This window comes from Staurois parvus, unplaced genomic scaffold (genome assembly GCF_062004578.1).
Source record: "Staurois parvus isolate SC_StPar_1 unplaced genomic scaffold, SC_StPar_1.0 ptg000224l, whole genome shotgun sequence".
Classification (NCBI taxonomy): Eukaryota; Metazoa; Chordata; class Amphibia; order Anura; family Ranidae; genus Staurois; species Staurois parvus.
The window spans coordinates 1,386,233-1,458,321 of NW_028318020.1; the positions used below are offsets into that span (position 1 = coordinate 1,386,233).

General features: G+C 44.6%; 1 protein-coding gene across 1 annotated transcript; it reads right to left on the reverse strand.

Moving 5' to 3' along the window:
- Nucleotides 1-273: 273 nt before the first annotated feature.
- LOC149460622 (uncharacterized) lies at nucleotides 274-29,335 on the reverse strand. The gene is made up of 6 exons (XM_089679448.1): nucleotides 29,249-29,335; nucleotides 17,354-17,557; nucleotides 16,670-16,861; nucleotides 13,881-14,022; nucleotides 1,960-2,177; nucleotides 274-403 (listed from the first exon to the last, which is right to left on the reverse strand). The coding sequence occupies exons 1-6, from the start codon at nucleotides 29,333-29,335 to the stop codon at nucleotides 389-391; spliced, it is 858 nt and encodes a 285-aa protein (XP_089535574.1). The 3' UTR covers nucleotides 274-388.
- Between the last annotated feature and the right edge of the window lie 42,754 nt (nucleotides 29,336-72,089).

Here is a 72,089-nt window from a genome sequence, read left to right on the forward strand (position 1 = left end):
AGTGTTGTACATTTATATTAGATCATGAGGATCTCAGAAGGGGATATCTACACAAGGTAAAGGAGTTCCAACAGGAACCTGGGTGGGAGGAGGTGGGATCCAATGTTTTGGGTGGGTTTAGTTGGAACCTGGTTGAGTAATATGGTGGGTTTGCTTCTTAAGCCATTTGTTGCTACCATAGTTTTAATTTTGAAATGTTATATATTGCTGTATTTTCTTTCACTGCCAGAGTTTATTTTGCTTTTGTTTTTAGTTAAATTCACATTTCAGGCCATATGATTAGTTAAACCCCAAACATTTCTTTTATTTTCTGAAAGCAGAGACTCTGGAGAATATAATGGTGGTAGTTGCCATTTTTCATGTCACAGAATATTAGTACAGCTGTTTATTAAATGCATATTTCCTGTAAAAAAAACAACAAAGATAATGTTAGTGCACAAAGAACACAATATATGACCCAATTTGTTTGGTGAAATATAAAATATGGGTTTGGCATCAAGTATATAGATACCAAACATGTCAAACTTTATAAACTGTGCGTACTTGTGAAATGGTGACAAACTTCAGTACCAAAAATTATTCAAAGGTGACGCTTTAAGAGCCTTTATAGGTTATCAGTTCAGATTGTTACCTGTGAACGATGTCCTCAGAATGATTGTTCTCACTCTCACTTGTGCAATGATATGTAAAATGTGTTGTGTGATTTTTGTGTTTTTTTTTTATTTTTATAGTGTTACTTTAATTTTTTTCAACTCTTTTTTCACTTAACATGGCTTCTATCAGATAGGGGGTTGATAGCCCCCATGATACATATTTCTGGTCACAGGTCCTCTTTAAAGAGACATCAGAACATTATTAGACCCCTAATGTCACCTCTGTACCCCAAGAAAGATGGTCAAACACAGATCATGCCTAATCAGCTCCTTCCCAAACCATAGTGACTGGAGAATGACAGCGCTGAACCCAGAAATGACATAATCTCCCACCTCCCACATCCATTCACTGAAGGGGAGATCAGAGATCAGATGTTTGCTGATCTCCTTCTGCTCTCACCACTGACACCCACCATGCCTGTCTTGGGCTTGCAGGAGGGACAGCTGAGCCCGGTATACCTGGTGGGGGGAGGACCTTCAGTGCGGCTGAATCACTTCCACCAGAAATCCGACAGTTGGCCTAACAAATGTAGACAACCCCCGGGTGCTGTAGCTATAAGGCCGTGCTGCTGCTGATGGAAACCTTACATTGGCCGGAGTGAAAGGGTTCCACTAATGTACATCTGCCAAATCTGTATCTGAGGAGACCATAGAAGCAGCATTAGAAAGAAATGTGAGCATGGCTTCAGTCAGGCGATGGTCCTGGTGGTCCTGGTCTTGTTCTCCTTCAGGTCCTCTCACCTTGTAGATGGTGACATGGACTTGTGTGGGAATGAGTAGGAGGGGCTCGGGGTTCTCTTTTACCCAATCAGCTTGTTGTGGATAAAAGATGAAAGTGTCTTCTGGGATTTTACAGGGATTTAGATGTTTAGAGGGATACATAAGTGGGTGTGGCTTGTGTTAATGAGGGGTGTGTCATATGTTAATCAGTTTCTTAGCATATAATATATAAACTGTATAAATAGATCCTTGAAATGTAAACAATCTATTTCTTTTCTTCTGTTGTTAAAGTGTCACATTTAATAAAGTTGAATTATAATTTCATCACACAATACTGTGGACTGGGTTCTTCTACAACACATCCCCCCAAACATGTCCTCTTCCAGTTATAGGGGTCTGGTGGAATGGGACACCAGCTGATGGTATCTCTTAGGCCCCTTGTACATGGGGGGTCCAGCCCCTGTGGGTGCAATGCTGGCATTATAATACACCTGGTAGGCACAGGTACAGTGTCCAGCCCCGCTGCCTGCAGCCTGTCAAAGTCTACACTACAGCTGGACGGGGCTCAATGCTGCACCACGTTTACCTTGTGTTTAGGGGGCTCCGTGTTCAGGGAGAAATGACCGCCATCCTGATCAGACAAAGCATAAAGAAGATGTAGGCAGGTGCAGTCTGCTTCTTCTACTGTAGGGGGCACCCAACCAGGGGGACATCCCAGCCTGGAGAGGAAGTCGGGGGACACTTGGTTTCTCTGAGGTTTCCCGATTCCTGGAGACTGTGTGGAATGAAGGGGTCCATGGAGACCTGGAGACATTTTTAAATATTTTGTTTACATGTATTAAAGACCATTTTATACCTTAAAATTACTTAAAACCCCCAAATATTATATATATTTCTTCACAACAGCAGACACACTAGAGGATGAATTGTTAGTAGTTCTGATGTTTTATGATTTATTATTTTACACAATATTAGTGCAATGATTTATGAAAGGTACAATTTCAGTTACAAATACAGTAAAGTTAATTTCTGGGACATAAATGTCATTTATTATCTAAGGTTTCAGTAAAATATAAAAGATACATTTCCCCGCACTGAATATAATGGGATCCCACATAACAGTCGCTGTTCATATTCAGAATTCCTTTCTTACAATGGGATCTTGTGTCCGGATAAAATCTTTTATAGATCCCTTGTGACATTGTGTTCTCATTGTAAAATCCTAGATTTGTAAATCTGTCGCTGATATTTATAATGGTTTTGTCCAGAAAAAGAATGGAGTGATGTGGATAGATGGAAACAGATGTATAGATGAAAGATTGGTCTGTTGACTCCCCAGAGCTCCTTTCCATGAGAGATGTTTGTTTCCCCCCCCCCAGAGCTGAACAATGGTACGTTCCTGAATGGCCAGGCTGCTGGTTTGCTGAATCCAGAGTCTACATACAAGATGCCTCCACAGTGTACATTGATGGTGCTGGGAAGGCTGGTACATGTTGTTCATTTGCTCCGGGTGCAGGAGATAGGACAGAATCCCATTGTTGCCGGGTGTCCTCGCTTTCCTCAATTCTGTACTCACTTCATTTACAAAAGCAAACTATGTGAGTGGAGAAGGTGATTGTATCCGGCTGGAGCTCAGACCTGACAGGGACTCGGGATTTTGGGCCTCTTACGTCTAAGACAAATATAGTCTGAGTTGGAGAGAAGATAAAATATCATTTCTTCTCAGAGACATTCTGAGGGGTTTTCCACAATTTGTAATTGCTGACAATTCTTTTGTGGACATTCAGCTGTCAGTGGGGAAACCTGCCGACAGCTGAGGAGTCATCGGTTAGGGGTGTGACCACCTGATTTCCGGCCAATCATTAACAACCAGATATATTTCACACAGAATTCAGATCAGTCCATCAATTGTCAACAGATGAGAATTCAGAGAAAGCTCCACCCTCATTCCTTCTCCACCAATCAAGGATCTCACTCCAGTTAGCCAGTCACCGTGGGCATGATTTCCTTGACATCCATCATTGGTATCAGTGAGATAAAATAAGCCCCATTGTTGGTGTCAGTGAGATACAATAAGCCCCATTGTTGGTGTCAGTGAGATACAATAAGCCCCATTGTTGGTGTCAGTGAGATAAAATAAGCCCCATTGTTGGTGTCAGTGAGATAAAATAAGCCTTATTGTTGGTGTCAGTGAGATAAAATAAGCCTTATTGTTGGTGTCAGTGAGATAAAATAAGCCCCATTGTTGGTGTCAGTGAGATAAAATAAGCCCCATTGTTGGTGTCAGTGAGATAAAATAAGCCCCATTGTTGGTGTCAGTGAGATAAAATAAGCCCCATTGTTGGTGTCAGTGAGATAAAATAAGCCCCATCCCTGGTGTCAGTGAGATAAAATAAGCCCCATTGTTGGTGTCAGTGAGATAAAATAAGCCTTATTGTTGGTGTCAGTGAGATAAAATAAGCTTTATTGTTGGTGTCAGTGAGATAAAAAAAACATTGTTGGTGTCAGAGAGATAAAATAAGCCCCATCCCTGGTGTCAGTGAGATAAAATAAGCCCCATCCCTGGTGTCAGAGAGATAAAATAAGCCCCATTCCTGGTGTCAGTGAGATAAAATAAGCCCCATCCCTGGTGTCAGTGAGATAAAAACATTGTTGGTGTCAGTGAGATAAAATAAGCCCCATTGTTGGTGTCAGTGAGATAAATAAGCCCCATTGTTGGTGTCAGTGAGATAAATAAGCCCCATTGTTGGTGTCAGTGAGAATAAAGTGTACCCCCAGCCCAGCATTGGTGGTCAGTGGTGGTACTTACCTGATCCCACCCTCCCGCTGCCTCTCTGCTGATGTCACAATTATACTTTCACTGTAGGAAAGGAGATGGTGGCTCCCAGCAGTCGGGTATAATTGCAGTGCCTGGTGATGGAACCCAGAGAGTGTTCCGGAGTCATCACCTCACTGCCACTCTGAAGAGTCCTGGAACCTGCCAGACATGGACATGATCATTCAAGAACATTTGGAAACAACAAGGTTCAAACTATGAGACATTTCTTGGAGCTGCAGTTCCTCTGAGCTCCACCAGGTGGTGAGTGCCCTTCTACCGAGACAGGAAGCGATGTCAGGTACAGATGGGAAGTGATGTCAGGTTCAGACAGGAAGTGATGTCAGATACAGACAGGAAGTGATGTCAGGCACAAACAGGAAGTGATGTCAGTTACAGACAGGAAGTGATGTCAGGTACAGACAGGATGCTCTGGGTGAGAGGTTAGTTGGAAGTAAGTGGAGAGGAGACATTGCTGTGTCTCCCAGCAGACAGAAGGTGTCAGTAATGAGGCTCCACCTGATGCTGGCTGCTGGGAAGGTATATAATCCCCCCGTAGTTTTCATCAGTGCCTCAGTGTTCTGCCTGTGAGCCGCTTCCCTGCTGGATCCTGCGTCCTGTATCTTGTATACTTTCCCCTGATTCTGGTTTCCTGCATCCTGTTCCCCATCTCTGCTCCCCTGATTCCCAGTCCCAGTTCTGCCCGGTGTATGTCAGCTTCCCTCCATTGTACACAGTGTATTATAGTCAGGTTGTTGGGTTGGTTATTTGCTGTCACATTTATTAGTCACTTTTGCTTTGTTTATGATCTGTGGGTGTCGGAGGGTGTCGTGTCCATTAGTAAACTCCACTTAAAGTGATTGTAAAGGCAACATTTTTTTTCTTTTAAAACAAACATGTCATACTTACTGCTGTGTGTGATGTTTGCACAGAGCAGCTTGGATCCTCCTCTTCTCGAGTCCCCCACATGCGCTCCTGGCCCCTTCTCCTGTTGAGTGCCCCCACAACAAGCAGCTTGTTATGGGGGCATCCAAGCAGGCTCGGGAGCGAGTCGCTGCTCTGTGTCTCCACAGAGTCCCTTCTCCCTCCTCATTGGCTGTGATTGATAGCAGCAGGAGCCAATGGCCCCTGCTCTTGTCTCAGCCAAAGAGGAGGGAGAGTCCCCAGACTGCCAAGGATCTTGTGCACATTGCTGGATCAGGATGGGGCTCAGGTGAGTATTGGGGGGGCTGCTGCATAGAGAAGGGTATTTACCTTCATATATAGAATGCATGGAGGTAACAAACCTCCTGACTTTACACCCCCTGTAATCACACTCCTCCTACTCCGTCTTATTCCACATTTCTTAGGCATAGCCCACCGATCTGGTCCTCCCCGCTGTCACTGGATACCTGCATTCCTTACAAGGGTTTATATTCCTCACCAGTGTACTCTGTATACCGGGCTGTACACCACAACATCCTGACCATTGTACTATGCATGCTGGGCTGTATATGACATACTCCTGACCACTGCGCTCTGTACACAGGTCTAAGATATAATCCTGACCACTGCACTCTGTACTCAGGGCGGTATATGATATACTCCTGACCACTGCACTCTATACACAGGGCAGTATATGACATACTCCTGACCATTGCACTCAACACAGAGGCCTAAGATATACTCCTGACCACTGCACTCTGTATATGGACCTAAGATATAAGTATATGACATGTTCCTGACCACTGCACTCTGAACACAGGGCGGTATATGATATACTCCTGACCATTGCACTCGACACAGAGGCCTAAGATATAATCCTGACCACTGCACTCTGTACACAGAGCTGCTTATGATATACTTCTGAACACTGCACTCTATACACAGGGCATGTATAGGACATGTTCCTGACCACTGCACTCTGTAATCAGGCCTAAGATATAACCCTGACCACTGCAATCTGTACACAGAGCTGTATATGATATACTCCTGATCACTGCACACTCTAGACAGGGCTGTATATGACATGTTCTTGACCACTGCACTCTATACTCAGAGCTGTATGACATATTCCTGACCACTGCACTCTGTACACAAATCTGTATATGATATACTCCTGACCACTGCACTCTATACACAGGGCTGTATATGACATACTCCTGACCACTGCACTCTATACACAGGGCTGTATATGACATGTTCCTGACCACTGCACTCTATACACAGGGCTGTATATGACATACTCCTGACCACTGCACTCTATACACAGGGCTGTATATGACATACTCCTGACCACTGCACTTTATACACAGGGCTGTATAGGACATACTCCTGACCACTGCACTCTGTGCACAGGGCTGTATATGACATGTTCCTGACCACTGCACTCTATACACAGGCCTGTATAGGACATACTCCTGACCACTGCACTCTATAAACAGGGCTGTATATGACATGCTCCTGACCACTGCACTCTGTACACAGGGCTGTATAGGACAAATTCCTGACCACTGCACTCTATACACAGGGCTGTATAGGAAATACTCCTGACCACTGCACTCTATACACAGGGCTGTATAGGACATATTCCTGACCACTGCACTCTATACACAGGGCTGTATATGACATACTCCTGACCACTGCACTCTATACACAGGGCTGTATATGATATACTCCTGACCACTGCACTCTATACACAGGGCTGTATATGATATACTCCTGACCACTGCACTCTATACACAGGGCTGTATATGACATGTTCCTGACCACTGCACTCTATAAACAGGGCTGTATATGACATGTTCCTGACCACTGCACTCTATACACAGGGCTGTATATGACATATTCCTGACACACTGCACTCTATACACAGGGCTGTATATGACATACTCCTGACCACTGCACTCTATACACAGGGCTCTATAGGATATACTCCTGACCACTGCACTCTATACACAGGGCTGTATATGACATACTCCTGACCACTGCACTCTATACACAGGGCTGTATCTGACATACTCCTGACCACTGCACTCTATACACAGGGCTGTATATGACATACTCCTGACCACTGCACTCTATACACAGGGCTGTATATGACATACTCCTGACCACTGCACTCTATACACAGGGCTGTATATGACATACTCCTGACCACTGCACTCTATACACAGGGCTGTATATGACATACTCCTGACCACTGCACTCTATACACAGGGCTGTATAGGACACACTCCTGACCACTGCACTCTATACACAGGGCTGTATATGACATACTCCTGACCACTGCACTCTATGCTGATGACCTGGGAAGGCTCTCAATGTGTCATCTATGAACAATTTATGATGAAGACGTTTGTCACTCACAACACAATTTTGTTTTTTCATTCAATAAACTTTTTATTGTAATTATATTTTTAACAAGATTGTAATCATAGAATCAGGAAATAGTAAAGGAAGGAATCTGATTGGTCAAGAAGATCCCTTGTCTGGAATGTGGGGGCGGAGTCATTATTATTGGTGTACAATACAATACACAACGTGTTCCATTATTATAACAAAGTATTGTAGAAAAGATCCCAACATAGAAAATGGGGGAAAGGAGGAAATAAAGGCGGATATGAAGGGGAATCTGTGTACGGGGAACACCTTAACAATCACCACCATTTTATTCTCCAGGGCCTCTGATGTCACAGAATAGATGTTTGGGGGTTTATCTCATCTTCAGGACCAAAATCTGCATTTTCCCATGTGTGCAAAATCATGCAGAAACAGCTCTGGCAGTGAGAGGGTTAATGTGGGCTAGATGGGATCCCTCTGCTGGGGTGACATTAGAGCTCCCCCTAGCTGCAGCCTGGTAATAACATTGCTGGGAGGTCTATTCATTTCTCTGCTCCATACTTCCCGTCTTTATAGAAACGTCTCCTGACATTTGGGGGTCTATTCATAGAATGTGTAGAACCATTCACCTGGTGAAAGTGCATGTCCATTCCTCCTGTGTGAATGGGGAATGGTGAATGTTAGGAGTCTATTTGCTGAGCGGGATGAATATTTCCAATTGATTTCAAATGATAAATGTTGCATTCTGTCACAAGATGGCGCTAATTGCTATGATACTTAGCGCCATCTAAAGGCCAAACGAGGAATTTGGGGTTTTAAATCAATGATTGGATTATTGATATGGTTTTATTTAATTTATGTTCATCAACCCATAAATGTATGAGAGTGATCTCCGGTATTTGTATGACACCCCCCCTCACATAGTACACTAATAATATGTTGGGGGGTGTGATCTCCGGTATTTGTATGACACCCCCCTCACATAGCACACTAATAATATGTTGGGGGGGTGTGATCTCCGGTATTTGTATGACACCCCCCTCACATAGTACACTAATAATATGTTGGGGGGGTGTGATCTCCTGTATTTGTATGACACCGCCCCTCACATAGTACACTAATAATATGTTGGGGGGTGTGATCTCCGGTATTTGTATGACCCCCCCCTCACATAGCACACTAATAATATGTTGGGGGGTGTGATCTCCGGTATTTGTATGACACCGCCCCTCACATAGCACACTAATAATATGTTGGGGGGTGTGATCTCCGGTATTTGTATGACACCGCCCCACACATAGTACACTAATAATATGTTGGGGGGGGTGTGATCTCCGGTATTTGTATGACACCGCCCCTCACATAGCACACTAATAATATGTTGGGGGGGGGTGTGATCTCCAGTATTTGTATGACACCGCCCCTCACATAGCACACTAATAATATGTTGGGGGTGTGATCTCCAGTATTTGTATGACACCGCCCCTCACATAGCACACTAATAATATGTTGGGGGGTGTGATCTCCGGTATTTGTATGACACCGCCCCTCACATAGTACACTAATAATATGTTGGGGGGTGTGATCTCCGGTATTTGTATGACCCCCCCCTCACATAGTACACTAATAATATGTTGGGGGGTGTGATCTCCGGTATTTGTATGACACCGCCCCTCACATAGTACACTAATAATATGTTGGGGGGGTGTGATCTCCGGTATTTGTATGACACCGCCCCTCACATAGCACACTAATAATATGTTGGGGGGTGTGATCTCCAGTATTTGTATGACACCGCCCCTCACATAGTACACTAATAATATGTTGGGGGGTGTGATCTCCGGTATTTGTATGACCCCCCCCTCACATAGCACACTAATAATATGTTGGGGGGTGTGATCTCCGGTATTTGTATGACACTGCCCCTCACATAGCACACTAATAATATGTTGGGGGGTGTGATCTCCGGTATTTGTATGACACCGCCCCTCACATAGCACACTAATAATATGTTGGGGGGTGTGATCTCCGGTATTTGTATGACACCGCCCCACACATAGTACACTAATAATATGTTGGGGGGGTGTGATCTCCAGTATTTGTATGACACCGCCCCTCACATAGTACACTAATAATATGTTGGGGGGTGTGATCTCCGGTATTTGTATGACACCGCCCCTCACATAGCACACTAATAATATGTTGGGGGGGTGTGATCTCCGGTATTTGTATGACACCGCCCCTCACATAGGACACTAATAATATGTTGGGGGGTGTGATCTCCGGTATTTGTATGACACCGCCCCTCACATAGGACACTAATAATATGTTGGGGGGGTGTGATCTCCGGTATTTGTATGACACCGCCCCTCACATAGCACACTAATAATATGTTGGGGGGTGTGATCTCCAGTATTTGTATGACACCGCCCCTAGCATAGTACACTAATAATATGTTGGGGGTGTGATCTCCGGTATTTGTATGACACCACCCCTCACATAGCACACTAATAATATGTTGGGGGGGTGTGATCTCAAGTATTTGTATGACACCGCCCCTCACATAGCACACTAATAATATGTTGGGGGGGTGTGATCTCCAGTATTTGTATGACACCGCCCCTCACATAGTACACTAATAATATGTTGGGGGGTGTGATCTCCGGTATTTGTATGACACCGCCCCTCACATAGTACGCTAATAATATGTTGGGGGGTGTGATCTCCGGTATTTGTATGACACCGCCCCTCACATAGTACACTAATAATATGTTGGGGGTGTGATCTCCGGTATTTGTATGACACCGCCCCTCACATAGTACACTAATAATATGTTGGGGGGTGTGATCTCCGGTATTTGTATGACACCGCCCCTCACATAGTACACTAATAATATGTTGGGGGGGGTGATCTCCGGTATTTGTATGACACCGCCCCTCATATTTTCTGGTGGATCCCCTCTACCCAGACCCCATATGTAGACATAGAACAACAAGCTGTGTTCCCTCTCGTGCCGCACTCCTCCAACCACCCAAACCCACACAGAAGCCAAGGGAAATAATGAGAGGAAAGTTCCCCCCTAGTTTGGGGCGGAGTTCTCCTTCCCTCCTGTTGGGGGATGGGAGAAGGATGGACTGAAGACAGAGAGACGCTTCGGGGTCACCACTGTTCTGTAGAGCCTTGAAATGAAGGACATCAACTTCAGAAGTTCTTGTTGTCTGTGTAAAGTTCCCCGATAACGAGATCTGGGCTCTCCCGGCTTCTAGCTCTGTAACCCGCTATATCATTATCAGGAAACGCAACTCCGACACCCAAGAAGGGCTGAAGTTGTGTCCTTCATTTCCAGGATCTACTGACCACTCTGCACCCCGACATTTACTGCACTTCATCCATGTCTTTGGGGGCCTCTCATCTCCTTATCAACTGTTTCTTCCATGATGAAGATCAGCCATGGAGTATATCTGAGGTGTATATCAGGGTGTGCTTCTTCCCCACATGAGAGCTGGGATGTCCAGCAACATTCATCTAGAAGACATTTCCCGCACTCAAGGCATTAATACACCTCCACGGTTGTGTGGTACCCCTGATGTGCAGGAAGACAGGACTTCAGTGAGGAACATTTCCCTCACTCAGGACAGGAAGGTGGATTCTTCCCCATGTGAGATCTCTGATGTGTGGAAAGATGGGACTTCTGTGAAAAACATTTCCCGCACACAGGACAGGAATACGGCTTCTCCCCCGTGTGAGATCTCTGATGTCTGTAAAGATGGGACTTCTGCGAAAAACATTTCCCGCACTCAGGACAGGAATATGCCTTCTCCCCCGTGTGAGATCTCTGATGTTTGGAAAGATCGGACTTCCTTGTAAAACATTTCCTGCACTCAGGACAGGAATATGGCTTCTCCCCCGTGTGAGATCTCTGATGTTGATGAAGACTGAACTTCTGTGAAAAACATTTTCCGCAATCTGGACAAGAATACGGCTTCTCCCCAGTGTGAGATCTCTGATGTTTATGAAGACGGTACAGCTCTGAAAAACATTTTCCACACTCAGAACAGGACACTGGCTTCTCCCCCGTGTGAGATCTCTGATGTGTGTAAAGATGCGACTTCTGTGAAAAACACTTCCCGCACTCAGAACAGGAATATGCCTTCTCCCCTGTGTGAGATCTCTGATGTGTGTAAAGATGGGACTTCTGTGAAAAACATTTCCTGCACTCAGGACAGAAATATGGCTTCTCCCCCGTGTGAGATATCTGGTGTTTGTAAAGATTGGACTTCTGTGAAAAACATTTCCCGCACTCGGGACAGGAATATGCCTTCTCCCCCGTGTGAGATCTCTGATGTCTGTAAAGTTCGGACTTCATTAAAAAAACATTTCCCACACTCAGAACAGGAATATGGCTTCTCCCCCATGTGAGATCTCTGATGTCTGTAAAGTTGGGACTTCAGTGAAAAACATTTCCCACACTCAGGACAGGAATACGGCTTCTCCCCTGTGTGAGATATCTGATGTTTGTAAAGATCGGATTTTCTTGTAAAACATTTCCCACATTCAGGACAGGAATACGGCTTCTCCCCTGTGTGAGTTCTCTGATGTCTGGAAAGATCGGACTTCCTTGTAAAACATTTCCAGCACTCAGGACAAGAATATGGCTTCTCCCACCTGTGAGATCTTTTATGCACATTAAGATGGGATTTATAACTGAAACATTTCCCACACTCAGTACAGGAGAAGCTCTTCCCTGTTGGAAGGCCGGCCCGGTCCCTCACAGTCTGAGGTTCCTCAGGATACAAGGAATCCGATGGTCCATCTACACTGGGTGGTGCCGGATGGACATTGGAGGGAGCCGGGTTTTCTCCTGGACTATACTGTGTGATGTCCTCATCTTCTACTTTCCAGTCTGGAGACAAAGTGAGACAATCCTCATTGTTTTTCCTCATCTCCCGGCCATGGACTAAAATACAAAGACAAAGAGGATTACTAGACAGGAGCGGATTGGTTCCCCCAAACCAGGACTCCGCCCACACCAGGCAGCTTGGTCTCTGAGGAGCTTACAATTCCACCCTCAAGGGAACTAGGAAATGGCTCCTCTGATCTCCTACCAGGTCATTTCTTTATTCATGGACCTTAGTCAGAGAGTGAGGAAACAACCAGAACTGTCTTTTATAGGAGGGACAGTGATGAGGGGATTATAGGACGAGGGTCCCCACCCCCTCTATCACTCATCGCCATCTTCCCAACACAAGAAGTACAGCACTTCCTTATTTAGTCCATGATTTAGTCATGAAGAACAGCGGGGCTGAGCCCCACCAGAGGTCAGAGAGTGAGGATGGGGGGAGAACAACCAAGATGAAGACTGGACTGATCCTGAAGACCACCATCATTGGGGTATTGACTCCTCCCTCATTATCACTTTCTGTTTAAGGGGCCAAAGTTGGAGGATGTTATCACATTATTATCACCATGTAAAAGTCTGTGCTCCAATCACATCATCCGATATAAAATGTCCAGCTGGTAGGAAATGGGTGTAACAAAAGAGAATCCATATTATGTGTATATATAGAAGTGGGGGGAGGGGGGAGAGCAGAAGTCAGGAGTATGTAATGTACAACACAGAGTATGTAGTGCAGGGGTCAGGAGTATGTAATGTATAACATAGAGTATATAGTGCAGGGGTCAGGAGTATGTAATGTACAACATAGAGTATATAGTGCAGGGGTCAGGAGTATGTAATGTACAACATAGAGTATATAGTGCAGGGGTCAGGAGTATGTAATGTACAACATAGAGTATATAGTGCAGGGGTCAGGAGGATGTAATGTACAACATAGAGTATATAGTGCAGGGGTCAGGAGTATGGAATGTAAAATATAAATTATACAGCGTAAGGGTCAGGACTCATAATATTGGTATTCAGTAATCAGTGGAAGATTAAATGTTTACTGAGACTGCACTCAGTGACTTGGGTCTGAGACACTACAGACATATCCCTCCACCCGGCACAGCCAGCAGACCACAGACCAAGGAACCCTGGGAGAATTGTTCTGTCAGAGATCTTAATAGATCTGGACATGAGGAAGGACACCCAAGACACACACCCCAGGTGTCTAGGTCTAGTAACACTTATGGTGAAATTTTGCTGCCAGCTGAACCCCAGAACCTCCATAAATCCAGTCTAGATACATAAATTGTGTCTGCAGCACAGAGAAGGAAGATTATCCGAGAGAAATCCAGGAATACAGGACGGGGAACACAGCTCAGGAAAGTGACCAGGGGATTACAGGCTGATATCACCCAGTCCCCGCCCTACTCTGGACCAATCAGTGAGCAGTATGGGTGGAGGAATGGATTTAGTGTTCATGACCCACCTGTACTGATCTCTGTAGGAGTGTCCTCCTCTATAAATGTCCCCGTTATTCCATCCTCCTCCATAGACTGCTGATCATCCCTCACATACGCCTCTTCTTCTTCTGCTTTCACCTCAAATTCTATATCGATTGGATCTCCACTCTAAATCAAGGAAATGAGAGAAAATATCACCTGTAAAATGTAAGATTTATGATTGTGACATCACACAAAATCCACACATTGTCTCCCTTCACAGAAGCAGATCACATGTGATATGTCGGTACATTTCCCCTAAATACCGCATGCCATCCTGAAACTGTCCATTTCCTATCCCGTGTTGCGGTATTGACCACAAACACTGAACACGCTCAGTAAATACCGCATGAACAGGCGTTACATTCACAGAAGGAAATAAAGAATGAAATGCATGCGGTCATTAATTAGTGGTGGAGACATGCGGCATTCAGGAAATGTGTACTGCTTGGTAAAGAGTGGGCGGCCGCTGGCATCCTTAACAACCAGTAAACAACATGGTTGTTAGGGAGCGAGCGGCCGCCGTGTCCTAACCAACCGATAAATAAAAAAATAAAAAAAATTCCTGGCAACAAAATATTAAGAAAATGTTGTAGGGTCCCCCCCTGGGGTCTGGTATGGATTGTGAGGTGGACCCCTTGCCAAAATGAAAGAAACACATACCAGACCCCGATCTGAGCATGCAGTCCAGCAGGTCAGGAAAGGGGGGGATGAGCAAGTGACCCACCATCCTGAAACATACCAGGCCACGTGCCCTTAACATGGAGTGGATGCTCTGGGGCAGGGGGGCTTTGCTCCCTCAGAGCACCTTGTCCATGTTGATGGAGATCAGGGACTCTTCCCCACAACCCAGGCTAGTGGCTGTGGGGGTTTGCAGGCAGAGAACTTACAAAATTTAGCAAGGGAGCCCTCAGATCCCTCACCCCATGTAAATGAGTATGGGGTACATGGTACCCCTAGTTATTCACCCCCAAAAAGTATTCTGTTAAAAAGACAGCAGGCAGTTTATGACAAGTCCTTTATTAAAAAAGCAAAACTAAAGCAAAATGTCCCCCCCGGTGTAGATCCATCATCAATCACGATGCTCGCTGTCACCGCTGACTCAGAAAGAAAAGCTCTGCTCCCAGTGAAGACTCCCCTCTGTCTGACAGCTCTGCTGCCTCCTGCCACTAAATATACTAAGGGGCGGTGCCACTCTGTGATGTCACTGACCAGGGCATGTTGTATTGGTGACATCACTGACCGGGGCATGTTGTATTGGTGACGTCACTGACCGGGGCATGTTGTATTGGTGACATCACTGACCAGGGCATGTTGTATTGATGACATCACAAGAAGGCAATGACAGCGAGTATCGTGATTGGATTATCGATGGATCTACATCAGGGGATATTGTTCTTTATTTTTGTTTTTTCAAAAATTACTTCCAGTGTTTTCTTAAACTACTTTTTTTTGGTGAATGAAAAGGGGTACTATGTACTCTATACTCATTCACATTGTGGGGGGCGGGGATCTGGGGGCCTCCTTGTTAAAGGTGACTTCTAGATTCCAATAAGGCCCCCACAACCACTGCCCAGGGTTGTGGGGAAGGACCCTTGTCCTCATCGCCATGGGGACAAGGTGCTTTTGGGAGGATAGAGCGTCCCTGCCCTGAAGCACCCATCTCATGTTGAGGGTATGTGGCCTGGTATGGTTCAGGAGGAAGGTGGGCACTCACTAAGGGTCTGGTATTGATTTTGGAGGGGAAACCACGCCTTTACTTTTATTATTTTGGCATCGGGGTTCCCCTCAAAATCCATACCAGACCTGTCACAGCTGTCAGCGGGGAACTTGGCGGCCGTCCGCTTGTTTACTGGTTGCTGAGGACACTGGCGGCTGCTCTCTCCTTAACAACAAGTTATTTACAAATGTTGCTATGGACACCAGTGGTAAATTACCCGCAGGCTTCACTACTAAAAAACAGCATGCAGCATCTTACTACATACTGGGATACGGGAAGATACCGCTTTGTGATTGGAGCCCATAGTCTCTACAAGTCCATGTTCTAGATTCTCCATCCCACCAACCTTGTAATAGTGAGGGATGGTGTGACCTTCCTGTGTGGAATCCCGGGAATACAGAGGACGGGGACATCTCTCTGGTGGGTTCCTGGTATTAGGTGGCTCCATCATATCCTTGTGTCCTTCTGAAAACTCCTCCATCACTCCATACTCCTCATCCTCCTCTTTATACTCTTCTTTAACATCAATATTATCATCCCCGAGGATTCCACTCTGAAAGATATAATAAAACATTCATTGTAACAAACATGCTGTGTATAAATCACAACTACCAATAATTGTCATCATCTACCTGATGATGGTGAGGGATGGTGTGACCTTCCTGTGTGGAATCCCGGGAATACAGAGGACGGGGACATCTCTCTGGTGGGTTCCCATGACTGGATCCATCTGTAGGAAACACACACACTGACTGAATCCATTGTTTCTATGTGTTTATCAGATGATGGGGGATCTAGGTGGATCCTCCGTACTGCTCTCTCCTTTACAATAAAGTCTCCTCTTACCCGGTGATGTGAGGGGCGGCTGATTGTCCATCATGACGTCCTTGTAGAGGTCCTTGTGTCCTTCTAAATACTCCCACTCCTCCATGGAGAAATAGACAGTGACACCCTGACACCTTATAGGAACCTGACACACACAATGATACAGTCACCATCCAGACACATCCCTTGTCTGTTACTGGAGAATGTCCCAGATTTCCCGGCACCGCTCACCTCTCCTATCAGCAGCTCCATCATCTTCTTGGTGACTTCTAGAATCTTCTGTGTCTTCTGTCTTGTAGGGATCAGGGGTGGAGGTGGGGGGATGGTGATTAGATTCTGGATTCTCGAGGATCTTGTGGTCATACGATGAGATCTCCTTCTGGTGTCATTGTCGGTAGATTTCTTCATGACTCCTGTACAGTTCTGTGTGATACAAAGATAAATCTCACTCTCCCATAATCCCTCACTTCTATGGTCAGCTCTAGATTTATTCTCCAGGGATTGGTCACAATGTGCCGACTCAGCAAAGGACAGACATCTCCATCCAATGATATGATGACAATGGGGTCAGATTTATAGCTCCTTCTAGAAGTCATATAATAGAGTCACTAATGGTTTACTAGTAAGGCTCACTGACCCACCAGGAAATGTCACCCATGGATTTAGTGGTCAGTGGGCGTGGCATGCTGGTAATCATGGGTCTCCCTGATTGGACTAAAGCTGAGATTGTTCTCTTCTAGAACCAATGCCGCCATCTTGTGCTATAACCAAATCTCATAGAGTCCGGACACTTTATGTATTCATAGTACTTGTGTGGATGTCGTTATTGATTACAGAACATCAGAAGACTTCAAGTGACTCTGAATCCCTCCCAGTGTACAGCCGAGTCAGATTTAACCCCTTCATTACACTCACCTCTCCAGTCAGCAGGCTGAGGATCTCCAGGGTGAGCTTCAAAATCGTCTCATTCCGGGGAAATTCCTTCCTTACAATCTTCACAAAACCCAAAGTCTGCTGATTGTCCATCATGACGTCCTTGTAGAGATCCTTGTGTCCTTCTAAATACTCCCACTCCTCCATGGAGAAATAGACAGTGACACCCTGACACCTTATAGGAACCTGACACACACAATGATACAGTCACCATCCAGACACATCCCTTGTCTGTTACTGGAGAATGTCCCAGAATTCCCGGCACCGCTCACCTCTCCTGTCAGCAGATGGACCATCATGGTGGTCAGTTCCAGAATCTTCTGCTCTTTCTCCCTCTCAGGTATCAGAGAACTAGATGGAGGCACCATGGTGAGGCTCTGGGTTCTGCTCCATCCTCCTGAGATTGGCTCCCCACTAGACTTCTTCTTTACAACATAATCCTACAGATCAGGAGACAAATAAAACAATATCAACCACCTGACATCATCTAAATGTGTGCAAAAATAAAATGGTCTATTGACCAGAATAGACAAGAGTGATGTCATGTGACCTCCCAGAATCCTCCTCACCTCTCCGGTCAGGTCTGTGTTTTATTAATAGAGATAAGAGTGATGTCATGTGACCTCCCAGAATCCTCCTCACCTCTCCGGTCAGGTCTGTGTGTTATTAATAGAGATGAGAGTGACATCATGTGACCTCCCAGAATCCTCCTCACCTCTCCGGTCAGGTCTGTGTGTTATTAATAGAGATCAGAGTGATGTCATGTGACCTCCCAGAATCCTCCTCACCTCTCCGGTCAGCAGGTAGATGATCTCCAGGGTGAGGTTTAGCATCTTCTCAGTCATGTGACTCCGGTCCTCCTCCATCCTCATTGGTGCCATCATGTGATCTATACAGGTCTCCTTGTAGACGGATAACTTTGGGAAATGAAAGTAAGAATGATTTGGATGGTATTGGTCACACAATAATAGGATGTGGATGTGAGGGGGGAATAGGAGGGTTGATGGACATTGAAGAACTACTCCCCCCATGGGAAGACATTTTGTTTGGACTGTTTAGTGTTTACTACAATTTTGAGGTCCGGGGCCCCTTTTCTCTGTTGGGTTTGTTTGGTCTCTGAACTGGTTTTGATGAGTATTAGATCTGCAGACAAGGAATGATAAATCTGATCCTTCCTATGACTAGTCTGCTCTGAGGCAGTGCTGTGAGGTCAATGTCGGCTCATCATGCAGGGATGGTCACTTTACATCACCCGACGCCCGGGATATGTAGTTCTGGGGGCCGGGCAAGTATTGTGTTTAATCTTTATCCCTGCTGAGGGCAAGCCACAGGGCTCTCCTTTCAGGTGCCAGCCTCTGCCACCCCGTGTGTGTGAACCTCTCCTGTACCTACTTTGCTTCCCCGGCTCTGCTTGCCCATCTGTGGGCCCGGGTCAGCAGGTGTTGGAGGGTAGAGGGGACGGAGGAGAGCGGACACATTCACTCCCTTCTTGTCCTGACCCAGAAGTGACATTATGACAGATTTCCCGACCATCGAGGCTGGCAAAGAATGTAATGCGGTGCGATGTGCGCTACATTACATCCAATGGAGTACAGGGGAGACATTGGGGGTCTTTTAGACCCTGGATGTCTCAATAAAGAGAACCTGTCATCAAACGTCATCTCATAGAGGACTTTGTCCCCTTAAGTAAAAATGTTTTTTTTAAATGCAAAGAATTAAAGTTATAACCAAGTACATAACTCCTCCCTTTAAAAAATTTTAAGGCCCCCCCCTCCCCCACATATATGCACACCCAAACCTAAGAGCACACGCTGGAGCGCCTACACGTGATAACATTGATTGTGATACACGTTACATATCGCCGGTCACACCAGAATGAGAGGATAATTCTAGGAGCAGACCTCCTCCGTACTCTATACTGATGACCTAGAAGGGGCTATAAATGTGTCACCTATAGATAATACCGGGGACTAAAGGTTGTCACCATTTCAGCACACACAACTTAAGGTTTGACATGTTGGATATCTATTTACTCGCTGCAACCTCGGCTTTTATATTTTTACACATAAATGGGTCATTTATTGCTTTTTATGCCCTGAAATCAGCTTAAGAGTATTTTTTACTGACATTTGGCATTTCATAGACTTTGTGATAATATTTTGTGACATAAAAAATTAGAACTGACGCTATTTTATTCTCTAAAGTCTCTACTTTCAGAAAATCGATATTTTGGGGGTTTTGTGTCAACTTCAGGATAAAATGATTTTTTAAACGTGCAAAAATGCAAAAATGGCTCTGGGAGTGAAAGGGAGAAAAGATAAGCCGGACACTCCCCTTTCCTGAGGAGCAGCCAATCGGTTCTCATTACACTGCAAGGAATCTCCCCTCCCTGCTAGTCCTTGGGTGCGGTGCTGGAGACAGGCGGGGGAGGGGAGGAGGAGATAAACAGCGCAATGTTACACATATTAAATGTTTTAGTCGCTATAAAGCTCCTTTCATTTTTGAAACCCCACATAATCCTAAAAGCGCCTCAGATTTATATACATTTTTTGTTGAAAAGGAATATTTTCTTCCTCCTGAGCAGCAATGTAAGGGGCTCTATGCTCCATACTCCTGACCCCGGCACTCCATCATTGTGTTGGCTGCATAGTGTAATGATTGCCCATTGGCTGCCTGTGTAGTGTCATCATTGCCCTTTGTAGGCCATGTATGGTCAGGATGGTCCTTGTCTTGTCTATTTATTGTCAGTGCTGTTTGTTTAGAGGACCATATTACTAGAATTTATCTCCACAATGAGGAGAATGTTCCGGCCCCGGAAGTGGGGGAATGTTCTGCCCCTGAAGGGGTTAATCTGGGTTCCCACACTATATATGTGTGTATCATCATCTGCTGGAGATAAAAGACATCACAGTGACTGTCAGGAATGGACTTGCCAGTAATGGTGGGACTCACCTGCCTTGTGGGCTGCAGTACCAGGGCTGGCCAGCGGGTGCTCCCGGCAATCAGAGACTCAACCTTGCATCCAGCCAAACACCTGAAGCTGATTACGGAGGTGTATTTAAGGGATGGCCAGACCTGCAGTCTCTGCCTTGGTGTGTGGTTTTCCTGGGCCCTGTATCTTGTTACCTGCATCCCTGTTCCTGTCTGACTAATTCGTTGCTGACCCTGCCTGATTCCGGACCTCTGCTGACTTCTCCTGTTTTATCCCTGGCTTGTGACCCCGACCATTCTCTGCCTGACCCCCTATTCCTACCTGCCCGATTGTTATTGACCCGGGCTGCCTGACGACACTTGCATTGTAAGTACTGTTATCTGTGGGTGGTTTGGTTTGGTTCGTTTGCACTGTGTTATGTTTTAGTATTGCACTGCGTTTATGTTTGTATTGTTAGTCTTTAATAAATTATATTGTTTATAACTTATCTGAAGCCTGCGTTTCCCTGCGTCAGTCACATACCTCTGGTCACACCCCGGAGCCCTGACAGTGACTATGGAGGAAGAGGACGGACGTGACTATGGAGGAAGAGGACGGACGTGACTATGGGGGAAGAGGACGGACGTGACTATGGAGGAAGAGGACGGACGTGACTATGGAGGAAGAGGACGGACGTGACTATGGAGGAAGAGGACGGACGTGACTATGGAGGAAGAGGACGGACGTGACTATGGAGGAAGAGGACGGACGTGACTATGGAGGAAGAGGACGGACGTGACTATGGAGGAAGAGGACGGACGTGACGGTGAGGTTACTGGGTGTAAATAGGAAATAACATCTTATTACCTCCTCTGCTGCCACGTCCACCAATGTCTCTGATCTGCTTCCTCCCCACTCACCTCTCGGAATGGCCTGTCTACCTGACATCACTTCCTGTCTGTACCTGACATCACTTCCTATCTGTATCCCATAGAGAAGTCCTGTCTGGGGAGAAATGAGATCACCATCTTGTGGAGTTCAGAGGAACTGCAGCCCCGAGAAACATCCCCTAATAACCATTCCAGCATTGTATCTACCTTACAGAGATACCAGGGAAGATCAAAAAGAACTAAAAAAAGTAAGAAACAATAAACCTAACTCTTATGCAACCAACTGTTTAAATAATATATTTTACTACAGATAGAAAAGTCTTAAAGACACAGAACACAAGATAAAAACAAAATACATAATAAAACAGAGATCTCCAAAACAGATCTTTTTGGGTAAAAAAAATGCAAAAATACATCGTAAAGTATAAAAATATCTATCAATCCACTGATAATGAAGATGTTAGACATAAATGACAAGGATGTAATGGTCACAGAGGAATGGTGGTGGAGATCTCTCAAAGTAAGAACACTTCCTTGAATGGTTCTATAAATAAAGAATGAATCCTGGAGGGAATAAAGCTGTAAAGCAATAAATAATATATAAACTGGGCCATCCACTTCATCCATAAAGACATTGTGATTGAAGATCTTCTAGATCACATAGAAGGAGGACTCATCCATGATTTCATACATTTGTTTGGAAGGATAGAACAATCCTCAGAAGGGAACATGTAGGATGACAGGAAAGGCTCCTGACTGGTGAGATCCTCCAAACATAATGATGACATCCATGAACTGGAGCGAGCTCGTTGGGGTGATAAAGCCAATCTGGAAACACTGTGTAGACATTCTCCAAGAACTCAGCACACTCCAGGTGTGGAGAAAGTCTCCAGGTGGGTTTAGCCTGTCATTTATCATAGGTAGAAATGTCCACACATGGACTTCCACAGGGACCCCGAGACTACATATATAACCTGTACAGTGTCCCCTGTAATGAACTGCTTCCCACCAGGCCTATAGCAGAATGACAGCTGAGCGGGATCTTTCCCATCCTGGGAGGACATCATATGAAGTCCTCCAAGTCTAGTGGCTCTGCTATATCTTGATATGTCACCTGCTGTGTCCACCAAATGACAGATCATTTTATCTGGCCAGCCCAGTACCATGTGATTGCTATGACCAATCACAGTGATCATATGACAGTTGTACACAATGAATGGCTTTCATTCATAGCCATTCATTGTGTACTATTGTGATGATCTCTGTGATTTGTCTCTGGCTCACTACCTCTACTGGAAATGTATTCCAAGCATCAACTACTCTTTCAGTAAAATAATACTTTCTGAGATTAGTTGTGAACTTTCCTCCAGTTAGTTGGAGGTCATGTCCCGTGTTCTTCATTTTGGTTTTATATTGAAAATCCTGTCCTCCTGAACCCTATTCACTCCCTTGTTGTATGTAAAGGTTTCAGTCATGTCTCCCCTTTCCCTTCTCTCCTCCAGACTGGACATGTTACGTTCCTGAAGTCTCTCCTGATATCACTATTTGTATTCCCCGTCTCTGGACTCGTTCTATCTTATCAATACCTTTATGTAAGTGAGGTCTCCAGAACTGGACACAGTATTCTAAATGAGGTTGCTGGTGACCCCTCTAGTGATAGATCTATATAGAGGAATCAGGACCTCCTTCCTCCTGCTGGTGACCCCTCTAGTGATATAAAGATCTATATAGAGGAATCGGGACCTCCTTCCTCCTGCCGGTGACCCCTCTAGTGATAGAAAGATCTATATAGAGGAATCGGGACCTCCTTCCTCCTGCCGGTGACCCCTCTAGTGATATAAAGATCTATATAGAGGAATCGGGACCTCCTTCCTCTCGCCGGTGACCCCTCTAGTGATATAAAGATCTATATAGAGGAATCAGGACCTCCTTCCTCCTGCCGGTGACCCCTCTAGTGATATAAAGATCTATATAGAGGAATCAGGACCTCCTTCCTCTCGCCGGTGACCCCTCTGTAAGGGAATTCCCGTGAGACGGCTGGTGATTAGACGTGCGCATGTGCACAGAAATGTACGATCATGCACGGTGAAGATTGGCTCCAGGTGGACTATTTAAAAGGTGCCTTTGCCTGTGCTGAGTGCTGACTGGTCTTCAGCTGTTCCCTGTTTCCTGCTCGTTCCTGTGTGTGATTTCCTTGTTGCTGACCCGGCTTGTTCCTGACCTGACTCTGATTACTCCCCTGCTTGATACTGGTTCCTGACTTCGGCTCTGCTCCTGACTTTGGCTTGCTTATGATTTGGTACCTTGCTGTCCGCCCATTAATGACCCCGGCTATTCCTATGACATTGCTCCTGTCTCCCATGCCTGCTTCCTGCCTTGCTCTGGTGCACACCTGGTGATCTACCATACCAGCTCTGCATATCACTACTGTGCCTCAATTGGAGGTTCATCAGTCTTCCAAAGTCTCCAACTGCAAGAGCTGCAAACAACACCTGCTGGCGCTCTTGTCCCCCTGGTCCCTAGACACCCTCTGTTCCTCTTCCAGTGGGGTCAGGGCTAGTGACACAAGTAAGGCCGACCTCGTCATTTCAGTCCCCCATCAGGTACATGACAGTACCAGTCAGCCAATGATGGAGTCTGAAAGGGAGGCCTCTGCAATAGGGGACATCTGTCAATCAATCTCTGCCTTGTCTTACATGGTGCAGAGGTTGCAAAAGAATCCTTGAGCACATGGAAAACCAATTACCAACCAAGTCAGATGTCTCAACAGCCATGGGTCCTTCTGCAGTCTCAGACATAACTACCCAGAGAGGGCTCAGCATGATTCATGACCCCTCTAGTGATATAAAGATCTATATAGAGGAATCAGGACCTTCCACCTCCTGCTGGTGACCCCTCAAGTGATATAAAGATCTATATAGAGTAATCGGGACCTCCTTCCTCCTGCTGGTGACCCCTCAAGTGATATAAAGATCTATATAGAGGAATCGGGACCTCCTTCCTCCTGCCGGTGACCCCTCTAGTGATATAAAGATCTATCTAGAGGAATCATGATCTCCTTTCTCCTGCCGGTGACCCCTCTAGTGATATTAAGATCTATATAGAGGAATCAGGACCTCCTTCCTCCTGCCGGTGACCCCTCTAGTGATATAAAGATCTATATAGAATGAGGACCTCCTTCCTCCTGCCAGTGACCCCTTTAGTGATATAAAGATCTATATAGAGGAATCGGGACCTTCTTCCTCCTGCCGGTGACCCCTCTAGCAATATAAAGATCTATATAGAGGAATCAGGACCTCCTTCTGTGATGATTGTGTGCAATAGAGGCATAGACGTTGTACATGACAGCCATCTTGTTAGGTTTCAGCCATGTTCCCTTCTGTCCTCCCTCATCCCTTTGTCCATGGAATGCATAGCTACAAGTTGACGGATGTCAACAGGATCTATTATCCTAAATAAAACACAGATAGATCAGCTCCAGGGCTGTAAACCTCTAATTAGTCTGGTTCCAGGGGGTTTGCTGGAAAACCACTTCCCTCTGCCTGGTTGTAAAACAATAACTCAGTCAGTCATGACCTGTTAGGCTATTAGAGCAGAGCGTGCCATAAAATGTACATTCCACAAGATTAATTTTTCATACAATTTATAAACTTCAGCAGGAACTGGGCACATTAATATGAAGTATATATACAGATAGATCATTTTAATATGAGTCACACAAGACCTTACATTACTATGTTAGTGCCTACAAGAGAGAAGAAGCAGTCTCTTTCCTCCTGGGTGACAAGGGTATGCTATGCTTGGTATCTTTGTGTTCCGAACAGGGGCGGACTGACAACTCATGGGGCCCCTGGGCAATAGGGGATCATGGGGCCCCTGTGTCCTTGCCCAAACTCAAAAAAGCCTATGAAAAAGGTACCAGGGGCATCTCATGGGGCCCCCTACTCACCCCGAGCCCTCGGGCAGTGCCCGAGTTTCCAAATGGTCAGTCCACCCCTGGTTCGGAATATATTTCTAAATATTAATCTGTCAGTTGCTAGGATGCTGCCTGTACCTATTGAAGGTTATTGACCTTAGTATAAAATTGTAAGGGATTTGGTCATAACCTTGGTTACCGCCTAACACCCATCCCCAAACTGCATGATTGGTCATTTGTTCTCAGGAGACACCCCTTTAATATGGTAGAAAAAGACTGACAGCCTGGAGAAGACAGCTCTCATTTAACATCAATCAGAAAACATCTAACAGACTTGAGAGCCAAGGCAATCTTTTTGTTCGGACAATTGGACTCTGCTCAAACCAAGGATATTGCAAGTATTCTGCCTTCTGAACTCCTTTCTTTTATTTCTCTGTTGTTTTATTGCTCTCTTTATATCTTTGTTACATCTTTGTTTGTAAATATTTTTATTGCACCATTTTGACCTTTTTAGTAATAAATCCTATTTTCTGAAAAGTGTTGAACTGTCTCTAAAGCTTTTAATGCAAACTAAAGAATCTCTGACCCTGTAAGAGTGCTCCTGTATGTGATAATCCTCTGAATATCCCTGTCCCTGGAAGAGTGTTCCTGTATATAATAATCCTCTGAATATCCCTGTCCCTGGAAGAGTGTTCCTGTATGTAATAATCCTCTGATAGTCCTGTCTGAGGTGACAGTGTGTATTACAGACACTTATACTAATATCATAGTGTTACTGCTAAGATTTGTGAGTTTCCTCCTTCTCTGTAAAAAGGTGGTGGTGGCAGTGTGAAGGGTTAATTGCGTAATTAACCAGTAACAATCGCTCTCAGGCTGCTGGCACATAGATTGTAGTGCCACAAGCTGGAAAATCTTTGTTCAGGGCGCAACTGAGAGTGGCATTGTTACACAAGTGGCAGATCGGCTGGTTCAGTTGGTGAGAAGGGCTGAGGTCGGATGCCGCATTCTGTCATACCTTCCTCCCGCTGGTGACCCCTCTAGTGATGCATCCTAGAATTCTATTTGCTTTCCCCACTGCCTGGCCATGCTGTTTGTTCATTTTGCAATCATCTGAAATAAGTACCCAAAATCCTTTTCTTCTGAAGTGCTGGCCAACACTGTACCCCAATGTTGTACTTTCTCAAGGGATTCTTTTTCCCTAGGTGCATTATTTTAGATTTGAAATATTGAACTGCAATTTCCACTTTTTTACCAATCTTCCTGCAATGCTAAATCCTGTTCCATGTTACAGACACCTCCAGGGATATCCTCCCTATTACACACCTTTGTGTCATCAGCAAAGAGACATCCCCTTACCCAACAACCCTTTAGTTCTATCACTTACATATAGATTACATAGAACAGGTCCCAGTACAGAGCCTTGGGGTACACCACTAGTGACTGCTCTCTGTTCTGAGTGATCCCCATTTACAACCACACTCTGGTATCTCTCCTTTAGCCAACTGCACATCCACTGAACCCCCCAAGGGCTAAGTCCTAGCTTGTCCAACTTCTGTATTAGATCGTTATGTGGAACTGTATCACATGCCTTGCTGAAATCAAGATATTCTATGTCCACAGCACCACCCTGGTCCAAAACATTAGTAATATAGTCAAAAAGTCCAATCAGTCGAGTCTGCCATGGTCTGCCCTCAGTAAAGCCATGCTGCTTTGGATCCAGCAAGTTGTGTGTTTTTAGATGATCAATGATCCTTCCTTTCAGGAGTGATTCCATTAACTTGACTACCACCGATGTTAGACTCACTGGCCTGTAATTGCCGGCTTCTACCTTGCTGCCCTTCTTGGATGGAACACACTGTGCACTCCATTACATGAACAACATTGGGAGTGCTGCAATCATCATCTGAACAGGATACACAGGGGTATGAGCCAATCGTAGATCAGCAGGTGCCTACAGGTTACCACCCCACAGGGTTATAAGCCAATCATAGATCACCAGGTGCCTACAGGTTACCACCCCACAGGGTTATAAGCCAATTGTAGATCAGCAGGTGCCTACAGGATACCATCCCACAGGGGTATAAGCCAATTGTAGATCAGCAGGTGCCTACAGGTTACCAGTCCAAAGGGTTATGAGCCAATCGTAGATCAGCAGGTGCCTACAGGTTATCACCCCACAGGGTTATGAGCCAATCGTAGATTACCAGGTTGGCAGAACTGTTCTGGGCTCACAGAATGAAACAGGAAGGCTGAACTTATCATCACTACATGGACATGCTGGAAGCCATTTTGTTCTGTATATTCTATTTCATGGTTTCTGAACACAGATTCTAAGAGCATTCCAAGGTGGTTACAGCTTATGTTCCCAGGTTATAAATCTGGGGGGAGGTATGGTGGTATCAGACGGCTACAAGATGAAGACTAGACATGACACCAAGTGGTAAGATAAATGGATGAGTCCATGTCTAGATTGAACAAAGGACACAAGAACTGGTCACAATGATTATTTCCCATGATCCTCTGGAAAGAGTGCATATTATACCTTACATTGTATATGGTGTTATTATTATGTGACAGGAATATCTGATCCAAAAATGTCAATTGTATTATTATTAGTATTACATGAAGTGAATGCTTGCTTACTTATGTCATCCAGGTTTATATTACTATATTCCATTTCCACATACATATATTTATATGAAATGGTTTAACAATGAATACATATTGATATATTGGGGATATTCTGTTTGTAACATTATAAAGTATCAGTTTGAGTTCATTGTATGACAACGTTGTTATGTTACAGAAGACGTGAGATAAGAAGTCTCAGTATAATGACCTCATCTTTTTGTAGGATATTTAGGTAGATTTTTCTTCTCCAGAATCACTTAATACATTATTTGCAGTGACTTTGGTACAAGTTTGTCTGAAACCAACCCGTCAGAAAAGCCGTTATCTGGTAATATAGTGATGTCCTTACTAGCCAAGGTTAAAGGTCAACCCTTGTCATGTTGCAGAAGACATGTCAGAGGAACCCAAATCCTTCCCAATCCTATACTGCCCCCTATATGCCGATGATGTCAAACAGTAATACTGGAAGTGCATGGGCCGCCATCTTGGTATAGGATCATCACATATCCCAATAGAGATTTCACCCTGCAGTGTCCCAGGTGGACACTTTTAAATGTGAGTTCATTATTATATTATTTTTATAAAGGTATTTTATTGGAAATATTACACTATTTGGAGTGTTCTTTTCTATGATATGGAGCGGAGTTGGAGAGTTTTAAAGAGCTGAGGGTGGTGAGCAGTTTGTACCAGTATACCTGCCCGGGTTACAAGGGGAAAAGCGCAGTATGACCTGGGATGCAGGTCAAACCTGAAGGTGAGGGCAATAGTGTGTCCGGGGTGTATGCACACTGAAGGGTGACACAAGAGCCCTTCATCTGGATGTGAATGAGCAGGAATGTGATCACTGGTTATCACTTGAAGCACCGTGCAGGTAAAGGCACAGATCACTGTAATTTTGGAGGAGTATTGGACGGTGGATTGTGAGCACTGTATATAAAGGACTTCCCACGTTGATGCACATGAAGGACTATATTATGTGGAGGTTATTGGTCACTTGATAAATATGGTTTAGAAGATATATGATTATATACTAGTACGTGGGATATAGGATATAGGTGTCAGGTAACCACGCACATCTATGCACATACGTTTATCACTTCTGATACAAGGTTTTGCACATATTGCATTGATTATACTCATTTGTATGTTCTATCTATTTATTTATATTATGGTATGAATACAGTTTGCTGATCATGCACATGTTTGCACATGCGTTCAACGCCTCACATTAGGTATTATTACCACTGCATCTGATTGCTTCTATTTGTGCGCTGCATTTATATTCACTTACATAGAAGACCCTGTTAACAACCCTATATTGGAGGAAGACTATGCCCAAGAAGAAGACCTCCGATTATTAGTGACATCCAAATCTCAATTCAGTATTAGAGATGGATTACTGATAAGAACATCCAAAAATGGTGTCCAACAATGGGGGGTCCCCACTATATGTAGAGGACTCATGTTACAACATGATCATGAAGCACCTACAGCAGGTCACCGAGGTGAGAAGATTCCCTACGAATTACTCCGGGATCATGCTTACTGGCCTCATATGTTGAAGGATGTTCAAACCTACTGTCAGGGTTGTCTAGTTTGTGCTCAGTTTCAGCCATCATGTCCAACTTCAGAAGAAGGGTTTCTCATTGCCATGGTCCAATTTGCAGATTGATTTTATTGGTCCTGTCACAAAATCATCTACAGGAAACAAATACATGTTGACAGTCACTTGTTTATTTACTAAGTAGGTAGAATGTTTACCGGCTCCCAATAACACCACTGAAACATGTGCCACGTCACTCATTAACCATGTATTTTCCACATTTGGGCTTCCTCAAAGGATTGATTCGGATCATGGCAGCCATTTTACAAGTGAGGTAATGTCTAAGATGTGGAAAATGTCAGGTGTCAAATGTAAGTTACACATTGCCTATCGTCCAGCATCCAGCGGAGAAGTAGAGTGCTATAACCAGTCAATCATCAACATCCTGAAGAAATTCATGAAAGAATCAGGTAAAGACTGGGATATGACGTTACCTTTAGTGCTCATGGCTATTAGAGCAACTCCAAGTACCGCAACCAAGATGTCACCATTTGAGTTGATGATAGGTAGGAAAATGTACTTTCACAACTTCTGTTGTATCACACATCTGACCATATCCTGATCAATGCAGCCACAACACATCAATATGTTGAAAACCTTCGACAGAACCTACAACATGATTTTGCCTTTGCACAGAAGAATCTAGAGAAAGCCGTCGTAAGCAACAAAACGTATTACAATCTCAAAACTACCAAGAAGGAGCATGAAGTAAGTGATAAAATGTATTTATACAACTGTGCTCCAGATAGAGTCAAGGAAAAGAAATGTCTTCCTTCATGGAAAGGTCCGTATACTATTACTGACATTTCACCTGTGATATATAAAATAAGAATTGTCATAAATGGAGATTGTGTGGACAAATGGGTTCATATTAATCGATTCTGTGCTTGTCATCCTAGGTCTCAACTGAGAATGATGCAAGGTAATGTAGAAGATTTTTAATTTGTACCATAAGAGAACGTTACTATAATGATTGAACATTCTGATGTTTTTCTCTCAACATCTAGATATCTTCATCTTCATATCTGAAGTCCTATGGAGTTTTATTGGACATACCAATTATAGCAGAATACCATAATAATGTGGTCAATCAGTTAATATCCAGCATAGCTAGAAAATGTAAAAAATTAATTGATAATAATACATATTAAAACTATCTGTTTTTCTTTAATAAAATTCATATTGAATCCATATTGATCCTTTATTGATCAAGACTGAAGGTCCAAACAGACCAGATCATTATTTGGTAAAGATGTGGATGGCTACCAAAGACACAGCGATCATTTGGATGGTCTTTATCCTTGGTGTACATCTCAAGTCCGAACCTATCATTGGACCGGGTCCCTCATCAGGAAAGATGTTCCGGGATTCTTAGTAACAGAAAGAGAGATATTATCTCAGAAGATCTTTGTGAATGTGGACCCAAAGATATCCATTGAGAGAAACTACAAAATATCCCACCTACAACTTGTGGAAATACAAGAATGGAATACTGCCACATAAACCGAGCTCAAGCAAGAGTACGGGCCATGTTGGAACATGCCAGGAAAACATTCACTACTCAACCAAGGTGTACAAATGAATGACCAAAGTGATTCATCACAGTTGTGATTACAAGCTTTGTATCCACAATGTTGGGTATGATGGTGGAAACAACTACTTTGCAGTTAAATTAAATTTTTATTAAGACACCATCATGCCTTTATCAGTTTGGATGAAAAGAGGAAAACATTCCTCAATCCAGGATGAAGAAAGGCCTCACTCTTTGCAGTAAATGACTTATACTCCGACCTTTGTCCCAGATATGTCTTAGGTTGTTCACCTGAATACCATGGAGAAAAAGGGGGGAAATGACGGAACTGTTCTGGGCTCACAGAATGAACCAGGAAGGCCTGAACTTATCATCTCTACATGGACATGCTGGAAGCCATTTTGTTCTGTATATTCTATTTCATGGTTTCTGAACACAGATTCTAAGAGCGTTCCAAGGTGGTTACAGCTTATGTTCCCAGGTTATAAATCTGGGGGGAGGTATGGTGGTATCAGACGGCTACAAGATGAAGACTAGACATGACACCAAGTGGTAAGATAAATGGATGAGTCCATGTCTAGATTGAACAAAGGACACAAGAACTGGTCACAATGATTATTTCCCATGATCCTCTGGAAAGAGTGCATATTATACCTTACATTGTATATGGTGTTATTATTATGTGACAGGAATATCTGATCCAAAAATGTCAATTGTATTATTATTAGTATTACATGAAGTGAATGCTTGCTTACTTATGTCATCCAGGTTTATATTACTATATTCCATTTCCACATACATATATTTATATGAAATGGTTTAACAATGAATACATATTGATATATTGGGGATATTCTGTTTGTAACATTATAAAGTATCAGTTTGAGTTCATTGTATGACAACGTTGTTATGTTACAGAAGACGTGAGATAAGAAGTCTCAGTATAATGACCTCATCTTTTTGTAGGATATTTAGGTAGATTTGTTTTTTCCAGAATCACTTAAAGTGGTTGTAAACCCAAATATTAAGAAATGTACATTTTGCCATAAATGAATAAATTTTAATGTAAACATCCATACAGCTGTGAGTGTACCTCAGAAAAATGTTCCTTTAGCTTGTATCAGCCCTCCAAAAACTGCTGGTCTGTGGGCGTGGCTTAGGACCAGAGAATAGTAGGCGGAGATGTGATGTCACACAATCCCCCAGTTATACCCCCCTCCAGCCTCGGCTCAAGAACAATCACTGGTGCTGATGAGTGCTGAGTTGTGGATCTTGTGAAGGCAGAGACCAGCATGGAGAGGACACCCCCTCCCCCACCCCTTGCAGTGTATTACATGGAGGCTCATACTGGTCTCCTCCTCAGCACAGCCTGTCACTCACAGGAGAAGGGGAGTGGTGACACCATATTTCTGCTGGTGTCAGATTTATTCTGCTCAGAAGATCAGGTGGGATTTCTGGAGATAGGGATTGCTTCAAGATACCAGACTAAGCTGAATGGCTCAGTAAAGGTAAAATCTACCCAACTGCAGGATTAGACTGATTTGTGTTTTTTAGGTTTACAACCACTTTCAGTAATACATTATTAGCAGTGACATGGGTACCAGTCTGTGTGACACCAAACCTGGCAGAAAAGCAGTTCTCTCTAAATGTAGTCATGTCCTTACCAGCCGAGGTTAAAGGTCAACCCTTGTCATGTTCCAGAAGACATGTCAGAGAATTCCTCATCCTATACTGCCCCCTTCAGGTCCCTGAAATCAATTAGTAGAGAAAATAGCACCTAGTCTGACGTCATTGTGAGGAGAGATGAGCTTTGCCCGCCTAGGTTTTATTTGGAGGGATAAAAGTAAGAGACAGACAGAGAGGAGACCACATCACAAAACAAGACCTCACAAGACAGGAGACAAGGGGCAACAGACGGACACAGACACCCCCTGAAGTGAGCGCACTGAAAGCTGACATCACTGACACCATACAGTCCATATTGGGAACTAGAACTTTCATTTTCCTCAGATAACTTGTACTCCCCTTATATCTCCAGATACATTGTTTAGTCTGATAACGGTTCTGGTGAGCACAGGAGGGGATGTGACGTCATTTTACCTGCAGTATAAATTATTATCATTTCCCTCCTCTGGGGAAGATTGATTTTACATATCCCTGAAGCTGATTCTGGCTTCTAGTCAATGGTTTATCCGGATGTATACAGTATATATATGACAAGGCAGACTACTTCATGTAACATTACATCTTCATCTCAGATTGTAAGCGGATTGGATTGGCCTGTGTATGGGATTCCAGATCAAGTCATGGCAAGGTACACGTTGAGCATTGAATATCTGGTTGTAGAGAGATCACGGGGGGATTTGTATATCTGTTGTCACATGTTGCTGAGTTACTGATTTCTTACACGACATTTCCAGACAGTTGGATGTAATTCATTAATATTTGGCAGTAATTGCTGGCTTGTATTTCTCCCCATTATTGTGGATTAGATCATTGTACTGTTATCTTGTATTGTTTATTATTTATCATCACCTATTAGATTTCATCCCCATTTTGTACTGATTTATATTATTAATAAATATATATTTTTGCACATTATTGCATTTTATTTTGTCTTCCAATTATCACAAATACAGAACTGGGATGTCGGTTACTTTGTGAGAATTAGTAGGGAATCTCCTTCATTCCAGATCCCGCCTGTTTCCATGAATTGTATACGGATTATTTCCTCACAGATAAAGTTCTGACAATTTGTACCGTTCTGGTGTTTTTGGTCCTCAGAAATGAGATCTGCCGTCATCAGACATGATGGATTTTCAGACATCTCTCCCATAGTTTGTAGACTCTATAACTCTCCTACACACTGAATCATAGACACTGATTGGGGTTATTGTACCCAAGAAATGGCGCAGAATACACCTTTGTCTACATTTATAAGGAAAGACGATTTATTTGTAAAAACAAGAAACAAGTAAAAATGGTAAAAAGTGGTGTTTAATACCACCAAAATAAATATCTATTTATTTGAAAAAATTACAAAAATATAATTTAGGTACAATGTTGCATGACTGTGTAATTGTCATTCAAAGTGTGAGAGCGCTGATAGTTACCAGTCGGCCTGGGCAGGAAGGGGGTGGAAGTGTCCGGTATACAGGAGGTAGAAATATTTATTTTTAAACAGACCTCCAAGTGTTTGTGAAATCTCCCACCACAAAATATACTCAGCCAATCACAGGGCAGGACTCCATTTTTATTCTTCTGCTATCAATGGCCAACCCAATTCCACACTTCATCCATGTCTTTGGGGGCCTGTGATCTCCTTTTGAACTGTTTCTTCCAAGATGAAGATCAGCCATGGAGTATATCTGAGGTGTATATCAGGGTGTGCTTCTTCCCCACATGAGAGCTGGGATGTCCAGCAACATTCATCTAGAAGACATTTCCCGCACTCAAGGCACTAATACACCTCCAGGGTTGTGTGGGACCCCTGATGTACAGGAACACAGGACTTCAGTGAGGAACATTTCCCTCACTCAGGACAGGAAAGTGGATCTTCTCTGTGTGAGATCTCTGATGTCTGTAAAGATCCGACTTCTGTGAAAAACATTTCCCACACTTAGGACAGGAATATGGCTTCTCCCCCGTGTGAGATCTCTGATGTGTGTAAAGACTGGACTTATCTGAAAAACATTTCCTGCACTCAGGACAGGAATACGGCTTCTCCCCCGTGTGACATCTCTGATGTGTGTAAAGATTGGACTTCCGTGAAAAACATTTCCCACACTCAGGACACAAATACGGCTTCTCCCCCGTGTGACATCTCTGATGTGTGTAAAGATTTGACTTCTGTGAAAAACATTTCCCGCACTCAGGACAGGAATACGGCTTCTCCCCCGTGTGACATCTCTGATGTCTGTAAATATTGGACTTATCTGAAAAACATTTCCCACATTTAGGACAGGAATGTGGCTTCTCCCCCGTGTGAGATCTTTTATGCACATTAAGATGGGATTTATAGCAGAAACCCTTTGTGCACTCAGTACAGGAGAAGCTCTTCCCTGTTGGAAGGCCGGCCCGGTCCCGCACAGTCTGAGGTTCCTCAGGATACGAGGAATCCGATGGTCCATCTACACTGGGTGGTGCCGGATGGACGTTGGAGGGAGCCGGGTTTTCTCCTGGACTATACTGTGTGATGTCCTCATCTTCTACTTTCCAGTCTGGAGACAAAGTGAGACAATCCTCGGAGGTTCTCCTCATCTCCCGGCCATGGACTAAAATACAAAGACAAAGAGGATTACTAGACAGGAGCTGATTGGTTCCCCCAAACCAGGACTCCGCCCACATCAGGCAGCTTGGTCTCTGAGGAGCTTACAATTCCACCCTCAAGGGAACTAGGAAATGGCTCCTCTGATCTCCTACCAGGTCATTTCTTTATTCATGGACCTTAGTCAGAGAGTGAGGAAACAACCAGAAGTGTCTTTTATAGGAGGGACAGTGATGAGGGGATTACAGGAGGGTTTACAACCACTTTCAATGTCTACACGAGACAAGTTGCAGAGGTCCCACACCGCTGCCCCCCATCTCCTGAGACTGCACTCAGTGACTTGGGTCTGAGACACTACAGACATATCCCTCCACCCGGCACAGCCAGCAGACCACAGAGCAAGGAACCCTGGGAGAAATGTTCTGTCAGAGATCTTATTAGACTTGGACATTGTGCAAAAGATCAAAAGCACATGCCCTAGGGGCCTAGGTCTAGGATTGTGTAGGGTGAAAATCAACATTTTGCTTCCAGCTGAACCCCAGAACCTCCATAAATCCAGTCTAGATACATAAATTGTGTCTGCAGCACAGAGAAGGAAGATTATCCGAGAGAAATCCAGGAATACAGGACGGGGAACACAGCTCAGGAAAGTGACCAGGGGATTACAGGCTGATATCACCCAGTCCCCGCCCTACTCTGGACCAATCAGTGAGCAGTATGGGTGGAGGAATGGATTTAGTGTTCATGACCCACCTGTGCTGATCTCTGTAGGAGTGTCCTCCTCTATAAATGTCCCCGTTATTCCATCCTCCTCCATAGACTGCTGATCATCCCTCACATACGCCTCTTCTTCTTCTGCTTTCACCTCAAATTCTATATCGATTGGATCTCCACTCTAAATCAAGAAAAAAAATCATCTGTTAAATATAAATTCACATGAAAAATGCACAAATTGTTTCCACGAGACCAAGCTCTAGATGCTCCATTCAACAAACCTTGTAATGGTGAGGGATGGTGTGACCTTCCTGTGTGGAATCCCGGGAATACAGAGGACGGGGACATCTCTCTGGTGGGTTCCTGGTATTAGGTGGCTCCATCATATCCTTGTGTCCTTCTGAAAACTCCTCCATCACTCCATACTCTTCATCCTCCTCTTTATACTCTTCTTTAACCTCAGCTTTAGGATCTCTCAGGTTTCCACTCTGAATATATAATAAAAATGACATCAATGGTAACAATGCAGATAATGTACAGATCCTAATGATACTATCAGTGATTGTTCCTCATCTACCTGATGATGGTGAGGGATGGTGTGACCTTCCTGTGTAGAATCCTGGGAATACAGAGGACGGGAACATCTCTCTGGTGGGTTCCTGGTATTAGGTGGCTCCATCATATCCTTGTGTCCTTCTGAAAACTCCTCCATCACTCCATACTCCTCATCCTCCTCTTTATACTCTTCTTTAACATCAATATTATCATCCCCGAGGATTCCACTCTGAAAGATATAATAAAACATTCATTGTAACAAACATGCTGTGTATAAATCACAACTACCAATAATTGTCATCATCTACCTGATGATGGTGAGGGATGGTGTGACCTTCCTGTGTGGAATCCCGGGAATACAGAGGACGGGGACATCTCTCTGGTGGGTTCCCATGACTGGATCCATCTGTAGGAAACACACACACTGACTGAATCCATTGTTTCTATGTGTTTATCAGATGATGGGGGATCTAGGTGGATCCTCCGTACTGCTCTCTCCTTTACAATAAAGTCTCCTCTTACCCGGTGATGTGAGGGGCGGCTGATTGTCCATCATGACGTCCTTGTAGAGATCCTTGTGTCCTTCTAAATACTCCCACTCCTCCATGGAGAAATAGACAGTGACACCCTGACACCTTATAGGAACCTGACACACACAATGATACAGTCACCATCCAGACACATCCCTTGTCTGTTACTGGAGAATGTCCCAGAATTCCCGGCACCGCTCACCTCTCCTGTCAGCAGCTCCATCATCTTCTTGGTGACTTCTAGAATCTTCTGCATGTTGTGTCTCTCAGGGTTTAGGGAGTCACATGGAGGCACTGTGATGGTCATATGATCACCTGACTTCAGAAGAGGAAATCTCTGTATTGAGGAACCAATAGGAATATCATGTTAGACTCCCAGAATCCTCCTCACCTCTCCGGTCAGGTCTGTGTGTTATTAATAGAGATAGGGGTGATGTCATGTGACCTCCCAGAATCCTCCTCACCTCTCCGGTCAGGTCTGTGTTTATTAATAGAGATGAGAGTGATGTCATGTGACTTCCCAGAATCCTCCTCACCTTTCCGGTCAGCAGGTAGATGATCTCCAGGGTGAGGTTTAGTATCTTCTCAGTCATGTGACTCCGGTCCTCCTCCATCCTCATTGGTGCCATCATGTGATCTATACAGGTCTCCTTGTAGATGGATAACTTTGGGAAATGAAAGTAAGAATGATTTGGATGGTATTGGTCACACAATAATAGGATGTGGATGTGAGGGGGGAATAGGAGGGTTGCTGGACATTGAAGAACTACTCCCCCCATGGGAAGACATTTTGTTTGGACTGTTTAGTGTTTACTACAATTTTGAGGTCCGGGGCCCCTTTTCTCTGTTGGGTTTGTTTGGTCTCTGAACTGGTTTTGATGAGTATTAGATCTGCAGACAAGGAATGATAAATACGATCCTTCCTATGACTAGTTTGCTCTGAGGCAGTGCTGTGAGGTCAATGTCGGCTCATCATGCAGGGATGGTCACTTTATATCGCCCGACGCCCGGGATATGTAGTTCTGGGTGCCGGGCAAGTATTGCCTTTAATCTTTAACCCTGCTAAGGGCAAGCCACAGGGCTCTCCTTTCAGGTGCCAGCCTCTGCCACCCCGTGTGTGTGAACCTCTCCTGTACCTACTATGCTTCCCCGGCTCTGCTTGCCCATCTGTGGGCCCGGGTCAGTGGGTGTCGGAGGGTAGAGGGGACACGTTCACTTCCTTCTTGTCCTGACCCAGAAGTGATGTTATGACAGATTTCCCGACCATTGTGTCAGGAATGGACTTGCTAATAATGGTGGGACTCACCTGCCTTGTGGGCTGCAGTACCAGGGCTGGCCAGCGGGTGCTCTCAGCAATCAGAGACTCATCCCTGCAATCAGCCAAACACCTGAAGCTGATTGCAGGGGTTGTATTTAAGGAATGGCCAGACTCACAGTCAAGGCCGTGGTGTGTGTTTTCTATGGGCCCCTGTATCTTATATCCTGTATTCCTGTTCCTGTCTGGCTTGTTGCCGACCCTGCCTGATCCTGACATCTGCGGACTTCTGCTTGATCCCTGGCTTGTGACCCTGACCATTCTCTGCCTGACCCTCTGTACTGCGCTGCCTGTGAGTTACTGAACCCAGCTTGTGACCCCGACCACTCTCCCGCCTGTTCCTGGTACTCCGTTTGCCCGTTTGCTACTGACCTGGCCTGCCTGATGACACTTGCATTGTATGTATTGTTATCTGTGGGTGGTTTGGTTTGGTTTGTTTGCATTGTATTTATGTTTAGTTTTGCACTGCGTTTTGTATTGTTAGTCTTAATAAATTATATTGTTTATACCATATCTGAATCCTGCGTTTCCCTGTGTCAGTCCACACCTCTGGTCATACCCTGATTCCTGACATTACACCAAGGCCAATCCTGACCAGAAGTGGCTGCACAGGGAAGCCATCTTGGCTTGTTGCTGGGAAGGATGGATCTTGATGAGGTTGTGTATTTATCTCTGCTAGTGTTTGATGACAAAGATTATGCTTATCAGACTCTGAAGGAGTATCCCCGGGATCAACTACTAGAGTGCATACGGATCGCTCATTGTCTAGTAGATCAGGGCACAGAGTTTTCTGAGGTGCAGCCATTGATCCAGGTTTGTGCTGAGTTGGCTCGGTCCTGTACCCCTGAAAGCAGGGATGACTTTTTCCCCCATTTAGTGTGGATCAAGTGGAATCACTGGTATGGTTGTTGGAGGAGGATCCAGATTGCTTCCATGAGCACTATGCAGCATGTCCATCACATGTGCTTATGGATTGTATAAACGCAGTGCAGTCTTTGATCAGACAGGCTTTGTGTAAGCTGAGTTTTGTTCAACCCATACTGCAGACATGGACAGATTTGTTGCACCCAGCCTCAGTCAGCTTGCAACATCATTCCTCTGCTCAAGGCACTCTTCCTGCATCCCCGACAGCACCCCCAGTGACGGCCCAGTATACTCTGCTAACTACCACATACCAGTCCCCTGCTCCCACTCGCTGCACCTATCCTTTCTTTGGCCCTGTGGAGAGGTCCGCTGTGGCGGCTGCTCCCTCCTCTGTTCCATCCTCCAGCTCTTCTCTGTCTTCAGCTGCTCCATTCATGTACAGACCTGCATTTACTTACAGTGCTCCAGTAACTAAAATGAGAAAAAAGCGAAAATTCTTTCCAACCAGTACCATCCTGCCAGTTGACTCAGAGCCCACTGTCGTGCCTGGTGACTCGGTGCCCACTGCCTTGCCAGATGACGTGGTGCCCGCTGTCAAGCCAGATGACCTGATGCCTGGTGACCCAATGCCCGCTGTCGAGCCAGACAATCCAATGTCTGATGACCCAGTGCCCGCTGTCATGCCTGGTGACCCGATGCCCGCTGTCGTGCCTGATGACCCGATGCCTGCTGTCGAGCCAGACGATCCAATGCCTGATGACCCGGTACTCGCTGTCGAGCCAGATGACCTGATGCCAGATGACCCAGTGCCCACTGTCGAGCAAGACGATCCACTGCCTGATGAGCCGGTGCTCGTTGTCGTACCTGGTGACCCGATGCCCGCTGTCGAGCCAGATGACCTGGTGCCCGCTGTCGAGCCAGACGATCCAGTACCTGATGACCCGGTGCCCGCTGTTGTGCCAGTTGACTCAGAGCTCGCTGTCGTGCCTGGTGACTCGGGGCCCGCTATCTTGCCAGATGACTCGGAGCCCGCTGTTTTGCCAGATGACTCGGAGCCCGCTGTCTTGCCAGATGACTCGGGGTGCGCAGTCTTGCCAGATGACTCGGGGCCCGTGGTCTTGCCAGATGACTCGGGGCCTGCGGTCTTGCCAGATGACTCGAAGCCTGCGGTCTTGCCAGATGACTCGGTGCCCACGGTCTTGCCAGATGACTCGGTGCCCGCTGTCTTGCCAGATGACTCGGTGCCCGCTGTCTTGCCAGATGACTCGGTGCCTGCCGCTCCGCCTGGGGGCCCGGTGCCCACCACTCCGCTTGGGGGCCCGGTGCCCACCGCTCTGCCTGGGGGCCCGGTGCCTGGCGCTCCGCCTGGGGGCCTGCCGCTTTGCCTGGTGGCCCGGTGCCTGCTGCTCCGCCTAGTGGCCCGGTGCCTGCTGCTCCGCCTGGTGGCCCGGTGCCTGCTGCTCCGCCTGGTGGCCCGGTGCCTGCTGCTCCGCCTGGTGGCCCGGTGCCTGCTGCCCTGCCTGGTGGCCCGGTGCCTGCTGCTCCGTCTGGTGGCCCGGTGCCCGCTGCTCTGCCTGGTGATCCAGTGTCCAGCCTGATGTGCCTCTGTCCAGTGTCCAGCCTGATGTGCCTCTGTCCGTTGCCCAGCCCGATGTGCCTCTGTCCGTTGCCCAGCCCGATGTGCCTCTGTCCGTTGCCCAGCCCGATGTGCCTCTGTCCGTTGCCCAGCCCGATGTGCCTCTGTCCGGTGCCCAGCCCGATGTGCCTCTGTCCGGTGCCCAGCCCGATGTGCCTCTGTCCGGTGCCCAGCCTGATGTGCCTCTGTCCGGTGCCCAGCCTGATGTGCCTCTGTCCGGTGCCCAGCCCGATGTGCCAGTCTTTGATATCCCGCCAGTTACCGGACCCGGGAGGTGGAACATTTTACCCAGCTAGGACTGTTTGGAGCGTCCTGAGGCCGCTCCTTGGGGGGGGGGTACTGTCAGGAATGGACTTGCCAATAATGGTGGGACTCACCTGCCTTGTGGGCTGCAGTACCAGGGCTGGCCAGCGGGTGCTCTCAGCAATCACCTGAAGCTGATTGCAGGGGTTGTATTTAAGGAATGGCCAGACTCACAGTCAAGGCCATGGTGTGTGTTTTCCATGGGCCCCTGTATCTTATATCCTGTATTCCTGTTCCTGTCTGACTTGTTGCCGACCCTGCCTGATCCTGACCTCTGCGGACTTCTGCTTGATCCCTGGCTTGTGACCTTGACCATTCTCTGCCTGACCCTCTGTACTGCGCTGCCCGTGAGTTACTGAACCCAGCTTGTGACCCCGACCACTCTCCCGCCTGTTCCTGGTACTCCGTTTGCCCGTTTGCTACTGACCCGGCCTGCCTGACGACTCTTGCATTGTATGTATTGTTATCTGTGGGTGGTTTGGTTTGGTTTGTTTGCACTGTGTTTATGTTTAGTTTTGCACTGCGTTTTGTATTGTTAGTCTTAATAAATTATATTGTTTATACCATATCTGAAGCCTGCGTTTCCCTGCATCAGTCCACATACCTCTGGTCATACCCTGATTCCTCACACATTGAGGCAGGCAAAGAATGTAATGCGGTGCGATGTGCACTACATTACATCCAATGGAGTACAGGGGAGACATTGGGGGTCTTTTAGACCCTGGATGTCTAAATAAAGAGAACCTAATTGTAAAGAATTAAAGTTACACATAAGTACATAACTCCTCCCTTTAAAATTTTTTAAGGCCCTCCACCCCCACATATATGCACAACCAAACGTAAGAGCACACGCTGGAGTGCCTACACGTGATAACATTGATTGTGATACACGTTACATATCAGAATGAGAGGATAATTCTAGGAGCAGACCTCCTCCGTACTCTATACTGATGACCTAGAAGGGGCTATAAATGTGTCCCCTATAGATAATACCGGGGACTAAAGGTTGTCACCATTTCAGCACACACAACTTAAGGGTTGACATGTTGGATATCTATTTACTCGCTGCAACCTCGGCTTTTATGGTGTAATTTATTGCTTTTTTGTGCCCTGAAACTAACTTAAGTGTATATTTTACTGAAATTTGGCATTTCCTAGACTTTGTGATAATATTTTGCGACATAAAAAATTAGAACTGCCGCTGTTTTATTCTCTAAAGTCTCTACTTTTAGAAAATGTATATATTGGTGGTTTTGTGTCATCTTTAGGGCTAAAATGATTTTTTTAAACGTGTGCAAAAAATGCAAAAATGGCTCTGGGAGTGAAAGGGAGAAAGGATAAGCTGGACACTCCCCTTTCCTGAGGAGCAGCCAATCAGTTCTCATTACACTGCAAGGTCTCTCCCCTCCCTGCTAGTCCCCGGGTGCGGTGCTGGAGACAGGTGGGGGAGGGGAAGAGGAGATAAACAGCGAATGTTACACATATTAAATGTTTTAGTCGCTATAAAGCCCCTTTCATTCTTTAACCCCCCCGGACATTCCTAAAAGCACCTCAGATTTATATACATTTTCTGTTAAAAAGGAATGTTTTCTTCCTCCTGAGCAGCAATGTAAGGGGCTCTATGCTCCATACTCCTGACCCCGGCACTCCATCATTGTGTTGGCTGCATAGTGTAATGATTGCCCATTGGCTGCCTGTGTAGTGTCATCATTGCCCTTTGTAGGCCATGTATGGTCAGGATGGTCCTTGTCTTGTCTATTTATTGTCAGTGCTGTTTGTTTAGAGGACCATATTACTAGAATTTATCTCCACAATGAGGAGAATGTTCCGGCCCCGGAAGTGGGGGATGTTCTGCCCCTGAAGGGGTTCATCTGGGTTCCCACACTATATATGTGTGTATGATCATCTGCTGGAGATAAAAGACATCACAGTGACTATGGAGGAAGAGGACGGACATGACCATGGAGGAAGAGGACGGACGTGACCGTGGAGGAAGAGGACGGACGTGACCGTGGAGGGAGAGGACGGACGTGACCGTGGAGGGAGAGGACGACGTGACCGTGGAGGGAGAGGACGGACGTGACCGTGGAGGGAGAGGACGGACGTGACCGTGGAGGGAGAGGACGGACATGACAGGGGGGTTACTGGGTGTAAATAGGAAATAACATCTTATTACCTCCTCTGCTGCCACTTCTGGTAACGTCTCTTTTCTACTTCAAAACCACCTGGAACTTCCTGCCTGACATCACTTCCTGTCTTCCATAGAGACTTCCTGTCTGGGCAGAAGTGATATCACCACCTTGTGGAGCTCAGAGGAACTGCAGCCCTGAGAAACATCTGTAAGGCTCCAGTCACATCTTTGCAGTTTGCTTTTTGCTTGTTTTGCAGTACTTTTCGCAGTTCATTTTGAGTTTTTGATATGTTTGTAAGGGTGAATGTCACCAGCACACCGAGGATCACCAATATGGGTCCAACAGTTTTAATGAACGATCACATAGTTACAGCAAGGCAACATTTTGGAGACTCGCAGGACCCCTCTGTCACATGCCTGATGAAGGGGTCCTGCGAGACTCTGAAACGTTGCCTTGCTGTAACTATGTGATCGTTCATTAAAACTTTTGGCCCCATATTGGTGATCCTCGGTGTGCTGGCTACATTCTCCCTCGCTGATTCTGTTCAGTTCCAGCCGACGGTCACTGCAGCACCCACTTATACACACCGCCATTTTTAACACAGGAACATGAGTGTTTGGATTGTACACTTGCATGTTGATACGTTTGTGATGCATTTTCACCGTGTTTTGTGTTTTGTTCAGCTCTTTTTTTTCAAAGTGGAATATTTTTTTGTTGGGCAGAATAAAAATGCAAAAACACACTGCCATGCATTTCAGCAGATACTCCATTGAACTCTATTGTAGCAAAAATGCTGCTTTTTGCTTTCAAAAATAAGTCCCTGACCCTTTCCAAAAACAAGCAAAAAGCATTAAAAAACGCATTTGTGTGAACGGAGCCTGAATAATCATTCCTGTGAAATATCTACCTTACACGGCTACCAGGGAAATTCAAATATAACACAAGATAAGGAAGAACAAATCATTCTAGCTCTTATGCAGCCAACGCTTTAACAAAGATATTTTATTACATATAGAAAATAAATTAAAACAGATTCCCTCTGAAATCAAATCTTTTTGGTAAAGAAAATTGTGGCGGAACCGTTCCGCCTGGGCTTCCACGTGCGGAGCGATGCGTCTCAGCCAATGGTCCCCTTTTCTGGCACGTCTTCCAGTGCTCTGCCAAGGCAGGTATTAGAGCTCAAAACCAATCCTTTCCCTGATATCCCAAACCACAAGTCGGAACTTCACGTAGGGTGAAATGAATCAATCTTTATTAAGCACAGCTCAGTATATACAGCTTCACCCCCACCAGACAGCCTGGCACCGGGTTTTCCCCACCCACAACAAAACCCTACAACACAAAAATACAGTATGAACTCTATAGAAGTGAAAGACTAAAAGGTCACATTTCCCTAAACAGTGTAGAATGTTTGTCTCCATAACAGCCGCTAACATATACAGCTTTACAAAGGGGAGAAAACTGAAACAGAAAAAGCAAAATGTTATCAGAAAGGGACGGTTCTTCACAAAAATGTAAAATATTCTTTAAAGTATAAAAATATAAATCAAACCTCTCATAATGAAGATGTTAGACATAAATGACAAGGATGTAATGGTCACAGAGGAATGGTGGTGGAGATCTCTCACAGTAAGAACACTTCCTTGAATGGTTCTATAAATAAAGAATGAATCCTGGAGGGAATAAAGCTGTAAAGCAATAAATAATATATAAACTGGGCCATCCACTTCATCCATAAAGACATTGTGATTGAAGATCTTCTAGATCACATAGAAGGAGGACTCATCCATGATTTCATACATTTGTTTGGAAGGATAGAACAATCCTCAGAAGGGAACATGTAGGATGACAGGAAAGGCTCCTGACTGGTGAGATCCTCCAAACATAATGATGACATCCATGAACTGGAGCGAGCTCGTTGGGGTGATAAAGCCAATCTGGAAACACTGTGTAGACGTTCTCCAAGAACTCAGCACACTCCAGGTGTGGAGAAAGTCTCCAGGTGGGTTTAGCCTGTCATTTATCATAGATACAAACACACTGTAACCGGGATGGATCACTCTGCCATTTGCTTTCTTTTTTAGTCTGCTGGCATAGCTGTGTCCAAATTCGATAGATCTGTACCTATGATCCGCTGTGCTTTATTTCTCCTCCCGAGACCAACACTTCCTATCCTCCATCCTACAGCCATCATACTACACTGCAGTGTGGATGGGAAGAATACTCTTCATGGTGCAATGATAGAAACTGACCAGAATTCCTGGACACCAAAACACCAATCATATGAATGTGGAACTCTTTATGCAATCCTCTTTGGTGCAATGCCTTTTTTTTTTACACAAGTTTTCTTTTTTACACAAAATTGACACTTAAATGATATATTTCTCACACAAGCCATGGGTATATGTGGAATTACACCCCGAAATTCATTCCGCTACTTCTACCGAGTATGGAGATATCACATGTGTGAGACTTTTTGGGGACTAGCCACATACAGGAGCCTGAAATCCAATGACCACTTTGAAAGTCTGAAGGTGTGTAGCTTCCTCATTTCACTTCCTCACTACCCATCACAGTTTTGGAGGCCCTGACGCCAGGATAGAACCAACCCCTCCAAATCACAGGTCTGATATACAGGTCTGACCCCATATCTGGCCAGCTTGCTGGTGAGAAATTGTTTGAATGCAAGGTGGCCAGAAAAATTAATGAAGGACTCATCAATGCAGATGTTTTGGTGGGGAGTATAGACATCTGCAGATTTTTGGTTAAGGTGATTTACAAGGGGCTGAATTATGTGGAGCCAATACAATTCAGAGTCACCCCGAGGATGACAGAGTGTATTGTCATTGAAATGCATAAATTGCATTATATACTAATATCTATGCCTGGCCATGACAGCAGAGAACACGGCATATGATGAATTGGATCTGTGGACCAATACAACTGCAAATCGTTTTTTTTAGTAATGCTCATGTTGAGGGTTAGGCGCAAAAAAACCTTAAATTCAGAAGCCGTAATGGGTTTTCATGTAACTGGTCTGGCAAGGTTTGAATTTGGGTTGGTGGCGATAAACTGTTGTGCATGTAAATTGCTTTGATACAGATCCTCCGTGAAAAACAGCTCCACAAAATCAAGGGGAGGAGTTAAATTAGCTGTTTCCACCTGAATTTTGGGTTGGGAAGTGAATGGGGGAAGTACGGGTGCTGCAGAATTTGTGGGCTGCCAATAGGGATTTGCAAGCACATCCAGAAGGACACTAGGAGCTCTATGGGCCTGTGTGTGAATTCTTGGTGGCTGCGGGACAATACTTGTACTCACCACTGCACCAGCTTGTACTGCACTTATGGGACTCACCATGTCACCAAGTCATACTGCAGTGCTGGTATGTGAAAGACCAGGATGTACTAGGCCGCTGGTGATCGCCATTCACCAAAAGGTAGAGCGGCACTAGTACTGGCACTCTGCTGCACATGAGAGTCATCATGCGATTGTAACACCTCAGCACCCTGGGAATGGGGTCGGGTACACCTGACCTTAGCAGGAACCTCTTCTCCATCGTCTGAGCGATCTGTCAGGGTACCACTGCTGTCTACAGGTTCATATTCTGATTGTGTCAGTGAGTCTTCCCCTTCGCTCTCACCTGACATGCTCAGAATTCTGTAGGCCTCTTCACTAGAGTACCTTCCGTTTGACATTTTGGCCACTAAATTTTTAGGTAGCTAGTGCGACTCAAAAAAAGAGCACCTGGCTGTCAGGGACTGCTTGAACTGCTACAAAAAAATTGGCTTCCAAGTACTAACAGAGATCAGGCCTGATTCTGCCAACACTGCGGTTTTGTGTGCAATGTATCCTGTGACAGTGACCTACTGACACTGAACTTGCTGGGGGAGAAGGGGGGTAAGCGTAGGGGCTAAACGCAGGTGTTGGCAGGTGCCGGGGCTGATCCCACTAATGCTGCATTTTTGGGGACTCTATACTATTGAGAATGCTGGTATAGTGCTGATCTGATCAAAGATATTGATCCGTTTAGACACTATACTAGCAATGGAGGTTTATTGTGTTTGAGCGTCTTTCTGGCAATCAAGGGGTTAAATGTGATGACTGAAATAAAAAACATATGGTGCCTTATCCCAGAGATAATAACAGCTTTAATGTGCTTCCATAATGCACTCACATGTATTATATAACATTGCGCTTTAGATGTGTCAATATCCGCAATTTGCAGTAAAGGACAAAGCAGAGGGTGTGTGTTCACACACCTTCAGTACTCGCCGTGTGGTAGATGAGATGCGTGGTGACGTCACTGCCCCTCCCCAACATGTTGCACTACACAACATCCCCCGGACAAAGCTACAAAATCCCTGTAGCGCAACGCGTTGGAGAGGGGCAGTGACGTCACCGCACATCTCATCTACCATACGGCGAGCACTGAATTTGTGTGGACACAAATGTCTGCTTTGTCCTTTACTGCAAATTGCGGATATTGACACATCTAAAGCGCAATGTTATATAATACATGTGAGTGCATTATGGAAGCACATTAAAGCTGTTATTATCTCTGGGATAAGGCACCATATGTTGTTTTTTCCTCTTTTACATGAGACATACGAGGAACACAAAGGCAATGGATTAAGAAACGGATCAAAGGAGGGAGTATCCCTCACAGCCCTGCAGCTACACAGGCTCACAGCATTACTGCAAAGAACCAATCCGTATATTGAAGGAGAGTAGATCTGCTTTTGCTGGAATATCATTTGCACAGTTGCACTTGGGACAGTATTGTTGATGATTTCACATTATATAGTATTTAGTTTTTATATTTATTCCACCATGAATTTTTCTGTGGTTTATTTATGGAACATTTGCACATCTATATGAATATTGCACATTCAGTGATTTGGTATCATGATATCACCATTTTAATTTATTTTATTGAATTTTATTATTTAATCACATAAGTCACCATATATTATATCTTTATTCTTTTATAAACACTTTTATTGGTATTAGAGCGCGGTAATTACATAAATATTTAATTGATATTAAATGCACATCTTCTGAGAGTGGGCAAACTAACCAGCAACCTAATACACATATTTGTCAGTACACCTCAGTAGCTCACAAGTTAATTAGTATTTTTAAATGTGATGACTGATGTAGTGACGGACAATCTGACGCCATCTGGGAGGGACACTAACTGATGCTAATGCTATCTGAAGTCGCTGGTGACACTAACACAGCGATCAGCAAACAACCTGTACACTGTACTAATGACACTGGTGACAGCGCAGCGAAGGGGTTAACTGGGGGGGATCAAGGGGTTAAATGAGTCCTAAATGTGATTTTACTGTGTGTGTAGTGCATGGATCTTTCTTTTCTCTATGGGATGGAATGTGCTCAGAGAGAGAAGATTGTTTCATTTCCTGTACCTGTGTAATGTAAACACAGGTACAGGAAGATCTCTGATAGGGCAGGGATCGATCATCAGATCCGAACATCACTGGCCTGAACATGATGATTGATCGGTCAGGAACTGAATCACAGCAACGGCAGGTTGGTGCATGCATGCGGTCACCACAGGAGCACGAACCACATAAATATATATATATGTACACATGATTTTGTGCAGGGACTCCGCCCTGTGGCAGTATTTCTATTATAGGGGGGACTTAAAGCAGTTAAGGAAAGTGTGGCGCTGTATTTCTATTTATTGACATTTTTACACATTTACATATATGAGTATGTTTAGGTGTGGCCAGCGTTGTTTTAGTTGAATTCACTGTTAAGTTGGTTTATTGATTGCTGATCACCTTTTTTAGCTGCTTGTGGGAATACTTTGTATTATTTGTGCTCCTCTTCACTAGTGTACCTTTCCAGTTCCTGTGTTTATAAATATGGACACAGAATGATCTCTGATTCTGTACAGGTGATCAGCAGGTCCAGGTGATCAGCAGGTCCAGACCAGAAATCATTGGCCTGGACCTGATAATCGGCTTGTGCTGTACTGAATGACAGCACCGTCAGGGCGGTGGGCTCACACGTGTACATGTACTGTATGTGATCTGGAACAGAGGGACTGCCCTGCCGCAGTGTAAGTGTGGTGGTCGGTCCTGAACTGGGTAAAGTCAGATTGTTTGCTGATGATCTTTTGCTTACTTTGGTCCAACCCAACACCTCCCTGCCAGTCCTATTCTCTGTACTCCATACATTTCCCTTTCCTCTGTAAAACAGAATGATGGTTTCCTTGGCCCACCTCCTACCTGGATTATTTGGGCATTCATCTCCCTCGCTCGTACAACACACTCCATGAGGCCAACTACATCCCCACTTTCAAATACTTGAGAGTCCTACTTCTGTCCTGGACTCATCTTCACCTCTCCTGGATAGGGAGGATCAGTGATGGAAAATTGGCAATTTTACCAAAACTCCTTTACTTGTTCTGTACTCTTCCCCATCCCCACCCCCATCGATCCCCATCTCCTCCTATACTCTGAAATCTTTTTAAAATCAGGTCTTGTGATTCAACTGAGCAAACAAAGGGCCACGAATCCCAAGACATGCTATGTATATACATTAAACTATAAAAAATACAGTGAGCGCTCCAATGGTCAGCAGCTGAACAATCAAGGAAAACACATAAAAGTCCCAAAAATATATATATAAAGAAAATGCAGCGCTGTGTAATGTTACTATATTGCGGGCAGATATAAATAATAAATGAAACCAAAGCAAAATGAAAAATTGAATAAATAAATCAATAAATAAATAATTAAATCACAGTCCAGTAATGGTGCTCGCTGATTCCCAGTGCAAAAGTTAGAAATGCGCACTAACCAGAAACATATTAATAATACGCATGTGTATATGATATCATGGAGATTCCCCTCTCTTTTCTGGCCTGGTATTGGGCAGGAGCTGAAGATAGTAGAGATGAAGCGCCCTCGTGTGGCGAAATGGAGGTCCAGCAGGTCACAGAAATCCTTATGGAATCCTTCACACACTTCTGTAAGGATTTCTGTGACCTGCTGGACCTCCATTTCACCACACGAGGGCGCTTCATCTCTACTATCTTCAGCTCCTGCCCAATACCAGACCAGAAAAGAGAGGGGAATCTCCATGATATCATATACACATGCGTATTATTAATACGTTTCTGGTTAGTGTGCATTTCTAACTTTTGCACTGGGAATCAGCGAGCACCATTACTGGACTGTGATTTATTTATTAATTTTTTCATTTTGCTTTGGTTTCATTATTTATATCTGCCCGCAATATAGTAACATCACACAGCGCTGCTTTATCTTTATATATATGTTTATACATTAGAAACAAGGAGGTTTGGGTGTTCCAAATGTTACTAAATATTTCTTGGTGCCCAGATTACCCCACTAACCTCCCTTTACACCACAATACATGGCTCCTTATGGGCTGACTTAGAAGCATTGCTCTGTTCTCAAACTTCTCACCATTCACTCCCATGGCGTCCTCCTAAATCCAGACCTACGTCTATCAGCCTCTTGATGGGTCACACACTCTGCACCTGGAACTCTGATAAATATTCCAGCAACTTCATATCCCCTCACTTGCCTCTCTGTCCTCTTTTGGGCGATCCTAAAAAGGTCCTAAAATGGCTACAAACATTACTAACCTGCCACCTTCCCAGGAACCCTTGGTACATCTTATGGAATTTGAACCCCCAGACCTCACAAGTTCCCAATTTAAAATTGGCTATAAATGTTCTACTAGCGGCAAAACAAAGACTTGGAAACAAGAGCTTGGCCCCCTCGTGGAAGTCCATCTTAGCAAAGATGCCGTCTAAGAAAGATGTCTAATAAGAAATTCTTAGAAACCTGGGCCCCGTGTATACATTACACTCGCCCCTCCATGTCCCCTGACACCTACACACTGCTATAGGCATTGAGGCCCCAGGTTTCTGGTAAGGGGGTCCCCGATGTCCTCCATCTGTTCTTCATCTTACCACCTTGTTCTATTTCCTTCCCTCTTCCTTTTCTCTCGGCCCCCTGACCTGGGAGGCCTTGGTTACTGGGTATCTTGCCTATCCTCTGTGCAGGACCCGACTCTCACACCCAGACCAAGAGAGTCTCCCGAATTATGGCTAACTCAAGATTTCCCCTCCCCCTCATTTTATTCTCTTCTCCTTCCCTAATTATCCTCTTGTTGCCATTCTTACAATGTGTATGGTTACTGTAAACCCGATCTTGTAACACGCCGCGCTCATTGATCTTTATATCCATCACTTGTATTCTCTTGTATGATTTACGGATGCACGCTGGAATTGTTTTCATGGGTTGGTTACTTCTGAACATTTGTACGAGTTGCACAATGTATCCTACAAAACGTTAATAATAAAAACTTACTGCAAGTGAAAGTTAGTTGGACAAATGTGAGGAGCATTTCCCCCGCCGAGATACATTGTGGCCATCATTTATTTTACACAATGATTTCCTATGATGGTCAGCTCCATCTAGTGGCCTCAATGCAGTATTTTCCTGAAATCCCTCTGTGATATGGAGGTTTGTTAGCTCCTGTGGTAGATGTTTGTGAGTCCACGTCAGTCAAGACTTGCGGTTTATCGGCACGGCAGCCCACTTTTATTAAGAAGGAAAATGAAAGTCTTTACACCATAAGGTTTCCCACGCAGGGGATTGTCCAGCTTTGTCAACACATCAGATAACTGAAAATGCTAGCTCACCTGGCTACACTTCAGCAGCACCACTGATCTGTACACTGGTCCCCCAGACTAGGACTTCTTCAGGATTACTCAGCCTTGTTCACAGCACCTCACTACACAGGTCCACTCCTGGCCACTGAATAGGGTTCCCCAGCCCCCCTCAAGCTTGATCACTCCTCCATTGACTTCTGGACTCCCTCCAGCCCCCTGGACTCACAAGCCACTTCAGGTCCCCCAGACTCTTGGAGCTGTCCTAACTTTCCCAGTCCTTGGGCAAGGAATCCCACCTCACAAGGGATGAAGTCTCCAGCAGGAACCCCCAGCTCTCCTGACAGGGTCCTGTCTCCAAATGGCAGAAGACCTGGCCTATAACGATCTGCCCACCTATGTACTCACACAGGCTGCAGGCATCTAGCAAAGCCTGGACATGGGACTGAAGGTCTTGTCCCCACCAAGAATCTCTGGAACCTTCAAGCTCCAGGTCCCGACCCGGAACTACCAAATCCATTGAAAACCTAGAACACAGTATTCTCTGCTCACAAAATACATGTTGGAGCTTCTCAAAGAGCAGCCAGGAGGACTGGGTGTCATTGTCACAGTGGCAGGACCTCACACTTCCACACCTCCATCAGACCTCCAAGTGTTTGTGAGAGCTTCTGCTAGAACATTGACTCCATTTTTATTCTTCTCCTGCCATCAATGGCGGACCCGGTCCCACACTTCATCCAAGTCTTTGGGGACCTCTGATCTACTTATGAACGGTTTCTTCCATGATGAAGATCAGCCATGGAGTATATCTGAGGTGTATATCAGGGTGTGCTTCTTCCCTACATGAGAGCTGGGATGTCCAGCAACATTCATCTAGAAGACATTTCCCACACTCAAGGCACTAATACACCTCCAGGGTTGTGTGGGACCCCTGATGTACAGGAAGGCAGGACTTCAGAGAGGAACATTTCCCGCACTCAGAACAGGAATACGGCTTTTCCCCTGTGTGAGATCTTCGATGTGTGTAAAGAGTGGACTTATCTGAAAAACATTTCCCGCACTCAGGACAGGCAAAAGGCTTCTCCCCTGTGTGAGATCTCTGATGTGTGTGAAGGATAGACTTTTCTGAAAAACATTTTCTGCACACAGGACAGGAATACGGCTTCTCCCCTGTGTGAGATCTCTGATGACTGGAAAGATGGTATTTCTCTGAAAAACATTTCCCGCACTCAGGACAGGAATATGGCTTTTCCCCTGTGTGAGATCTCTGATGTTTGTGCAGACTGGACTTCTCTGAAAACCATTTCCCACACACAGCACAGGAATATGGCTTCTCCCCCGTGTGAGATCTCAGATGTTTCTGCAGACTGAACGTCTGTGAAAAACTTTTTCCGCACTCCAGACAAAAATATGGCTTCTCCCCAGTGTGAGATCTTTGATGTCTGACAAGTTTTGATTTTTCTACAAAACATTTCCCGCACTCAGTACAAGAGTACGGCTTCTCCCCTGTGTGAGATCTTTCATGCACATTAAGTTTGTATTTAGAATGGAAACCCTTCCCGCACTCAGTACAGGAGAAGCTCTTCCTTGTTGGAAGGCCGGCCCGGTCCCGCACAGTCTGAGGTTCCTCAGGATACAAGGAATCCGATGGTCCATCTACACTGGGTGGTGCCGGATGGACATTGGAGGGAGCCGGGTTTTCTCCTGGACTATACTGTGTGATGTCCTCATCTTCTTCTACTTTCCAGTCTGGAGACAAAGTGAGACAATCCTCGGAGGTTTTCCTCATCTCCCGGCCATGGACTAAAATACAAAGATAAAGAGGATTACTAGACAGGAGCTGATTGGTTCCTCCAAACCAGGACTCCGCCCACATCAGGCAGCTTGGTATCTGAGGAGCTTACAATTCCACCCTCAAGGGAACTAGGAAATGGCTCCTCTGATCTCCTACCAGGTCATTTCTTTATTCATGGACCTTAGTCAGAGAGTGAGGAAACAACCAGAACTGTCTTTTATAGGAGGGACAGTGATGAGGGGATTATAGGACGAGGGTCCCCACCCCCTCTATCACTCATCGCCATCTTCCCAACACAAGAAGTACTGCACTTCCTTATTTAGTCCATGATTTAGTCATGAAGAACAGCGGGGCTGAGCCCCACCAGAGGTCAGAGAGTGAGGATGGGGGGAGAACAACCAAGATGAAGACTGGACTGATCCTGAAGACCACCATCATTGGGGTATTGACTCCTCCCTCATTATCACTTTCTGTTTAAGGGTCCAAAGTTGGAGGATGTTATCACATTATTATCACCATGTAAAAGTCTGTGCTCCAATCACATCATCCGATATAAAATGTCCAGCTGGGAGGAAATGGGTGTAACAAAAGAGAATCCATATTATGTGTATATATAGCAGTGGGGGGAGGGGGGAGAGCAGAAGTCAGGACTATGGGATGTACAACATAGAGTACATAGTGCAGGGGTCAGGAGTATGGAATGTACAACAGAGTATATAGTGCAGGGGTCAGGAGTATGTAATGTACAACATAGAGTATAAAGTGCAGGGGTCAGGAGTATGTAATGTACAACATAGCGTATATAGTGCAGGGGTCAGAAGGATGCGATGAACAACATGAAGTATATAGTGCAGGGGTCAGGAGTATGTAATGTACAGCATAGAGTATATAGTGCAGGGGTCAGGAGTATGTAATGTATAACATAGAGTATATAGTGCAGGGGTCAGGAGTATGTAATGTACAACATAGAGTGTATAGTGCAGGGGTCACGCGTATGTAATGTACAGTATAGAGTATATAGTGCAGGGGTCAGGAGTATGTCATACAACACAGAGTATATAGTGCAGGGGTCAGGAGTATGTAATGTACAACACAGAGTATATAGTGCAGGGGTCAGGAGGATGTAATGTACAAGTTATATAGTATAAGGGTCAGGACTCACAGTATTAGTATTCTGTAATCAGTGGAAGCTTAAATGTTTACTGTAGACAACATGTAGAGGTGAGCTGGGATTAAACCATCATGAAACCGGTTAGATTGGAGGTGAGCAAATACTTGGACAGAGGGGTGACATTGAACGTGGTATACTTGGATAGAGGCGTGGTAGTGGTATACTTGGACAAAGGGGTGGCGGTGGACGTGGTATACTTGGACAGAGGGGTGGCGGTGGATGTGGTATACTTGGACAGAGGGGTGGCGGTGGACGTGGTATACATAGACAGAGGGGTGGCGGTGGACGTGGTATACTTGGACAGAGGGGTGGTGGTGGACGTGGTATACTTGGACAGAGGGGTGGCGGTGGACGTGGTATACTTGGACAGAGGGGTGGCAGTGGACGTGGTATACTTGGACAGAGGGGTGGCGGTGGACGTGGTATACTTGGACAGAGGGGTGGCGGTGGCTGTGGTATACTTGGACAGAGGGGTGGCAGTGGACGTGGTAAACTTGGACAGAGGGGTGGCGGTGGACGTGGTATACTTGGACAGAGGGGTGGCTGTGGTATACTTGGATACAGGGGTGGCAGTGGACGTGGTATACTTGGACAGAGGGGTGGCGGTGGACGTGGTATACTTGGACAGAGGGGTGGCGGTGGACGTGGTATACTTGGACAGAGGGGTGGCGGTGGACGTGGTATACTTGGACAGAGGGGTGGCGGTGGACGTGGTATACTTGGACAGAGGGGTGGCGGTGGACGTGGTATACTTGGACAGAGGGGTGGCGGTGGACGTGGTATACTTGGACAGAGGGGTGGCGGTGGACGTGGTATACTTGGACACAGTTCCCCACACACGGCTAATGTGTAAGGTAAAGTCTACGGGCTGGAAAAATCTGAATGATAAATGAATAGAAAACTGGATAAAAGATCGTATTCAGAGAGTAGTGGTTAATGATTCATACTCTGAATGGTCTGGGGGTGTCAGTGGGGTACCCCAAGGTTCAGTGTTATTAGTGGGGTACCCCAAGGTTCAGTCTTATTAGTGGGGTACCCCAAGGTTCAGTGTTATTAGTGGTGTATCCCAAGGTTCAGTGTTATTAGTGGGGTACCCCAAGGTTCAGTATTATTAGTGGGGTACCCCAAGGTTCAGTGTTATTAGTGGGGTACCCCAGGGTTCAGTGTTATTAGTGGGGTACCCCAAGGTTTAGTATTATTAGTGGGGTACCCCAGGGTTCAGTGTTATTAGTGGGGTACCCCAAGGTTCAGTATTATTAGTGGGGTACCCCAGGGTTCAGTGTTATTAGTGGGGTACCCCAAGGTTCAGTGTTATTAGTGGGGTACCCCAGGGTTCAGTGTTATTAGTGGGGTACCCCAAGGTTCAGTATTATTAGTGGGGTACCCCAAGGTTCAGTCTTATTAGTGGGGTACCCCAAGGTTCAGTGTTATTAGTGGTGTATCCCAAGGTTCAGTGTTATTAGTGGGGTACCCCAAGGTTCAGTATTATTAGTGGGGTACCCCAAGGTTCAGTATTATTAGTGGGGTACCCCAAGGTTTAGTATTATTAGTGGGGTACCCCAGGGTTCAGTGTTATTAGTGGGGTACCCCAAGGTTCAGTGTTATTAGTGGGGTACCCCAGGGTTCAGTGTTATTAGTGGGGTACCCCAAGGTTCAGTGTTATTAGTGGGGTACCCCAAGGTTCAGTATTATTAGTGGGGTACCCCAAGGTTCAGTATTATTAGTGGGGTACCCCAGGGTTCAATGTTATTAGTGGGGTACCCCAAGGTTCGGTGTTATTAGTGGGGTACCCCAGGGTTCAGTGTTATTAGTGGGGTACCCCAAGGTTCAGTATTATTAGTGGGGTACCCCAGGGTTCAGTGTTATTAGTGGGGTACCCCAGGGTTCAGTGTTGGGACCCTTACTTATTAATATATATATAAACAATATGGGGTGTGAGATTATAAATCCCATTCCAGTCTTTGCAGATGACACCAAGCTGTGCCGGGGAATAACGTCCTTACAGGATGTCTCCAACTTACAAGCCGACCTCAATGCTCTGTGTAATTGGGGGGCTATGGGGCCAATGAGGGCTAATGGTGGAGACAGATCTGGGGGGGGTCAATGGTGGAGAAGGATCTGAGGGACAGTGGTGGAGAAGGATCTGGGGGAGTAAGTGGTGGAGAAGAATCTGGGGGGCAATTGTGGAAAAGGATCTGGAAGGGTAGGGGTCAGTGGTGGAGAAGGATCTGGGGGTTCTAGTAGTTCACAAGCTTAAAATGGCAGCAATGCAAAGCTGCGGGTTCAAAGGCGAGCAAAATCCTCTCTTGTATTAGGAGAGGTATAGACTCCAGAGAGAGAGATATCACCCCCCCTCCCCCCCGGTACAAATCATTAGTAAGACCTCATCTGGAATATGCAGTTCAGTTTTGGGCTCCAATTCACAAAAAGAACATTGGGGAACTGGAGGAAGTACAGAGAAGGACAACCAAACTGATACGAGGCATGGAGGAGATCAGCTATGAGGAAAGATTAGAGGAACTGAATGTATTCTCTACTGAGAAGAGGAGATTAAGGGGGGATATGATCTCCATGTATAATACATAAGGGGGGATATGATCTCCATGTATAATACATAAGGGGGGGATATGATCTCCATGTATAATACATAAGGGGGGGATATGATCTCCATGTATAATACATAAGAGGGGATATGATCTCCATGTATAATACATAAGGGGTGATATGATCTCCATGTATAATACATAAGGGGGGGATATGATCTCCATGTATAATACATAAGGGGGGATATGATCTCCATGTATAATACATAAGGGGGGATATGATCTCCATGTATAATACATAAGGGGGGGATATGATCTCCATGTATAATACATAAGGGGGGATATGATCACCATGTATAATACATAAGGGGGGATATGATCTCCATGTATAATACATAAGAGGGGATATGATCTCCATGTATAATACATAAGGGGTGATATGATCTCCATGTATAATACATAAGGGGGGGATATGATCTCCATGTATAATACATAAGGGGGGGATATGATCTCCATGTATAATACATAAGGGGGAATATGATCTCCATGTATAATACATAAGGGGGATATGATCTCCATGTATAATACATAAGGGGGATATGATCTCCATGTATAATACATAAGGGGGGGATATGATCTCCATGTATAATACATAAGGGGGGGATATGATCTCCATGTATAATACATAAGGGGGATATGATCACCATGTATAATACATAAGGGGGGATATGATCTCCATGTATAATACATAAGGGGGGGATATGATCTCCATGTATAATACATAAGGGGGGATATGATCTCCATGTATAATACATAAGGGGGATATGATCTCCATGTATAATACATAAGGGGGGATATGATCTCCATGTATAATACATAAGGGGGATATGATCTCCATGTATAATACATAAGGGGGGATATGATCTCCATGTATAATACATAAGGGGGATATGATCACCATGTATAATACATAAGGGGGGGATATGATCACCATGTATAATACATAAGGGGGATATGATCACCATGTATAATACATAAGGGGGGGATATGATCTCCATGTATAATACATAAGGGGGGGATATGATCTCCATGTATAATACATAAGGGGGGGATATGATCTCCATGTATAATACATAAGGGGGGGATATGATCTCCATGTATAATACATAAGGGGGATATGATCTCCATGTATAATACATAAGGGGGGATATGATCTCCATGTATAATACATAAGGGGGAGATATGATCTCCATGTATAATACATAAGGGGGGATATGATCTCCATGTATAATACATAAGGGGGAGATATGATCTCCATGTATAATACATAAGGGGGGATATGATCTCCATGTATAATACATAAGGGGGGGATATGATCTCCATGTATAATACATAAGGGGGATATGATCTCCATGTATACTACATAAGGGGGATATGATCTCCATGTATACTACATAAGGGGGGATATGATCTCCATGTATAATACATAAGGGGGATATGATCTCCATGTATAATACATAAGGGGGATATGATCTCCATGTATAATACATAAGGGGGGATATGATCTCCATGTATAATACATAAAGGGGGATATGATCTCCATGTATAATACATAAAGGGGGATATGATCTCCATGTATAATACATAAGGGGGGATATGATCTCCATGTATAATACATAAGGGGGGGATATGATCTCCATGTATAATACATAAGGGGGGATATGATCTCCATGTATAATACATAAGGGGGGATATGATCTCCATGTATAATACATAAGGGGGATATGATCTCCATGTATAATACATAAGGGGGATATGATCTCCATGTATAATACATAAGGGGGATATGATCTCCATGTATAATACATAAGGGGGATATGATCTCCATGTATAATACATAAGGGGGATATGATCTCCATGTATAATACATAAGGGGGGTATGATCTCCATGTATAATACATAAGGGGGATATGATCTCCATGTATAATACATAAGGGGGATATGATCTCCATGTATAATACATAAGGGGGGGATATGATCTCCATGTATAATACATAAGGGGGGGATATGATCTCCATGTATAATACATAAGGGGGATATGATCTCCATGTATAATACATAAGGGGGATATGATCTCCATGTATAATACATAAGGGGGGATATGATCTCCATGTATAATACATAAGGGGGGATATGCTCTCCATGTATATTACATAAGGGGGATATGATCTCCATGTATAATACATAAGGGGGGGATATGATCTCCATGTATAATACATAAGGGGGGATATGATCTCCATGTATACTACATAAGGGGGGATATGATCTCCATGTATAATACATAAGGGGGATATGATCTCCATGTATAATACATAAGGGGGATATGATCTCCATGTATAATACATAAGGGGGGATATGATCTCCATGTATAATACATAAGGGGGGGATATGATCTCCATGTATAATACATAAGGGGGAGATATGATCTCCATGTATAATACATAAGGGGGAGATATGATCTCCATGTATAATACATAAGGGGGAGATATGATCTCCATGTATAATACATAAGGGGGAGATATGATCTCCATGTATAATACATAAGGGGGAGATATGATCTCCATGTATAATACATAAGGGGGAGATATGATCTCCATGTATAATACATAAGGGGGGATATGATCTCCATGTATAATACATAAGGGGGGATATGATCTCCATGTATAATACATAAGGGGGGGAAATGATCTCCATGTATAATACATAAGGGGGATATGATCTCCATGTATACTACATAAGGGGGATATGATCTCCATGTATACTACATAAGGGGGGATATGATCTCCATGTATAATACATAAGGGGGATATGATCTCCATGTATAATACATAAGGGGGATATGATCTCCATGTATAATACATAAGGGGGGATATGATCTCCATGTATAATACATAAAGGGGGATATGATCTCCATGTATAATACATAAAGGGGGATATGATCTCCATGTATAATACATAAGGGGGGATATGATCTCCATGTATAATACATAAGGGGGGGATATGATCTCCATGTATAATACATAAGGGGGATATGATCTCCATGTATAATACATAAGGGGGATATGATCTCCATGTATAATACATAAGGGGGGTATGATCTCCATGTATAATACATAAGGGGGATATGATCTCCATGTATAATACATAAGGGGGGATATGCTCTCCATGTATATTACATAAGGGGGATATGATCTCCATGTATAATACATAAGGGGGGGATATGATCTCCATGTATAATACATAAGGGGGGATATGATCTCCATGTATAATACATAAGGGGGATATGATCTCCATGTATAATACATAAGGGGGGGATATGATCTCCATGTATAATACATAAGGGGGATATGATCTCCATGTATAATACATAAGGGGGATATGATCTCCATGTATAATACATAAGGGGGATATGATCTCCATGTATAATACATAAGGGGGGATATGATCTCCATGTATAATACATAAGGGGGGATATGCTCTCCATGTATATTACATAAGGGGGATATGATCTCCATGTATAATACATAAGGGGGGGATATGATCTCCATGTATAATACATAAGGGGGGATATGATCTCCATGTATAATACATAAGGGGGATATGATCTCCATGTATAATACATAAGGGGGATATGATCTCCATGTATAATACATAAGGGGGATATGATCTCCATGTATAATACATAAGGGGGGATATGATCTCCATGTATAATACATAAGGGGGGATATGCTCTCCATGTATATTACATAAGGGGGATATGATCTCCATGTATAATACATAAGGGGGGGATATGATCTCCATGTATAATACATAAGGGGGATATGATCTCCATGTATAATACATAAGGGGGGATATGATCTCCATGTATAATACATAAGGGGGGATATGATCTCCATGTATAATACATAAGGGGGGATATGATCTCCATGTATAATACATAAGGGGGATATGATCTCCATGTATAATACATAAGGGTGAAGGAATTAGCCTTTCAGCATTACCATACCGCCATTTTGTCTCTTGACCTGAGATCTGCCATTTTAAGATAAGAATCCATTTTGAGATTTATGTCAGTACTTAAAGATGAATTTGTGTTTTAAGACTGTTTCTTACTTTCGATAAGAGTCTGAGGTTCCTCTTTTCCCTTCAGATGTAACTTCCTTTTCTCCTCTACCTAGCATAAGACTGAAAGTCTGCGGTGGGCTTTTTCCTGTTGCAAGAGTATTAATAAACTTTAGCCAGCGCTAAAAGGGAAGTTGTCTACTTTCTATATTAATGCTTGACGCATATAATAATAATTAACATAAATGCTAAATGATTGGGCATTACTGACGTATATAATATTCTGATTGGTCAATGCATACCTGTCAATTGATTGGTTCTTATATTTCTATGTATTGTTTTAAGTTTCATATATAAGTTTGAACACGGAAGAATAAATTCAGTTCCTTCTGAGATATCACCTTGTGTCTGTGTGCAATTTCCTGTATCTCAAAGGGAACTCCGGGCCTGTGGACAGACATTGATCAGGGCCAGGGGACTGACGGGAGTCGGTAGCTACAGGAAGGAACGAGAGGAGCCAATTCCTTTCAATTGGGGGCTCGTGTCCGGGATGAGATAATCATCCTTTTCGGTAGGTAAGATTTTTTGTCATTCTGTCAATTAGTCTGTCTTGCCGGAAGGGCTCTGATTAAAATCTCATGCCCTTAGGTAGCACCGGGCTTCGCGTCTAAAGACGCTAGTGGCCAGGCGCAAAGTGCTGTGGGAAGCACAAGGTCTTTTGGAAAAGACCAGGAGCAGTTTTGGGAACTGCACAGTCTCTTATGAGAAGGGGCTGAAAAGAGTTTCTCTGAGAAGAAACCAGGAAAAGTCCGGGGTTGATCAGTTCTGTCCTGCAACTGTTTGCTTTTCTTCCTATCGCATAGAAGTATAAGATAATTTGTTTGTGTGACACAAGTGCCCAGTTGGTAAGTGTATGGGCCAGAGGTCACTGAAGGTATTGTCAACTTCCGTTGTAAGACGCACCACCCCTTTAGCTAGGCCTTATTGGCTGATGACCTAGAGAAGGTGATAGCATGGTGACACGGAGTTGGGTGCCTATGTGAATGTCTTGTTCAAATTGTGTTGTAGGCTTATTGTTAGAAAAGTGGGAGTTAGTCAGAGTCAGGATATTATTAGAAGTATTGTATATCCAGGTTATAATCTCCACTTTTGGTCAACCACTAGAGAAAGACCCAATAAATATCTTAAGTCCAGACATTTTTATAAAGTAAATTGTCATTTGGAAGTTGACCCCTGTCTTTTGGGACAGCCTATAGGACAGATTTGTAACACAGACCTTTGTAAGTGTAAAAATGGGAAGTGGTCAAAGTAAGGATAAACTCCCCCCCCAAATGTTGGTGAGACATGTAAAGATTATGTAGCCCGTATCTGTGGGACAGATTACTATCTAGTTAACCCCTGGGTGGATAAATTAGCAGACTGGAGTGAATTCATGGGAAGTGTTGACATTAGAGTCAGAAATAGACAGACCCACACACCCTCTCATGCCATTCCCTCCCCCATATGTCCCACCTCCCACAAAACTTTAACCATCTCTTACTGAAGAAGATATTGATTTTTTAGCCGGACATTATGCAGTCCAGCACCCCACTGCACCTCCAGCACCAACACTTTCACACATCTACCAGATACCTAGTGCTGTTCACATTTCTACCACACAGCCTAGTACAGTTCAAACTCCCGCAGACTCCCAGGGTGTGGTTCAAAGTCCTACCACACAGGGAGCGACAGCGGGAATAGCTGTTTCTTCAACTACTGAAGCAGATGACTCACTTGTTGATGAATCCGCTAGTTCAGGCTCTCTGCTGTTCAGAGCAGCTAATAGTCTAGGTATAGTGGACATGCTAAGTCCATCACACACACGCCATAATACCCAATATGGTATTGATTCCAATACACAACAGATGCCCTTCATGACAATAGGAGACAATCTATTAAAGAAACCCATTGAGATAGAAGACATAAATAGGATTGTCAAACACTGTCCAAGACCCACTGTTTCTTCAACGGCTACTGTGAGCTATTTGAAGAAAGCATGTAAAGGTAGAAACTACACACAAGAGGATATGCGTCTTATCCTTGATGGAATATTGGGACAAACTTCCCCTTGGAATTGGGGTAATGTTGGGACCATATCCATCCTAGAAGCAGGCGACATTACTGCCACAAATTATAAATTAAACACAGAAGATGGTAGGGACAATATGTGGAGAGAGGTCTCAGAAGAAATGGAACGAGCTTTCCAATCTAGATCCTCCCTCCCTACCGCAGTAGCCTGCAAGCAAAAGTCAGGAGAAACTGTGTTAGACTTTTGGAAAAGGTTTAATGAGACATGGACACAAGAGGCAGGACTGACATTGCAAGACACCATGCATAGTCTACTGATTCAGACTTTCCTGTCCAATCTAAAACCCAGTGTCATGTTAACTGTAAAACAGATGATTTCTGAATGGCCCACTTGTACCAGAGAACAATTTCAATTGAAATTGACTGAGAAAGATGCTGCTGGATGTCTCGAGATACCCAAGGCGGTGGCCACTCATTTTCAGGAAGATCCTTTTCCCCGGGTAAACCCACCGTACAAGAGAAGGGGTGGTTTTAATAACCGAGGTAGAGGTCGGTTTAGGGGAAGAAGAGGGGATAATAGGGGACGGGACACGGGTTGTTTCAACTGTGGGGCTGAGGATCATTGGAGAAATCAATGTCCATATGAAACACAGGACCACGCCCAGCATAGCCCCTCCCCAGGCCAACCACAAAGGGACCTCCCACAGCAGAATGTGAGGTTTCCTATCTCTTGGCAGACACCATCACAAAATAAATGAAGGTGCCCAGAAGGTGGTATCCCAGCATTCCCGCTTGTCTCTCACTCTTATAAGGAACAACCCCTTGTATCCTTACATATACAGGGCAAATTAATCCCATTTTTGTTGGACTCTGGGGCAACTCGTTCGAGTCTGAGTGAGGATTATTATAAGGGAGAGGTAATGAATGCTGAACCTTCCATGGGAATAAATGGGATACTGACCAAGACTTATAAAACACCGCCTCTTCCAATTTTTGACCCCATACAGGGAATCACTCTGCTAGATCACTCATTCAGAATCATACCCAATTGTCCAGTTAATTTGTTAGGGAGAGACCTCATGGGAGAGTTGAACATCAACTTGAAATCCACAAAGAGAGGTGGTATTGTGGCTCACTCTGCCAAAATGCCAATCATCCCTGCCATGACAATGATTACTAAAGAAGACCCCTCATTTCCTGCTGGAACAATTAATGACAAAGTTTGGGCAAAAAGTGCCTTGGATGTGGGATCCATTTCCTGCACTCCATACAAGGCCACGCTGAAGCCATGGGCTCAACCTGTGTTTCACAAACAATACCCTTTGTCAAAAGAAAAGGAGGAAGGAATAGCGCCCATGGTGGAACACTTTCTCAAGGAGGGAGTCCTTGAAGAGGTGATTTCACCATACAATAGCCCAATAAATCCAGTTAAGAAGCCGGACGGCTCTTACAGATTTGTGCAGGACCTGAGGGCCATTAATGATCTTGTGATTCCCATTGCCCCAATAGTGCCTGATGTACCAACACTCATTTCCTCCATCCCAGCTGATGCTGAGTTTTTCACAGTGATTGATCTGACAAATGCATTTTTTTCAATCCCTGTTGCCAAGGAGACACGCCCAATTTTTGCGTTTCATTACAGGAGAAAGACCCTTGCTTGGTGTAGGTTACCGCAAGGGTATGTAGATTCGCCTGTGGTCTACTCTGTTGTCCTCCAGGCTACCTTAAAGCCATGGACTCCTCGCCATGGTTCAGTTTTGGTTCAATACGCAGATGATTTGCTTCTCTGTAGTGTTAATCGGGCAGCCAGCCAAGGGGATAGTGTAGATCTCATGAACTGGTTATGTGAATGTGGTCATAAAGTGTCTAAGAAAAAGCTACAATGGTGTCAGAAAACTATTGAATACCTTGGTTTTGTTCTCACAAAAGGTGAAAGGAAAGTCAGCCACAAAAGAGCTGCGGCTCTTATGGGTCTGCCCCGCCCATTGACCAAGAAAGACATGCTCACCTTTCTTGGTATGATTGGTTACTGCCGCCAATGGATACCTGACTGTTCCTACTATGACAACACTTTGAGACAAGCCACAGGTTCAGAAATGTCAGATCTTGTGAAATGGTCAGATGATATGTGCAATGCTTTTGTGTATCTGAAAAATGCTATGGTAATAGCCCCTGGTCTTGGTCTGCCCGCATATAATCAAATGTTTCATCTGTATGCTAGGGAAAATTGTAAAACTATGGCAGGGGTCCTGGCCCAGGAGCATGGAGGAAAACTCCGCCCTGTTGCTTTTTTCTCAAAAATGGTTCCAGTACAGGTCCAAGGCATGCCTGCGTGTCTCAAAGCACTAGCATCATGCGCTATGGTGGTCCAAATGGCTACGTCACTCACTCTGGGACATGAGACCACCTTACATACCACCCACAATGTGTCTATTCTACTCAAGAATATACATACCCAACACATGTCAGCCCAGAGACTTAGTGGATATGAGGTTATACTGTTGTCAAACCCTAAGTTGAGAATAAAATATACCTCTCCCACTTCAGGTCCAGCTCCAATTTTGAATGCCTTATTAGGCTTAAAGGGAGAGCAGGATGAAGTTGTTCCACAGCATGATTGCCTGGAATTGATTCATCAGGACACCTCCCCAAGACAGGATATGTCTTCTGTGGCTCTTCCAGAGGCACAGAATGTTTTTGTAGATGGCTCTTGCTCGAGACCCACTGACACTGTTTACCATGCAGGATATGCGGTGGTGCAGTTGCCAGATAAAGTACTTGAAGCAAAACCCATCCCATACCAGTCAGCTCAGGCCACTGAGCTGATAGCCCTTACAAGAGCATGTCAGCTTTTTGAGGGACAGGATGTAAATATTTACACAGATTCCAGATATGCGTTTGGCGTGTGCCACGATTTTGGAATAATTTGGGAAAAGAGAGGATTTATTGCAGCAGATGGAAAATCCATCTCACATTCATCTCTGGTGAAGGCTTTACTCAAAGCCATACAACTGCCAAGATCCCTTGCTATCCTACACTGTAGGGCACACACAAATGAACAAACTGATATTGCAAAGAGAAATGCTCTAGCTGACAAAATAGCAAACGAAGAGGCCCTTACCCAGCCTGCCATGATCCAAATGCCAATGCTCACCCCTGAAATGCCACTGTTGGATCAAACATTGCAGGATTTACAGACATATGCTACCTCAGAAGATATTAAGCAGTGGAATGCAGCTGGTGTGACCAAACATCCACAAACTGGACTTTGTGTCACAGAGGGGAGACCATGCATTCCAAAGGCCAGTGCACCTCTTTTCATCTCACAGTATCATGGAGTAGGTCACAGGGGATGGCAGGTTACATGTGAACTGCTGGATAATGATTTTTTCATTCCTGGCCTTCCCTCTTTGGTAAAATCATATGTGTCTAGATGCATTACATGCATAAGGAATAACCCAAACAATCCTCACAAGGCAAGACATGAACACCTGACATACCCATCAACACCTTTTACTCACCTACAGGTAGATTTTACACACATGCCAAAGGAAGGAAAAAGACAAGAATATCTTTTGGTAATTGTGGACATGTTTAGCCGCTGGGTAGAAAGCTTTGTAACCACAAAAGAAGATGCCCAAACTGTAGTGAGGATCCTTACACGGGAAATTATTCCCAGGTGGGGATGTCCACTCCAGATTAATTCTGACAACGGCCCAGCATTTGTGGCCAAGGTATGTCAGGATTTGGTGAAAACACTCAAAATTGAGTGGAAGTTTCACATTCCTTACCACCCTCAGAGCTCAGGTATAGTGGAAAGGATGAATAGGACCATCAAGGATAAAATTAGGAAGGCTACTGGAGGTACCTATGCAAACTGGAAGAGAATACTGCCTGCAGTCTTGGCAGAGGTAAGGATGACTCCTTCTAAAGACAGGTTACTCCCCCTTTGAGGTTCTAATGGGTAGGCCCTTTCCCACTCCCTGGGCCAGACAGCCACTCATGGTAGAAAGAGGGGATTTGGAATTGATTCAGGAGGAATATGTGAGAAAACTTATTGAAACTTTGGACAAGGTTGAAAGAAATGTCGCTCGCACCTTTCCTCTTTCTTCACAGGAACCAACTCACTCTTTCCAAGTCGGGGACCGTGTGGTGATACAAGCCCTCCATAGGAATCGGAAGCAAGAGTATCCCTTTGGGCCCCCCACTTCTGTGATCGCTGTCACCAGGACCGCTGTCCTGACTGAGGATTCCAAGGCCTGGATCCATGCCAGTCGTGTAAAAAGGGTGAACCAAGCCCCTAAGAAGCAAGACAAAGGCAAAGACACAGATACAGAAGAAGAAAAAGGAAGTGAAGCCAGTGTAAAAGTCTTTGAAGAAGATGACCTTTCTGATGCTCTCACAGAACTCTGGGCAGACATTTTGCTTCCTCATACTAGCAGCCCTGACTGTGTTCCTCCCAGTATGGACAATAACTAACTGCATTTATCACCCAGATGATTTTGGAGTGATTAGGAGTATATGTAATACCTCCATCCAAGCTAGTGACCCAGATAATGCAGAACCAGTGCACACACAAAACCATAGTACACAACATTCTAGTGTCAGAAAGAAACGAAGTCTAACCCGCACTAAGAGAAGGATGAGAAGAATGTCCTTTGTACAAGATAAGGGATGGGGGTTACAGGAAACACCAGTCTTGACTACTGAGGATGTAAATCAGACCATAGTGTTTACTCTGACTAAAAACCAGGTGTTTGACCCGACTAAAGTTACTTATGATATTGGACCTTATAATGTGTACATGTGTGGGAGGAATAAGCCCTGTGGTTACTGGGAGAATATATGGTGGACAACAGACCCTCATAAATGGGAGACCCAATCAGCTAGAATTCCCCTAGAGGACATAGGCACCTATCAAAGAATCTCTATAGCAAAAGGCCAAGGGAATATCATTTTCACAATAAGGAACACACAGATCAGAGATAGTGGGGAATATAGGTTGGGAATAACTGTGTCAGGAACAGACCCCTGGGCCAACCTCATATTACAGGTAAAACCCTCCCCAAGAGTCCATGTCAATACCATAGACAATTCATTCCCCAAAGTTAGGGATCGACTGGATAATGAGGAGACAGGAGTAGTGATGCAATCAGAAGACAGATTAAGCATTGAAACTGGTTACTCTGACAAAAATGAATGGATTGAATGGGTGAGATGGACCACTAAAAGTAAGGGACAGGGAGACTGTGTTTCATGTGCCAATCCCCGCCCCCTACTTGCCACAGTTCCTTTGTTAGAAGAAGAAACTAATATGTCCTGCCTAATTAGAATGTATAAAGATAACATCACTGAGAAGGAATGTTCTGATTTTGTTAAGAAGTTCCCTGTTACCGGATTACGAAATTTACCTTTGGCCTCTAAACCGGTACCAGGAAATTTCACCTGCTTTGAACATGATACATGAAGGAATGGTTTCAGGACCACCGGCAGCAACTGTCAGATGTGTGGTAGCTGTGTGGAGATATGAGACTCAGAGCCAGACTCCCCAGCAGATGGAAGGGAAGCTGCGCTCTGACCCATCTTCTCATGCCTTTCTTTATGGTCAAAGTAGAAGATGGGATAAGAAGCTTGCCCATCTTGGAAAAATCCAGATCTAGAAGGTATAAAAGAAGTGCACCCCGTGGTTCCTTTGATAATAGAGTTTACATAGATGCTATAGGTGTACCAAGAGGAGTCCCTGATGAGTTTAAAGCTCAGGACCAGATTGCTGCAGGGTTTGCCTCTAATGCTTTATGGGTACAGCCTAACAAAAATGTGGATTGGATTAATTACATTTATTATAATCAACAAAGGTTTGTTAACTATACTAGAGATGCTCTAAAGGGGGTCTCTGCCCAACTTGATGCAACATCCCTTACTGCTTGGCAAAACCACATTGCTCTTGATATGTTATTAGCTGAGAAAGGAGGGGTATGTAAAATGTTTGGTTCCTATTGGTGTACTTTTATCCCCAATAACACCGCTCCTGATGGAAGCATTACTAGAGCCCTTCAAGGCCTCCAAATGTTGTCTGAAGAATTGGCTGAAAACTCAGGAGTAGAAAATCCACTAGCTGGTTTATTTGAAAATTGGTTTGGTAGATGGGGAACTCTGATGAAAACTATGCTGATTTCTATAGTAATGGCTGCTGCAGTATTAACTCTGTGTGGTTGCTGTTGTATCCCCTGCATCCGAGGTTTAATGCAGAAACTTATTGACGCCACCATTACTAGAACCATGTGGACCTAACCAAAGGTGTAAGGTCACGTGCGTGACCTAAGAGGGGGTTTGAAGGAATTAGCCTTTCAGCATTACCATACTGCCATTTTGTCTCTCTGAGCCAAAGCTCCTCCATCTTAGAATCAGTATCCATCTTAAGACTTAAGTCTGTATTTTAAAAGAATTGATTTTCTTGTCTTAAACTGTATTCTTGTCAGGAGTTAAAGTTCCTCTTTTTTCTCCAGGTGTAACTTCCCTTTTATCCTTTAGCTAGCACAAGACTGAAAGTCTGCGGTTGGATATATCCTGTTGCAAGATTATTAATAACTTTAGCCAGTGTGAAATAGGGAAATTGTCTACTTTCTATACTAATGCTTGACGCACTTAATAATAATTTACATGAATGCCAAATGATTGGGCATGACTGACGTATGTAATATCTTGATTGGTTAATGCATACCTGTCAATTGATTGGTTCTTCTATTTCCATGTATTGTTTTAAGTTTCATATATGTTTAAACACGGAAGAATAAATTCAGTTCCTTCTGAGATACCACCTTGTGTCTGTGTGCATTTCCTGTGTCTCAAAGGGGGCTCCAGGCCTGAGGACAGACACTGATCAAGGCCAGGGACTGACGGGGGTCAGTGGCTCGAGAGGAACGGGAGCCAATTCCTTTCACATCACACTCTCCAAGGTTTTGGGTGAACCTTCAGCCAGTTAGGTTTCCGTCTCATCATTGTTCTTGTTTAGGTGTGATGACTCACTGTTTGGAGTCCACATAGTAGTGTTTGATTTTATAATTAACTTTCTTGCAGGTGAAATTTCCTAATTTTCCACAGACAATGGCAATTGTTTAGAAAACATACTTTTGTCAGGTCTTAGAGTAACCAACATCAGATCCCACCATTATCTTCCTCGGGGACTTTGTTTGATCACCTGGAGGCATTTCAATAGTATATTGTGTCTGGAACAAGTCTCTTCCACTCATTGTGTGTGATTCACTAGAAGGTCACTTGAATTCTACCCAAGAAAATTTAACTCTTAACAGGTGGCTAGGCTGGTCTGCTGTTGAAATAGTTATGTTTTTGATAAATCTCTTCAAGAGGCACTACAAGATGTACTACCCATCATCTGGAGAATCAGCCTTTTTTTTCCAGGCCTTGGGGTTTTTTAAGTCCCATCATGCCTCTGCCTTTGGGAGTCATGCTTGTAACTGTCAATCTTGCAATGCCTCATGGGACATGAAGTTTGGCAACAGCTGGAGGGTCATCAGTTTGACACCTGTGCTTTAGGGTTTAATTCCTCCCCTTATAAGTCAGGATCATTCTCCCTTCCTCATTTTTCAGTAATCCAAGGGATTACTCTCACAATTTAGACTCCCTTTTTCAATTGTAACTCAGTCCTTGTCATCAATCCCTCATGCCTGGGAGCCTGAACTTGGGGCAAAACATCCAAATGGTCTCTCTAGACCAAGTACTTCCAGATATTACTTGTCTGCCTTTTTGTCTGAAAGGGGTATTTTCTTCCCTTCACCATGAAGTCTTGGGGCTCCAATCTGTTTTCTGAGAACAGTTCCCGTCTCATCAAGCATCCCCTCCATGACTTGGTACTCTGACCTGAGCTCCACTGGAAATCCCTCACTTGTTGAAGAGTCTTCCCCTATGGAACGGTCTGGGAGTTTTCTCTGTGGCAGGTCTAGTGGCCTAGTCCCTATGCTGTACTACACTGAGAGTGTTATGTTTTATTACTGTCCTCTTTGGAGATAAGAATTTGCCGTCTGGTACTCTTCTGATTCAGTACCTGAAAGCTGTTGATTTCCCACCTGGCAGGAAGATTTAATTGCTGGATGGCCCTGTGCTCTCCACATTATCAGCAAGAAGATCATTCTGGGGTCCTGCTGCTAGTTCCCCTAGCAGGTAGGGGGTCTGCCTGGAGACCTTTGTGGGACCTGGTCACTGGAGCTTAAGTTCTCATTTGAAGACAGATGTGCAGTTCCTCCAGACTCCTTCCCTTGCTCCTGTTCCTAATCAGGTAGACAATCTAGGATCCCTTCTCCCCTTCCCCTCTCCTCAGCTGAGGATGCTTTGTTGGACCATGCTCCGTGATTAGATGTCGGCAGTTTTTCTTAGAGGCAATGATGGGTGTTTAGGCACATGGGTCCCTGTGCATCCTTATGACCTGCTGGTGTTTTGTGCACCATATGGGTTGCGCCATATTTCTTCTCACTGCTTACCCCTGTGGAGGTGTCTTGGCACTTTTTCCACTTCTAGTCAAGCCCTT

What these genes read in the sequence shown, in the direction of transcription:
- LOC149460622 (XM_089679448.1), bottom strand. Translation starts at nt 29,335, where the DNA reads ATGGCTGAAACTGAGCACAAACTAGACAACCCTGACAGTAGGTTTGAA. An exon ending in CCAGTAAGCATGATCCCGGA is followed by an intron (nt 17,558 to 29,248) that starts GTAATTCGTAGG and finishes TGTGTGTGTCAG; the next exon opens with GTTCCTATAAGGTGTCAGGG. An exon ending in TCAGCCTGCTGACTGGAGAG is followed by an intron (nt 16,862 to 17,353) that starts GTGAGTGTAATG and finishes TGTATCACACAG; the next exon opens with AACTGTACAGGAGTCATGAA.